The sequence below is a fragment of the Urtica dioica genome, chromosome 9, assembly GCF_054948205.1.
Source record: "Urtica dioica subsp. dioica isolate 48M chromosome 9, U.dioica_male_clone48M_v1_H2, whole genome shotgun sequence".
Classification (NCBI taxonomy): Eukaryota; Viridiplantae; Streptophyta; class Magnoliopsida; order Rosales; family Urticaceae; genus Urtica; species Urtica dioica.
In genome coordinates, this window is record NC_142764.1 from 8,612,881 (window position 1) to 8,684,969 (window position 72,089).

General features: G+C 40.3%; 3 protein-coding genes and 1 pseudogene across 3 annotated transcripts; all 4 read right to left on the reverse strand.

Annotated features, from left to right (window-relative positions):
* Positions 1-16,766: 16,766 nt before the first annotated feature.
* LOC149384825 (receptor-like protein Cf-9) lies at positions 16,767-17,761 on the reverse strand. The gene is made up of 4 exons (XM_089626169.1): positions 17,746-17,761; positions 17,361-17,663; positions 17,039-17,233; positions 16,767-16,780 (listed from the first exon to the last, which is right to left on the reverse strand). Exons 1-4 carry the CDS (start codon positions 17,759-17,761, stop codon positions 16,767-16,769), a joined length of 528 nt encoding a protein of 175 aa, XP_089482295.1.
* Positions 17,762-17,779: 18 nt separating this feature from the next.
* LOC149384826 (uncharacterized) lies at positions 17,780-19,520 on the reverse strand (annotated as a pseudogene).
* A 24,927-nt stretch (positions 19,521-44,447) lies between these two features.
* Positions 44,448-45,542, reverse strand: LOC149384827 (uncharacterized). The gene is made up of 2 exons (XM_089626170.1): positions 45,056-45,542; positions 44,448-44,971 (listed from the first exon to the last, which is right to left on the reverse strand). The coding sequence occupies exons 1-2, from the start codon at positions 45,540-45,542 to the stop codon at positions 44,448-44,450; spliced, it is 1,011 nt and encodes a 336-aa protein (XP_089482296.1).
* Positions 45,543-57,805: 12,263 nt separating this feature from the next.
* On the reverse strand, positions 57,806-61,108 carry LOC149384828 (receptor-like protein 7). Its single transcript, XM_089626172.1, has one exon. The coding sequence runs from the start codon at positions 60,915-60,917 to the stop codon at positions 57,960-57,962; it is 2,958 nt and encodes a 985-aa protein (XP_089482298.1). The 5' UTR covers positions 60,918-61,108; the 3' UTR covers positions 57,806-57,959.
* Between the last annotated feature and the right edge of the window lie 10,981 nt (positions 61,109-72,089).

Sequence of the window (72,089 nt, forward strand, 5' to 3'; positions counted from 1 at the left end):
AGTTTGACCAGACAAGGTGACGAGTTCGACTAGATGAGGTGACGAGGTCAAAATCCCAACACCATCAACTCTCACATAATATTATTTTGAAAAAGATTGCACAGATAATCCATAGACTCTTAAGAATTATATAATGATCAATGCTCTAAGGGAAATTGTTCATTTGTCGAATAAACCCAAAACTGGGACCCGCGAAAGTTAAAGCGGACTAGAAAGACGCTCAACAAGCTGCGCCACCAAAATGAAAAACCGACAAATGATGGTGTTCCCAAAAGCATACAAACACATAAACTACGCAAAAAGAAAGGGGCAAGCGCGGAATGTCATAAGCGACCGCACGAACGAAGAACATGCAAGCTCCTAAAACGACGAGTCGCTATCGCCACTCAAGTCTACTCGCTCCTCGCCCCAAGGGGGAACCTCATCGTCCTCGTCGGCCTCGGTCACCTCCGGAGGCAAGTTAGAAGGAACATGGGAGAAAGAAATAGAGAGACCCGGGTTCTCTGTTATCGTCTTTCCTTTCCCTCTAAAGATCCCGCGCCAGTACGAAATCGTACGCTCATGCGCCTGAATGGAAATGAGCTGGTGCCGCGCCTCCCGAAGTACGACGCACTCCGCCCGAAATGCATTACGCTCCGTCTGAACGGTGGAATGATCGGCACGAACAGCCTGTAGGTTCTAACGAATATTTCGGAGCTCAACGGCCTGATTGCGGTTCTTTCCCGATAAGTCGACTGCCTCATCCCGCAACTTCTTGATCATTGAGGCGCCCTCCTCCCGACCGGCCTTCAGACCATCTTCCCTCGCAAGGCGGAGGGCTTCGGACGGTGGTTCGGCCGCCTTCGCCAAGTCGCGGAAGTTGCGCTTCACAGCAAGGGCAGAGAAATAGCACTGCAAACATATAAACAAAAATAAGTAAAAAGCAAAAGGATTTGCATATATAAGTGAATATGTATACCTGCAAGGCATTCTGAGTAAGTGTTTCGACGAGAGCAACGCCGGGCATCCGATCTATTTTGATCACCTCCGACGGAAGAGCCGCTTCGATACAAGCAATGGCCTTAGCAGCCAAAGGGAGTGACCCCCGAAAAGAAGACGACACTGCGGCGGGTGACGCGCGATGAGCTTCCTTATTCTTCTTCGAATGGTTGCCGCGAGGAAAGGCAGACGGGGCCTTGTCGTCTCTAGGCCTCTTCGAGCTGGCACCCGACACCCTCACGGACAAGGCAGAAGCCTTGCCGGCATGAGGAGACGAGACGGGCAGATGAGGCGGAGAAGGAAGCCTTGCGTCGATGAAAGATGTCGACCCTATCGACCTACGCCCGCGAGCACCGCGATTCTTTTCAGCCACCATACCTAAAAGCATACCGACCATTAAAAAAAAAGAAAAAAAAGAAATGGAGATAAACGAACCCACAGAGATGGCACGATTAGACAAATACCACCACAACCGTCCCTTGGCGAAGGAGGCAATGGAACCGAAGGACCCAGAGGCTCTCGAGGTAACTCGTCGACAGCCTCGACAACGAGAGAAGGAAGTAACCAAGGGCGCGGTAGAACGATCGGAATCTCGTTGGCCGGGCAATAGGGAAACCACCCGACCCTCTCCCAGAGACTTGGATCTCGATACCGAGACGCGACAAGCTCTGAGTAAGAACGAGAGTCTATAAAAGAAGCAAACTCCTCAGAAGGCCCGTAAGGCTTCGGGATTTCGGCGACATCGACAAAACGGAGCGGAATACTTCCAAGACCCGGAGAACGGACATAAAAATAATCATCTACCCAACCCCTATCTTTGTTGGAAAACTCCTCGAGCAGAGCCGACCTCCGAAGCCGAACAAGACACGACCCCGGCGTCCGGGCATTCGGCCTCACGCGACATGCGGAAAGGAACTCATCAACGGAAAGCTCTTTTCCTTTCTCCTCGAACCAAATGATGTAATAAGCAATTATACCATAATAGCTCTTTGCGTTCAATTGGCCAAGAGCCAAATGAACCCTCTGAAAGAGAGCGAGAATGAAGGGATGAATCGGAAAACGAAGGCCGTTCCGGAGACTCTCGACATGGACGGCGGTGAAACCCGCGGGAGGCTCGCTAGCAACGTCACCAGGCTCGGGTACAATGATTGAAACATCGCTGGGAATCCGGAACTCCCGAACAAAGTACTGTGCTCTTTCCTTTGTCGTCAGACACGGAACGTCAAGACCGGAGAATTTACCGGGCGCCGGCCTCGGACCGATAAGTCTCTTCCGTTTGGGCGGCTCTCTCCCGCCCGAGCCACTACCACGCGACACGGCAGTGCTTCCAAGGACCTCGCCGACACCCGGCGAACTCTTTTTCCCACCGATCGCTTCCGCCGAGACGATCTGCTCTCCATCGACGGTCACTGCCGTACACGTCCCGCATGACAGCCTCGACGAGTTCCAATCTCCCCTACTTGCTGCCGCCGAACCCTTGGGCGAGGACTTCCCGCTCGATTTGTCTCCACCGGTCGCCATTTCGACGCTCGACTCCAGCGCACTGACGACGGCTTCCGCGCCCTGCAGAGTTGGCGGTGTGACTTCGAGCTCGCTGGCGCCCATCTCCATGGCCACCCCGGACAAAGAGGAAAGAAGCGCATCGTCAAAGTAATCTCCATAGTCAATCCCGGGGCGTGAGGGTGAAAAGGCCATGTCGCTGCCTCCCAGGAAGCTAGATATATCCTCCAAACCGAATTCTTGAGGGGACAATGTCCAACTTCCCAGCTCGTCATATGGGACACTTAAAGAAGGGGGCAGCGGCGATTCTCCACCATTTGTGAGCTGGTTGGTGTTGCTCATATTAATGGAGAAAAGAAGACTAAGAGTAAAAAGAAAGGAAAGATTGTATAAATAAAACAAAGAGAACGCAAAACGCGACGAAGAATAAATAATAAGGATGAGTAAGAAATCTACCTCTCTCTTGTTGGATGACTGGAAATTCGAGTGTCCAAAATGGAAAAAGGGGAGGAGGACAGGGAGACGAAGTGAATGTTTATAACCCAAGACAAAGAAGATGTGGCTTGGGAAAATAAGGAAAAAACCGAGTAGAAATAGAGGTGCATTCTGTCAATCACGGAGAAGAAGGGAAGTCCAGTCTTGTGCCTGACAAACACGAAATCACACGGCAAAGTAAAATGATGAAAACTAGCCGAGATATGCTCCAGCAGAGGATAAACAAACATGTATAAAATATGTCTCCTCAAGTGGCATGAGGTCATCAACACGTGGAAAAGCAATCAGGAAGTCAAAGGAATTGACAGACTAATCACCGCGGAAAAGGAGGAGAGCCCATTCTTGTGCCTGACGAACACAGAGCCATACGGAAAAAATATAATGATGGAGATGTGTTGCGCAGAAAATAACCAATATATGTATAAGCTATACCTTTTCAAATAGGATAAGGCTATCAGCACGTGGGAGAGGAACCAAAAAGTCAAAAGACCTAGCAGCTTTGTCACTGTGCCTGACACCATATCTTAGGGGGGTTAGTAGCCCAGCAGGAGAAAATATCTATATACATATACATAAAATAAAACAAAGCTCGGCCTCAGCTCGACGTCAGTTCGACCTCGTCAGCTCGACCTCTCCAGTTCGGCCTCAGCTCGGCCTCGTCAGTTCGACCTCGTCAGCTCGACCTCGTCAGCTCGACCTCGTCAGCTCGGCCTCGTCAGTTCGACCTCGGCCTGAGCTCGACCTCGCCAGTTCGCCTAAGCCGAGCTCACCTCGTCAGTTCGACCTCGTCGGTTCGACCTCGTCAGCTCGACCTATGAGCTCGACCTCGGTAGCTCGGCCTCAGCTCGACGTCAGTTCGACCTCGTCAGGTCGGCCTCGTCAGCTCGGCCTCGTCAGTTCGACCTCGGCCTGAGCTCGACCTCGTCAGTTCGACCTCATCAGCTCGACCTCGGCCTCGTCAGCTCGACCTCGGCAGCTCGGCCTCAGCTCGGCTTCGTGAGCTCGACCTCAGCCTCAGCTCGACCTCCAGGCAGGATCGACCTCCAGACAAGCTCGACCTCCAGACAGGCCCGATCACCAGGCCGGGAGACAGAGCGAGAAGCCCGCGCCGAGCTGGAGAGTCCACCGCCGTAGCAGATGAAAGGAGCCCTCGGTCGGGCACGATCTTCATGCGCCCGCCGTGCGCGTCAGAGTTCTCGCCATGTGCGACCGAGATCTGAAAGTGCTGCTCCTCGTTGTGTCCCAGGTGACGACCCCTGACACACATCCACGAGCAGCTCATACGGAGAAAAATAAATGAAAGGGAGGAATGCCAGTATCTCGGATCTACGATTTGATGGTGAAACCCGGAACGCTCACCATCGGCATACTCAGGCTAGGGACCAAAAGACGGTAGGGATACGTCCGGGCAAGCCACGATCCACCCCGAAGGCACGAAGTTTCTTGAACGACTAAGTCCTCCAAAAAACTGGGGGGTTAATGTTGTGTGGGATTTCTCCCCATCCAAAAAGCATCAAGGCCCAACTCAACCAATGGTGCATGGCGACCCCGGCCCAAAGAATAGAGCCCGGAATTAAGACAAGTCGAGCTCGGCCTCAGCTCGACCTCGACCTCGTCAGTTCGACCTCGTCAGCTCGGTCTCAGCTCGGCCTCGCCAGTTCGCCAGGTCGAGCTCGCCAGTTCGCCTAGGCCGAGCTCGCCAGTTCGCCTAGGCCGAGCTCGCCAGTTCGCCTAAGCCGAGCTCGCCAGTTCGCCTAAGCCGAGCTCGCCTTGCCAGTTCGCCTAGGCCGAGCTCGCCAGTTCGCCTAGGACGAGCTCGCCAGTTCGCCTAGGCCGGGCTCGCCAGTCCGCCTAGGCCGAGCTCGCCAATTCGCCTAAGCCGAGCTCGCCTTGCCAGTTCACCTAGGCCGAGCTCGCCAGTTCGCCCAGGCCGAGCTCGCCAGTTCGCCTAAGCCGAGCTCGCCTTGCCAATTCGCCTAGGCCGAGCTCGCCAGTTCGCCTAGGCCGAGCTCGCCAATTCGCCTCGCCAGTTCGCCTAGGCCGAGCTCGCCAATTCGATTTGCCAGTTCGCCTAAACCGAGCTCGCCTAGCCAGTTCGCCTAGGCCGAGCTCGCCAGTTCGCCTAGGCCGAGCTCGCCAATTCGCCTAAGCCGAGCTCGCCTCGTCAGTTCGACCTCGTCAGCTCGACCTCGGCAGCTCGGCCTCAGCTCGACGTCAGTTCGACCTCGTCAGGTCGACCTCGTCAGCTCGACCTCGTCAGTCCGATCTCGGCAGCTCGGCCTTAGCTCGACCTCGTCAGTTCGACCTCGGCAGCTCGGCCACAGCTCGGCCTCAGCTCGACCTCGTCAGCTCGACCTCGTCAGCTCGACCTCGTCAGTTCGACCTCGGCAGCTCGGCCTCAGCTCGACCTCGTCAGGTCGACCTCGTCACAAAACCTGAGGTTCCCTCCGGTAAAGCTCACAAAACCTGAGGAACCTTCAGGAAAGCTCACAAAACCTGAGGAACCTTCAGGTGAGGCTCACAAGACCTGAGGAACCTTCCGGTAAAGCTCACAAAACCTGAGGAACCTTCCGGCAAAGCTCTCAAAACCTGAGGATCCTTCCGGCAAAGCTCACAAAACCTGAGGATCCTTCCGGTAAAGCTCATAAAACCGGAGGGTCGCTCCGACCAAGTTTCCATAACTTTTCACATTCAAAATCCTATAAATACCTCCATTTTTCCCATTTGGAGGTAGGTTGGCTCATACTTACAAAAACCTTTTCTTTTCTCTCTAGAACCAAAAGCTAGACACCTAGACTAATGTTGAGCGTCGGAGTGTCCGCCGGAGGAAACCCCTCCGCGGTCCTTTAGTTCATTTCTCTCTCTTTTCCCAGGTGAGGAGGCGTCAGAAAACCCTTTCCGACACGGCGGAGGCAGGTCGGGAATCAAGGAAGAAGAACGCATCCCCGACGAAGAAGAAAGCAAAGCGTTGTTTCCCTCTTACGATTCTAAGATCTTCTGAAGCTCCTGGACGCTCTGGGCTTAATCCCGGACTTCCTTGAGCCCTTTGGACTTTCGAAAAGTAATTTGGGCCGACCCAACACTAGGCACGTGACTGTTCCAGGCACGCCACGTGTCCTCGAATGTTAAATAAAAAAAACGGCTTAACAGTTAACTAACAGATTGCTCTCAAAATAGACGGAAGGGGTGTAATGACCCATAACATGATATCGACGGGCAAAGAACGAGTTTTTATATTATAAGGGGCACGTTGTTACAAGGGTTGTAATTCAAGGGGAATTCATGTCATTTATTCATCAATATTTCCTAATATAACCGTTTTTGTTGCTTAAATTTAAAAAAAAAAAAAAAAAAACAATCCCTAATCGTGAGATTTAAAAAGTTTTATAAGATCATTTAGAAGATTTTTTCTCTCTAGGACTGCTGCGTCTGACTCCTGTTCTGCTACTCCAAAAGGTTTCCATTGTCGCTTTCGTTTAAAAGTACTGGTCTCCAATTGTGGTATTTGCGTTGAGGGGGAGTTAGGGTAAGAGAGTCATTTACTCTGCTTGTCGGAGGATTTTGTTGTTTCTTTCCTGGGATTGTGATGCCTGAGGAAATGGAAGAGGTGTGCCAAAAGTGGGAGTCTCTGGGAATTACGAAAGAGGAAGAGGAGGTGATAGACATTGAGGATGAAGTGGTTAACAAAGGAAAACTCTCACTAGATGATTCTATGTTGGGGAAACTCCTTTGTGATAAAACTACAATAAGAAGGTGCTGAAATCAGTGATAGGAGGGCTGTGGAAACCCCTGGGAGGACTTGAAATCTCGGACTTGATGACATCCTATGTTTCAAGTTCGACAAGCAGGTGGATAAGAAAAAAATCATGGAAACGGGACCGTGGCTATTTGACAGGGCCCTGTTGGTTTTACATGATCCTTCGGATGAAGATCTGGGTGATACGGGGTTTAAATGGTCTGAGTTTTTGGTTCAACTCCATGGCTTTAGCACCCATACTCAACCGTACGCCTAGAATGGGTGAGTTACTGGGGAAACAAATAGGCCGTGTTATCAGTGTTGATAAAGATAAAGAAGGGAGATGCAGAGATGGATTTATTCGTCTCAGAGTGGTCTTGGATGTCATTAAACCGCTCAAAAGGGGAGTGAATGTCAATCTAGGTACCAATGCTACAAAAACTTGGGTGGAGTTACGTCATGAAGGGCTCGCTAATTTATGTTTCTTTTGCGGACATGTGGGGCATGGATGGCGTAGCTGCAAAGAGTAAGGAGCCCACAAGGATGAAATTCTGACCAAAGATACAGACCTTGGCTTCATGCAGAGGCTCCAAATTGGTTCATCTACAACATCTTTAGGCTGAGAGGTATAGAAGGAAAATCCTTGCAAAACAGAGAAGAAAGGCCCCTGAAAAAAGAGAGAGGAACAGAGTCCAAAAGTCCACAGCGGGAAAATGAGTCGGCTCTGGCGTCCAAGTCAAGCTCTTCAACTTCACCAAATGGGTAGAAAGACGGCGTTGCACAGTCCTCGAGGCAAAACAATAACTCCTCGCACGCGGGTAATGGTGGCTACACAAATTTTGGGAAGCCTGATGTTCCTAAGAATTTTATTGATGACGTCTTGACTATGGGAAAGGCAGGTTCATATCGTGACCCGGACAAAAATCAATTCCGTATGTGATAAGTCCTAATAATATTCAGGATAAAGTCAAGGAGCTCTTTAAAGCCCATTTTGACAAAGGCCCAAATCCATGTGAGGAGGCCATAAATAAAATGGGCTCAAATGCTAAAGGGCTTTCTCCAAATTCACACTTTGGAGGAAGTAATGAGTTGGATTCAAAGCAAACAACGAACTCTTTTTCTACAAGCATGAAGATTACAATCTCAAAGCCTGCCTTCTCGACTATTCGTGATTTTTGCAAATCTTTTCAAGCAAGACCCAACCCCAACAATGGAGTTACGAAGAACAAAGCTGAGCCAGAAGATAGGGGAAAAAGGGAAGAAGTTTGTCAATTATGAGGGGCAACAGCGGAGAAGGACAGAATTGATGGGTTTCCGAGGTCCTCAAATAAGCTTAAGACCGACCCCCTGAGAATGAAGAAGACAGAACAGGGGGGACTGAAAACATGAACTAGAAAAAGAAAGCTCGATCTGAGAAGCAAAGCGATGAGAACGAGTTAAAGGGAAGTGGTTTTAGTACTAAGGAGTTAGGAGTATGGTGTTCTCGTCTAGCGAAATGAATCTAAGATTGGCAAACAGAGAGCCATCGTCTCGAACCAGACGCACCAAAGAGACTCGTGCTGGTTTAGTGGGTAGTGCGAAAGGTCTGAAAGTGTCCCATAACAAAAATAAAAGGAAACAAGAGGATGGAGTGGAGCCAAGTCGAAGGTGATCGAGAAAATGGCGAAACTCATCGGTGACGGTCTCGAAAATCAAGGAACCCAAACTCATGTGGAAATCCTGAAGCCCCCACATGAGTCTTCTCCACCTGCTTCGAACCAAAACCTATCTACATACATTTCTAATCCCCTGGATTTGGCTGTGGAAATTCCTAATCACAAAGCGACGCCCCTCGGTGTTGAGTTCCGCCAAATGCAATGATAAGCGTTTTGTGGAACTTCCATGGGTTAGGCAACTCCCTGACGAAGAGGGCTCTCCAGTTCCATACTATGCAATACAAGCCCGATTTAATCTTTTTAGCGGAAACTATATTGAAGAGTGCGGAGGCTGAGAGGGTTTGGGTGTTTTTGGGTTTTGATAATGGCTTTTCTGTGGAGAGCTTTGGTAGAAGTGGAGGGTTGATGGTTTTGTGGAATAATACGATCGGGTTCTCAGTGCGATATTAAGGTTTCATGTGGAGGGCCTGGTTCAAGAATCAGAAAGTAAGACTTGACATTTTTTGGATTTGTACGGAGACCCAGTTGCTTCCCATCGTAGGAACTCGTGGGAGCTGATTCGTAGACTCCGCCCGGATCAGGATTTTCCATGGCTGATTGGGGGAGATCTGAACAAGGTTGTAGTGAATTCAGAACTAAGCGGAGACCGTTTCAGAAATCCGGGTCTTATTGAAAATTTTCGCCTCATGATGGACGAATGCGACTTAATGGATATGGGATTTGTGGGAGGTCAGTACACTTGGAGAAGGAAATCCTCCGTCCGGAGGTATTGAGGAAAGGTATGCAATTCGCACAGGTTGTCGACTTTTCCCACGGTTCAAGTCGAGTACCTTTAGTATTGGGGCTCGGACCATCGGCCCCTTCTACTCGAGATAGACCGGAGTAGAGAGCTACAACAAAGGAAAAACAGCTTCGCTTCTTATTTGAGGATTTATGGTGTGAAGAGGAAGATTGTGCGATGAAGATTCAGTCGGGGTGGAACGAGGGCGGACCGGGTTCGGTGAACAAGAGACTGAAAGACTCTCTTCGAAATTGCCAGTGAAACCTCAAAACCTGGGGGCACGGGATTAGAAGGGGTCTACGGGACCAGATATCCAAACAAAACTAAGTTGTCAAAAATCTTGGAGACTCGGCACCAGGATGGAATTTTGAGGCGGCCGAGAGAGAAGAAAAACAACTAGATGCGTTGCTCGAAAAAGAAGAGGTTAATTGGCGACAACGAAGCCGAAATTTGTGGTTGAAATGTGGAGATAAAAATACTAGCTTTTTTTTCACCAAAAAGCTACGTCGAGGAAAAAAAAAATTCAATTAAGGGGTTGTTCAACACGAATGGGATGTAGATTACGGGGGATAGCGGCATCAAAGGTATCTCTTCCTACTACAATCATCTCTTCACATCCTCGAGGCCGGACCAGAAGGCCATCCACGCAGTGGTAGACTCGATTTCTCCAAAGGTTACGAATTACATGAACAAAATTCTGCTCCGTCCTTTCAGGAGATTAGAGGTCAAGCTGGCTTTGTTCTCAATGAATGCTATTAAGGCCCCGGGGGCAGATGGTTTCTCGGCCATTTTTTATCAGAAGTACTGGCATATTGTTGGAGAGCTGGTAGAGGAAGTTTGTCTGGAATTTCTGAATGAAGGGAAGTCGGTGAAGAAGTTCAATAACACGATAGTGATGCTGATTCCGAAGATCAACAAAGCTGAATGAGTTAGTGATTTTCGCCCGATAAGCTTATTTAACGTTATCTATAAGATAGTCTCTAAGTGTTTGGCAGAGAGACTTACAGAGACGATGGAGGTCTCGATATCGGAAAATCGGAGCGCATTCACTGGTGGTCTCCAAATATTCGATAACATTATGATTTGTTTTGAGGGAATCCATACTATGAAAATAGGAAGATTTGGGAACAGCTCATGTGCGGCCTTGAAGATCGATATGGCTAAAGCCTATGATAGAGTGGAATGGGTCTTGCTGGAGGCTATGATGGTTAAGCTCGGTTTTGATAGTAGCTGGGTGGAGAAAATAATGAGGTATGTCACTTCGGTAAGCTTTTCGTTCAATATCAATGGTGTGGCGCTCAGGCATGTATTCCCGTCGCGAGTGCTCCGACAAGGTGATCCATTATCTCAATTCTTATTTCATTTTTGCTCGGAAAGCCTCTCTAGCCTTCTCCGAGCAGGGGAATTAAGAGGGAATAACCGGGGAGTTAAGTTTTGCTACTCCAATCTCCATATCTCCCACCTCTTTTTCGTGGACGATAGTTTGGTGTTTTTGAATGCGAGGCGAAAGGAAGGAGAGCTTGTGGCTGGCTGCCTTTTAGATTATTCAGCGGCTTCGGGGCAAATGATAAATTTTGCCAAGTCGGACATTTGTTTTGGGTGCAATGTTAGTGACGAGGAGGGTGAAGAGATTGCTCGGCTTCTTGGTGTTACCATCATGCCTTGTCACCAACTCTATTTGGGGCTGCCTACCTTCGCTGGGAGAAGAAAAATTGAGCTTTTCACTTTATTGTGTGAGAGAACATGGGAAAAAATAAAATCTTGGCGTGGCATTTGGTTCTCTCAAGCGAGAAAGTAAGTTCTCATAAAGTCGGTGCTTTAAGCGATTCCTAGTTATGTGGCGAGCTATTTTCGAATTCCGAAGGGGCTAGTCAATGATATCCATAAACCAATAGCTAATTTTTGGTGGGGTAACGGTGGTGATGTTAGAAAAATTCACTGGAGGAAATGGGAAGAACTCATGAAACACAACTCGTAGGTGGGTTTTGGATTTCGTGACCTCGAAAAGTTTAATCAGGCGCTTCTTGCGATAAACATTTGGAGACTTATTCGAAGACAAAATAGTCTTGTTAGGAAAGTGTTTCGTGATAGCTACTATCCAGACGGCAACATTCTTCGGGCGACGTGTGAGTCCAACGGGTCATGGATTTGGAGGAGCCTCGAGTGGGGAAAAGAACTTATTATGGCATGTGCTAGATGGAAGATTGGAGACGATGAGTGGGTCTCGGTTATAGGAGATAAATGGGTTCCTAGACCGCCGAGCTTCAGGTTTGCTGATCCTCCCCATATACCCCTTGAGATGAAAGTCTCAGAACTCATTACTAACCAGGGAGAATGGGACGTGGATCTCATCCGAGCTATGTTTTGTGAAGAGGATGCGGATTCAATCCTTGTGATAACGGTGAGCATAACCGGGGATGTTGATATGCTAAGATGGCACTTCTCCAAAGACGGTGAATACTCTGTCCGTAGCGGGTACCGAGTGGCGATCAACTTGAATTCCTCGCCTAGCCCATCGAACCCCGCTAAAACAATAGAGTGGTGGAATAAACTATGGAATCTCAATCTTCCCCCAAAAGTGAAAATCTTTGCTTGGCGAGTGTGCAAAGGTTGTATCCCGTTTCGAACCATCCTTGCTAGACGGAAAATCACGGTAGAGGTGGGTTGTCCGATATGTTCCAATGAAGTTGAAACCATTCGGCATGTCCTTTGGAGTTGTAGATGGGCTCACAAAGTCTGGAAGGTGGTTGACCTAAGCGAGTTGATCTCGAGGTTCAACCATGGGGATGTCACCAGCTTCTTTATCTCTTCTGCAAGAACCCTCAAGGTTTGTGACCTTGGACTTTTTGTGGCTTTGACTTGGGAACTGTGGAATCATCGAAACAACATTCTTGCGGGGAAAGGAGGTTGGTCTCCATGCGATCTTGCTGAGTGGACCGAAAAATTTGTTGAGGAGTATCGTAAAGCTAGGATGGTCAGAAGCATAGAGAAGAAGCACGGTGATGTCCGGGGCTGGATTCCTCCGCCTACGGGAATTGACACTGTTTCGGTTGATGCAGCTATCGATGATGCGAACTGAATGTTTAGTGCAGGATGCATTATCCACAACTACCAAGGGATGGTCTTGGGCTCGGAGGTAATATCTAGAAGCAAGGTCTTTCCCCTCCTCTCGCGGAAGCCTCGGCTATCTTCCAGGGGATGTCCTTTGCTCACGAGATGGGCCGGAATAGGATCCTCATCCAGTCTTACTGTCGGGAAGTTGTTATGGCGATCAAAGGCAGGAAAATTCCCTCTACGGAGCTGGGAACAGTGCTTCATGACATCAAGGTATTAGCGGGGTTTGTTTTTGTTTCTTTTGATATTATGTTTTATCCCCGGGATAGTAATAGGGCAGCTCATAACTTGGCCCGTTTTGCCTTAAATATGCGGATTGATAATCATTGGTTGGGCTGCGTCCCTTCATGTTCTTTTCAAGATGTCATTAACGATAGGTGTATTATTTGTCCGGAATTGTAATCATGGTATTCCTCCATCACTAAGTGAGGATTCTTAATATATCCATCATGGTTCCGTCCACGTTTCATTAAAAAAAAAAAATAATCACGAGATTTAAAATCATCAATGAAAGTGACGTATAAATTTTTTTTATTTTTTTTTCTTTTTTGAAACGTGTAAATTTCTTTTAATGTAATGTAGTTGACTTACTATATTAAACTGACGTGTAAATTTCAACAAGAATATTATACATTAATCATGAACGAACCAATTAGCTATGAAATAGGAAAGTGAATATTAAACTGAATTGCATTACAAATGCTATTAAGAATGGAACATGGACTATGGAAGATATCCATCAACGATGAAACCTGATCAGCTACATTCAATTTTTCACCAATTTTTTAAGTAGGAATAATAATGTAAATTAAAATCTGTTTAACATGGCAATGTCTTCTTATTTTAAACATAATTGATACGTTGACTAAATAACAAACAAAATATTTTTAGTGGCCTAAATCATTAGATTTTTCATAATTAAATTTTTTTCAAAATATATCTTTTATTTAAATCAAAATGTAAAACGACTTTGATTTCATATCATAGACACTAATCAGATACTTAAATAATATCTAAATTATCCCTAAATACTAAATTTATTTGCAAGCAAATTCTTCCACACAAGTCAAAGCAATTAAAAGAAAGAAAAAAAATACATATTTGTATAGATTAAATTATATTATAAACTTAACCTTATAGCAATGCACTACCCACATGGATCCATATAGATCTATAATCAGCCTAAACATTCCCGTTAACTGAAGAAAAGAAACTGAATAACTCCAGACAATATGGTAACCATGTAAGCACAACACTAATCAAACATTCCAAAATACTAATTAGGACGTCAGCAAAAAAATTACAAAAGATGTATGAAGGTGAAGAAGGAACAAATGTAATTCTATGGAACTGATTCTTTAACTCCATACACACACAATTGGAAGAAACAAACAATTTAGGGAAATATTAGACACGTGAACAGATTTGTTGATGAATGAGAACGGTAAAGAAAAAATGATAAAAGATAAAACAGACCCACACCTTGTTGACCAATTAAGTATGAACATGTAAAAAAAACGTTACGTATCTAAGAATATCTAAAAGTGTAGCTATTACTCGAACAGACAAAGCCAGGATTTCCATTTAGGGGGGGCTAATTTGTAAAAAAAAATTCAGGGGGGGCTAATTTGTAAATTTTAAGGGTAAAAAATTGTAAAAAAAAATGAAAAGTTGATAAAAAATGCAAAAAAAAAAAAATTGAGAGGGGGGTGGGGGAGCCCCCCCTCAATTACAGCTGGCTTCGTGCCTGACTCGAACCATCTCAATTTAAAAAAAACTTATTTTTCGAAATACTTCGTTTTTAGTTTTATTTTTGAACACCTCAATTTACTATGAAAATAGTTTATTATTTGTTAATTAACAGTTCCATTAAAATTTTATTATTATTTCATGGTTTCATTACAAATATAGGAAAATTTATTTGCAAATAAAAACTTATTAAATTTTATAAAATCAAGGTTTGCAGGAAATTACTATATTTAAACAAGGTAGTTATGGAATTTTCAATGTTGGGGGTGGCTTGGGCCACCATGCAGACAACATGGGTCCATCCTTGTATTTGTTGATATGTTGATTGGCTAAGTTTATAGTTTGATAAAATTGTTCTGAGATGTCCTACATAATATTCTGTTGGAAAAATATGTTGGCTTATTTGGTAGATTGTGCCCGATTCGATTTTGTGAGTATTTTGCTCAAATACATATGTTTTGATTGTATTTTCCTTCCATTATTTTCTACAACGAATCAGAGATATGATCTACAAGGAAACCTTAGAAAGACATCTTAGCTAGAATTTGACTCCTCTAAAAGAGATATCCTACTTTAATAGCTTTGTTACGCATTCTAATTTTTTAAGAGGTTATTGAGCGAACTTTTTTTTTTAAAGTACGATTTATTATGTCTAAGGTACATCTCCGCTTACTTTTGCGAGTGACATAATACGCTTTGTATTTTGTGATATTGTAAAGATCACGTGTAATTATAAACGTTGATCACACTACTATATATTGTGGATTTGAAAACATCAAATCCAAAACGCATCAAATCGCGCGACTTATATAGTCTAAGTTGCCACGTTGCCTTACACGAAGATATATGTAATTGATTTTTGCATCTTTTCTTGGAGATTCCTTAGTCTAATAAAATTCCAAGAAATAAACCACTATTTCATGCTCATCAGCTAAGGTCGAGTACCGTGCACTAGCATAGCGACAAGTGAGATGATATGGCTTCAACAATTCCTTTGTGATTACATGATACTTCCTCAACACCGTTTGTCTTGTTTTGTGATAATCATGTCGCCGCCTTGCGTATTTCCTCAAACCCGATATTTAATATTGGCTAGTGCATTTTATACACGTCAAACTCCTATTTTTGGGCTTGAATCTCATGAGTTGCTAGGATTCAAAGAGTGAAGGAACAAAGACATTTCAATGAGAAACTTCCATTTTAAGAGAAGGAAAATTCAAAACGCAGAAAATTGATCAGTAAACATTAATGCGATATTTGAAGGGGAAAACGGTTATGAAATTGAGCATATAAATATTAAAATGAAGCGCTTGAAGTATAGTTTTTAGTGGCGAAGGTTTTAGATAATTTGGAGATATAAGGCAGAAGTTACGTCTATTTTAGTGACTGTGGTCAGTAATAAATGTTGTTGTTATAAATTGTTTTTATTGCTAGTTATCGTCATTATATATTTTTTTTTAATATTATAATATGATGTAAAGAGCATAAAGGTTATATGAGCTTAGAATGAAAAATATACAGTGATGGATTAAGAAAATAAGAGTGTGTCTCTTTTGGGTTCTTCAAGAGCCGTCTCTAACATATCGGAGTTTTATGCGGTGTTCAACAACTTGACTTATCATCCTGATGCTTGAGGATTCTTCTTGAGTACCTTGATGTGGCGTCTTCTATTATGTAGTCTTGGTTCTTATCTATATTGGTATTGGGTCAAGTCAAAACAATCTTGTCCTTTGAAGATCTTAGGGTCTTTTCCAATCATTGGTATTGGGTCTTATCACATTTATAGATAAGGATCATATCATGAGTTCTAGTTTTTGGTTTGTTTAATATGTTTCTGAGTTATATTCATAATTGAGAGATGATGTTGGTGTTAAGGGTGTAATTAGAGCAAGATTCTCTACTCATGTTTTGGATAAATTCTTCCCACTATTGGATAGATCTTTCTCTTAGCTTTCCAACACATAATGAGTCGCAAAAATCGGACATTGGAACAAAAAGTTATGACCATTTCCAGAACGACGCGCGCAATGCAACATCGGACGCTGCACCATTGCGCGCCACGTTGTTACTTTTTTCGCCTCCAGAATACTTTGCGCGGTATGCGCGAGATAGAGCGCGCCGCGTCGACAGTCGATGTCAGCTTTTTAAATCGCGATTTTGAAGCATTTTCCACCGTTGGATCATATTCAATTGTCCTAAAAGCTCTGAAAACATCATATTCATGGTTTTTTTTTTTTTTATTTTTTTTATTTTGTGTTATCGTTACTCTCGACGCTATGAACTAATCCTCGAGAGGGTGATGGTGTAGCGAGTCTTGATTATGGTTATGGATTCTTTTTTCTTAATTGAAGTATTTATTTTTACTCCATCTTCCATTGTTTAATTTAATTCTGATCATAATACTTGAATGTGATTAGTTACCCCGTTCATGATCATAGAATTGACTTAATGCATGAGAAAAATTAGGTTGATTGACCTCTTGAATAAAACTACCATAATAAATTTCTAATGACTAGAGATAGCTAGGCTTTTACAAAGTCGTGAGTACGTTCTTGTGTTTAATGCTAGCCATGTTTTTAGGAGTTGAGATCGAGAGATGATATTCCGACATATGCTTAGGATGTTTGATGCACGAGAGAGATTTAGCAGTACTATTAACATGAGCGTGATTAGTAAAGTAAGAGTGTGTAAATCGAGCGTGAATTCAGTGATTTCGCCAACAAAATAATTCCTAGAAAGACCTAAATCAAAAAGCTTCTCAAGATTGAGACTCTGCCACAGAATTTGGCCCCGGAAATGATTAGAAGCGAGTTCTAAGACCGTTACTTTCTTAAGTTTGAGAAGCAATGCAGGAAAAGATGTTGTGAATTTGCACTTACTGACATACAAGACACTCAAATTACTCAAAGCTCGAGTGACATAGTCTAGATCTATTAGGAACCCCATCAAAGCCTAATATCTGAAGCGAGCTTTTCCAATTATTTTTTGGGAACGAACCGAAGAGATTTTTATTGTAATCTACACAGATACCGGTAAGGTTTTCTAGGCTAAAAATGTTTTCTGGGAATTCCCCAGACAACCCACTCAGCTTAAGATCTAAAGACATCGAATAACTTGACAACTTCATGAAAGAATTGGGCACGACGTTGGACATGTTGATGTAACTCAAGAACAACTTTTTGAGACGAGCAAGGTTGGCAACAATGTGTTTCAAGCTAGACGACTCTACAATAGATCTGGGTTCTTACGAAGGTCGAGCACAACCAGGTCGGACATGAAGGCAGCTCAGCCGGAACTCGGCCAGTGAAATTCGAGTAGGAAAGGTCCAGATGAACCATTCTTGTGAACTTACCGAATTCTGGCGAGATTTCGGAGCCGCCGAAGTCGTTGTGAGAGAGAATGAGAGTGCGGAGATGAGTGAAAGCGAAGAGGCTGTTGTTGGAAGTGAGGACTCCCCGAAGACTGCCACATTGGAGGCGGAGCCCGATGACGTGGCCCCAAGTAGAATGGCACGTGACTCCTCTCCACGTGCAACAGTCGCCGGAGTCCCACGAGGCTGTGCTGTTTGGCTCGCCCGCTCCAACGTAGTTCGATGAAGAGTACTTGTAATCGTCGATGGAGAATGAGCTTCGGAATTGGATCAAAGCGGCTCTCTCTTCCAGAGACAGAGAGGGCTGGGAGAATCAGTAAACGGAGATGCGAAGTGGGACTGAAGAAATATGTGAAGGAAATACAACGTGAAAACCAATCCATCGTGTAGATTATGAGCAGGGCCGGCCCGAACTCATCCGGGGCCCTAGGCGAATAAACATTTTGGGGCCTTTTGATAACAATAAAAAATTAAATATAAAACAAAAAATTATAATCAAGTTTTTCATTCATCAAAACATAACACGCCTAGCACTTTTAGATGCAAAAGTACTAATCAAATTCGTATAACCAAGTTTCTCGACCATATATTTTTCAATAGATAGAGTAGCTAAATCGCTCAATCTTTCTTGCGACATAGTTGAACGAAGATAAGACTTGATCAATTTTAACTTTGAGAAGCTTCTTTCTGCATGGGCAACCGTGACTAGTAAAGTTAGCATAATTCTGTAAGCGATCCACGCATTTGGATAAATGCAATCCAAGTCCTTTATGTAATTCAAAACATCGATTGCTTTTTTTATATCTTCCGGGACACTATGGCTCAACATTTATAGTTCCTTGAAGAGATCATTCTTGTCTAAATATGAAATCTCATTATGCTCCATCGATGATGCAAGATTGTCGCAGAAACTCTTTAAAGTGTGTTTATCGGCGACCTTTAATTTCTTCAAATCAAATAAAAGCCGGAACTGTTTTTCAAATTCCTGAAACTGTACAAACCTATTGACAAAGATAATTATGACAATAAATTATGAACAAAAATATTTGTTGATATAGTAAGTGTTGAATAATAAGATTAAATAATCTAACCAGCTATGGAATGACGATATAGCTTGATCAACAATGTAGAAAAAATAGTTAATTTTGGAGGACTCTTCCTCGGATTGTGAGAGCGCGTCACTAGCGTTGTCAATGTCTTCAAATTGTCTTTTCCTTTGTACTCTTCGTTTTTCAATGAACACGGGCTCTATATCCATCTCAATTGTTATCGTTGTAACTTGCAATTTAGCTTGATCATATCCGATTTCCATGTATTGCTTCAAAAAGCCAAGTAGACTTTCTAATTCTTTGATGGCAACATCCACTTGCATAACTTTAGTTTGGAGAAATTTGCTAACGTTGTTAACAACAAATAACAGATCATGCCAAATAATTAATGCCAACAAGAACTCATAATTCTGGATATTGTATACGGCTAAAGTCTCAGCATCACTTTTTGTCTTGGCATCTTCATTACTATTCGCCAAAAACTTTAAAGCTTCTTTTATCTGCGGGGCTTGGTATCTTACTGCTTTAACGCTATCAATGCGACTTTCCCAACGTGTTTCCGACAATGGCTTGACAGTGAGACCTTTCACATGATCATTAAAGACTTTCCATCTCTTCGTAGAAGCTGAGAATAATGTGTATATTCGTTGTATGACACCAAAAAATGACACAGCTTTGGGACAACAATTAGCCATATCACAAAGCATAAGATTTAGAGAATGACAAGCACAAGGTGAATACAATGCTCTAGGATTCTTTTCAAGCATTCTAGTTTGTGTACCTTTATTTTTTCCTTTCATGTTAGCACCGTTATCATATCCTTGCCCTCTTATGTCATCAACATTAAGATGAAGAGCCTCCAAAACATGAAGAAGTCCATTAAAGAGTCCAAGTCCTGAAGTGTCATCTACCTTTATGAACTCTATAAAAAAAACTCTTCAACAACAATTGGATTTTTGGAAATATTCACACACCTCACTACTAGAGACATTTGTTCTTCATTGCTAACATCCGGCGTACAATCAAGTATAACCGAAAAATATTTTGCTTCTTTGATTGTAGAAACAATTGAGAGTTTCACCTCGTTTGCCATCATTGAATCAATTCATTTTGAATTTTGTGACTCAAATAATGATAATTAATTTCCTTTTTCGAGATACGGCGAACATGTTCTTGCATCGTGGGATCAAACTCTGCAAGCAATTCTATCATCTGTAGAAAAAGCCCATTCCTCTCTTCATATATTTTTTCATTATCCCCGCGAAATGCCAAATTGTTTCTCCCAAGCCTTTTTACAATAACAAGTATCCTTTGTAGAACCTGTTTCCAATGCTCCTTTTCTTTGTCGATATGTTCTTGTAAACTCGAATCAATGGTTGACACTTGTTTAAGCCTTTTTCCAAATCCACCCAATTAGCAATAACGTCAACGTGTAGCTTACTTCTCTCGTGGCTATAAAGTCGTGCAGAAATATTATGCCAATCATTTAAACCTCCATCACTTAAGAGGCCTACATTATGATGATTTGTTGCAAATAACTTACAACAAAAACAAAAAACTTTATCGACTGAAGTTGAATACACCAACCACCTCATGTCTTGTCTCTCTCCATTCGGTAAAACTCGCCAATAATGACTTGAAGAGAAACTTCTATCAGACTCATCTTTAGGAAATCTCATATAATTGTTTCTTTTAGGACCCTTTTCAACAAGAAAATCGATAAGACTTTGATTTATTTGCTTCCAATTCGCCGGATCATCCTCGTCAAAACAAATGGAACCTATTTCATTATCGTGTTCTTTTTCTTTATCCTTCTCACTCGGGGTCACATTCTCGTTCTCATTCTCGTTTTGACTAGTTGTTCGTTCTCGTTCTCGTTTTGACTAGTTTGTTCGTTCTCAATCCCGACTTCAGCTCTTGTTTCATCTGTAATCACATCTTTTTTAAAATACTTATCGAGAGAACCAATTTGACTCTCATGTAAAACTTCTTTTTTCTCCTTTTCTTTTCTTTTTTCTGCACCCGACTTGTATCTTCTAATTGAACTCATTAAATTAACTGCTGAAAACAATTAAAAATAAGTTAATAAATATATAAGATGCAAAAAAGCATAATAAAATACAAATTCTAATTGTTGTATACTCACTTGACGAACGAGATTAAAACAAATTCTAATTGCTTGTACATTTAGTTCCTCTAATTAAATAATAACCAAAATTATATCATAGCTTTCCACGTGAGGCCCTGGGAATTATTTACCAAAAAAGTGATTTTTCTCCTCACACTTGAAATTGAAATCTCCCAAATAAATGTATCTGAAACAGTCAAACAAGATATTTGAAGAATATATCAATTCAATATCATACACACAATATACTTAGCATCAAAATCATAATCTCTGAAATCGATACTCTTAGGAAAAGAAGATATCAAACTCAGCGAAAAATCAAACCAGGGAATGATAAACGGACTCTTCCTGTTGCTTGCTCAAACTCAAATAAAATCAAATTACAAATAAAATACTTACCTAATTGCTTGCTCAAACTCAGCGGAAAATCAAACCAGGGAATCGATTCAATCGAATACCTACCTAATTGCTTAATTCACTACAACAAATACAACAATTACCAACGATTTTTTTCATCAGTAGTAACCCAGTAATCGTCGCTAAATATATTTAGCGACGATTTTAGCGACGATTATTATCGTTGCTAAATGTCCGTGCCCAAATATATTTACCGACGATTTTGTGGTCGCTAAATATTTATCGACGAGATTAGCGACGATAATTTCGTCCCTAAATGTTTGAACGAAAAGTTTTTTTTAATTTTGTGAAAGATAATTAGGGACAATTTTATCGTCGCTAATTCGCGCGGGAAAAAGTCGTTGCTAATAAGTCCAGTTTTTAATAATTAGCAACGGCCTTGTCGTCGCTAATTAATATTTTTTTTTCGTTTATGAAATTATTAATTTTTTTCGTCGTTAATTATTATTTTTTTGTTGTTTATGAAATTCTAAAATGAAAAATCAAATAAAAACCAAATTATATTATCCAAATCAACTTATATATAAAATCCGGTTACGTTTTTCGATTATCGATAAATATGTAAATAATAATCTACTATACACAAAATATCTAATAAAACACTAGTCGCGACGTTTGCTTTGTCGTCCCGTCGCTCGTTTTTCCCCTCCTCGACGTGAAACGCTCTTCTGCTGACGCTGAAACTCCGCAAGCTGCGGCGAAACAATATGCTGATCAGTAGACTGACTTGGACCGCCGAGTGTCGTCTGTTGGCTAGCGTCGTTAGTCCTCTGCTGGCCGCTCGTCGGAGTATGGACGCCAGCCGTCGGAGTCTGCTGGCTGTGGGATGACGGAGCCTGCTGCGAACTCTGCGGAAATTGGGGCATAAACGAGCTAAGGTTGAGGCCGGGCACCTGAATCTGTATTACCTCGGCGAATGAGGCGATGGTCGATGTGAACACCTCCTGCGAGATATATCCTGGTTGCGACGTCCCAGCCTCCGAACCGTAGACTTCGGCGACTTCAGCCGCCATCCGCGCTCCCTGTGGCACCAAACGTCCGACCCCGGTCAAGTGATCAGTCCGCGAACTCATAATATCGCGGATCGCCTGCTGCTCTAGGACGGAAATATCAATGTCCGCTCCTTGTTGCTCAGCCTCCGCTCGCAACGTGTTGAACCTATCGACCAGTTGATCCTGATATAATTAACTAGTTAGTATATATTAATCGAAAAATAAGACAAAATAAATGTAAACTTACATAACGTGTGGAGGCTTCAGGAGTCAGTCATTCGGACTTGTCGGACTGATGTTGGCGCTTGTAGTTCGCAAACAAGCTCTCGAAAGCGCCTGTCTCGGCGCTCTTCTGCATGTAAACAAAATTTCAAGTGTTAGATAGTCTTAACGATTTGATGTATCATATAAACATAAAACTTACGTTCTTCATGCGGTGGGTCAAGAATCCAATCGTCCCCTGTCGACTCTTCGTTTTCTTCTTCGCGTGATTCGCCTTGTTCTTCGCTTGTATGGCCTGTAATATAAGTAAACGTACACGTAAATAAAAAATCGTATAATAAAAGGGTAAACACATATTTAACGTAAATGATTTGATTACCTTAAACTCATCGCTCGTATATCGTTGTATAAGCGTCTCCCATTCGATGTCGAGCTTAACGGTCCTCGGTTTCATCGACCGCGCCACCTGTACGCTGCTCTTGCAGTCGATGTCGAACCATGACCGCAAGGTATGCCTCCAATCGCGAAGACGAGTCTTCGCGTCTCGAATGATTGCCGCATCGACAATTGCCTTCTTCTTCCCGGTTGCGTCACCATCGACTCGAATGTCGTACTTATCTCGAATCACTGCTCGGATCTCGGCCTCCTTCGCCGGCCCCACGTTTGCATTCGTCCACCTTGGGACCGTAGGCGAGATCTTGTCTCGGACGACCAACCCGAGCGTGTTCGCGAACGTCGCGAGATCCGGATCCATCTCTCGCTCTGGCTGCAAGAACGACTGAAACTCCTCGTTATAAATAACGACTTCCTTCACCCCGGGACGCCGTGCACGCTCAGATCGAATCCCGAGCGTCGGCCCACGCACGGCCTGTTCGATATCCTCGTCTTCTTCTTCGACGCCATCGCGTACGGGCGCCGACTCGCAATAATTCGGGAGACGGGCTAAGTAGTCATCCCCGCCTCCGCTGCCTCCAGCTCCTGTAGCTGTAGCCATCTGAAATTCAAAACAAACTTTATTTAGTTATGCATTCGTAATAATTTAAATAAGTTAATTTAGTAAGTAAATGAAAAACGTTATATACTATCAATCATCGTCGTCTGACAAATCATCTTCTTCCATCAAATCTTCGTCCTCATTTTCTTCGTCATCGATAAACTCTTCTTCTTCAATATTTTCCAAGTTCAGTCCTTCGTTGCTCACGGGCTCTGGGATCGCACACTGATGACGCGTCAACAGTGAATCTAAATCCGACGGTTCTACCGACAACTGAACTGAAGACGAAGATTGACCAAGAATGTGGTCAATCTCAGGAAGATCCCACACATTTCGATGATTACACTCTTCGACGATTCGCCATTCAGGACCATTCAAGTTATCTTCCAAGTAGAAAACTTGTTTCGCCTGAGTTGCCAAAATAAATGGCTCGTCTTTGTACAATTCTTTTGCCACATACACGCTTGTCAAGTTGTTGTCGTTGCGTGTCCTTTTCCTCGGATCTTGGTCACCAAACCAACGATATTGAAATAAGACGACACGACAATCGTTCGGATAAGTCAAGACAATGACGTTTTCTCTTGACCGTAGAAGTCGTGACCTCCTTCACTTGGTACACATACCCCGCTATTCTGAGTCGTTCTTCTGCTATCACGTTGACGGGAGATAAATTTAACTCCATTCACTACACAAGACGGATACGTCTGTGGTGCGAAATGTGGTCCTAATGCCAATGCGTATAATTTGGAGGATACGGGTAATCCGTCTTGGCTCATGCGAAATACCTACATATCCATTAACGAGTCGGTTAGTGTCGAAGCAAGTTTAATAATATTCTTTAAGTTAGTCAAATACCTTTTCCTAAAACCATTTTGGGAACTCAAGTCGATGCGCTTCTTCAACATCTGGCCGACCTTCTAATTCCATGAGATCTATGTGTTCACTGAAACAAAATTCATGTTCATTTAATACATCATTTAGTATAAATAATTGAAGTTCATTTATTTCATTCATTTACCTCATGAAATCGTCAATTTCGGGACAATTTCGTAAAATGTACCACTCAGCGAGCAATCGTATATTCTCATCTAAGCGTATCGTGGTCATCTTCCCGTAAGGTCGACAACTTGATGACTGAAACACCGATAACTCTCGTTCGTCACCTTCGAAGTTAGACGTGACGTCTGTTCGTTGGGGCATGTTGAAACGATTCTCAACGCCTTCTAGATACCTTGAGCAGAATGTCAATGCTTCATCTACAACATAGGCTTCGGCAATTGAACCCTCTGGTCTAGCTCTATTACGCACAAAGTTCTTGAGTGTTCCAAGGTATCTCTAAAATGGATACATCCACCGCATATGAACTGGACCTCCGTTAATTGCCTCCTCAGGTAGATGCATTATTAAATGAACCATGATTGTGAAGAAATCAGGCGGGAAAATTCGTTCCAACTTACACAATATAAGCTTCACATCCTCCTGCGCCTTTTCGATGTCTGAAATTACCAGCGTTCGTGAGCTAATAAGTCTGAAGAAGTTGCAGAGCTCTATTATGGCATCTCGAATTGTTCGATCCAGAAAAGGACGAATAGCAGGAGCCAATAGGCGCTGCATGTTGGAATTGATCTAGGGTTTAAGAAAAAGTTTAACGCTTCGCAAAGCAGCGGAATTTTAAAAATTTTCTTTTCAAGTAAAAACAGTTTTTTACTAACCTAGACAAAGAGCAAGTACATGTAATTAAAAACTATTATGAGTATAGAAGTTTACTAACCTTTCTTGAAGCTTGAACTTTGAAGAAGCTTTTGGAAAGTTTGCAACGCTCGTCTCCCCTTGCAGCACGTCTCTCTTTCTTTCCTCGGCACCTCGAGCAACCACGATAGTTTCTATCACCAAATCACTCGAAATAAAAGGAATCAGTGAGTGGGCACTTTTAAACACTACGACTTAAGAACGAGTCTTGAAGTCGCAGAGCTAAACTCTAGGTCAAATGAGGACCTAGGTGCCAAAACAATAAAACAAAATTGACTAGAGAGAGAGAGGAGAGGGGCGGCCAAAGTTCTAGAGAGAGAGTCTCTCAAATCTCTTAAACTTGGATGAATGAAAAGTGTGGAATGAGGCTCCTATTTATACGAGAGGTCTCACCTTCAATAAGGTAGTTTCCTCTTCTATAGAATATCACATATTCATGAGCCAATTTCCCTTTTCCTTCAAAGAGTCACACGGCCAAGACTTGCCAAGCAAGTCCTTGGATTTGTTTCCTCTTTTATTTGCTTCTCTCTTGACTCTTTTGGGCGCCCACCTTGGTTTCCCCTTAGGGGAAATTTGTTTCCTCTTTTTCTTTTGGCAAGTATCTTCATACATTCATGCACAAAATATTCTCTCTTTATTTGGGTATGTTGGGCGCCTATACCATCTAGAAAAAGGCTTCTAAAAGCTTTTCCATTTGTTCATAACAACATGAAAAAAAGGCCCATTAAGAATTTTCAATAAAATTATTATGAAATGAAATTAATCCACAAGGCCCAATTAATTTTATTATGGCCGAGTGTTACTTGTCATCAAATGACCATGTCAAAAAAATTTATTGACATTCATTTCATCCTATGTCTCAAAAGACAAAAATACCCTTTTGACAATTTTCGTTCTTGTTTTGACTTAGCTTCCAGTTTAACTATTCCTAATCGATGTGATTCGTGACAGTGACCTCATGGACCCAAATGAACAAAGCTTGAGCTAAACACTTGGACTCAAAAGTTCACAAACCTTTTCCAAGTTTAGCTTAATGCCAACTGACTCCACTAAAGAGTTGACACTGAAAATCTCTCGGTTCAAATGAATTTATTTTCTACTCAAGAATTCAACCTAATTATGATGAGCGGATCCACTGAATATTATCTATGTTTACCCTTCATGAATGTCATCAGCTAGTCGGGATTTACTAAATTACCATTTTACCCTTCTAGCTGTTATTTCCTCAACTCCTTTGTCGCTTGTGAATAAGTTAGAAACAATGTATTGACGAGAAGCTAACAAGTCACATTGTTTCATCCAAAAGAGTCAGGACTCAATTTGGACACTGGCCAGTTCATTTATTCACACTCCAAGGAACAAAGCATGAGGTGACATACATTGCATTTCAGCAATCTTGTACATGAATTCCATATCTATGAGAACTTCACAAAGTTACTCATGACATTCTCACAACTTAGTACTTCACCAATAGGCCCTGTTCGGAATCACATAGTGAGTCCGAACTCTGACTTTCTCAAATGAGAATACTAATGTGTGAAATGACATGTCTCATTTCAGGATTAAGGTAAGCACGATGCAATTCATACGTAGTGACTTCGAGACATAAGAGGTTAAATGGTTTGTTCTTATCTTGTCTCTAGAAGTGCACTGGTCAATTCAGTACCTTCGGAAGATACCTAGAAGAACTATAGAGTCTCCAACTCTCAATGCCTCATAACCAGACATCATAGATTCTTCTAACAATCATACTGAGGCCAATAGTCCTTTGACCCTTAGATTGCGAATATATCGTTTTAAGCAAACTACGAAGAGTTTCTTCATGCAAATCTACATTTGTCTCTTCGTAAGTTGTTTAGTTTGTTTATGGACTAAAGACTAATGTTTTATCATAAAGCTTCAGACAAGGAAGATTGAATGAACGTTTCAACTTTTTATTAATGAATAAGCAATTACAAGCAAATGTCTTCATGAGCCTTTATTACATCAAATGTAGAATATAAAGATTACAACTCTTCTTGTGGGCACCATTGACAACACTGCATAATCACGTGACAATCGTGAGACTTCAAACCCGTCAACCTCCCGTCCGCGGTAACATTCTTCTTCAAATTCCCCGCAAAACCATCGGGAAATCTAACAGATCTCAAGAACTCAGTAAACCGCTTCCGTTCTGAAGGTGTCAGAGTGTATGACGAAGGCGGTTTCATCCATATATCTCCTTCTTGGTACAAATGAAGCTCGTGCCTTATGTTCCAGTCCGCCAGAATCAACCGCGCCTTATCTGTGTCTTTCGTCTTCCCCTCGATGTTCAGCAAGGTACCCAGAAGATTGTCGCATACATTCTTTTCTATATGTATTACATCGAGGTTATGCTTCAGTGTAAGACTCGACAATACGGCAACTCGAAGAAAATACTTTTCTTTGTCCAATTCAGCTCACACGCATCGCGCTTTCGTTTCTTCCCGCCGAAGTCAGGGTGCTTCCCCGGTGGTCGTTTCTCATTTCGTACCTTGTACAATTTGCTCTTCCTCATCGGGTGTAACAACAGCAAGAATCGACGATGATTGCAGTAAACAATCTTGTTTCGAGCCTTGAAAGACGGTGTGTCGTTGTTACACGTCGGACAAGCAAGGTACCCTTGACCACTCTATCCCGACAAACTGCTTCTCGCTGGAAAATCATTCACCGTCTATAGCAATACGGAAAACAACCTGAATAGCTCACCGGTCGAACCATCTCTCAACACAACACCGGTTTCCCACAATTCCTTCAGCTCATCAATCAGCGGTTGTAAGAAAACGTCCATGTCTTTTCCCAGCGCACTACGACCTGGTATAAGCAATGTTAACATCAAGTACGATGTTTTCATGCACAACCACGGCGGTAAGTTGTACGCAGTCAAGACTACCAGCCACATACCGTACGATAAACTCATGTCACCAAATGGGTTGAAACCATCGGTGGCAAGTCCAAGCCGAACGTTCCTCGGTTCTGCCGCAAACATGAGATATTTTCGGTCGATCTCCTTCCACGTTGCTCCATTAGCAGGATGTCGCAGTTTACCATCCTAATTAATGTGTTCATTCTCGTGCCACTGCATCTCTAGAGCTGTGTGCCGACTCGCGTACAATCGTTTAAGGCGATCTTTTAGCGGAAAGTAGCGCAACACCTTATGCGCTACTTTTTTTCCACCATCTTTCTTCAGCCACCGGCTTTCATTACAAACTGGACACTCGTCTAGATTGACGTTGTCCTTCCAAAACAACGCGCAATCGTGTTTGCAGACGTGAATCGACTCGTAACCCATACCAAATCGACGCAATTTCGCCTTTGCTTCATAGTGTGACTCTGGAATCGTGTTGCCGATCGGATGAGACTTTTTCAGTACTTTCAGTAGTTGATCAAATGACTTATTCGTCCACTTGTTCATCACTTTCAAATGCATCAACGTGACAACAAAATAGAGTGACGAATACTCCGTACAACCCGGCCATAATTCTGTGTTCAGGTCGCTGAAAAGGTCATCGAACTGTCCACTCTGGTATTCTGCATTCGGGTCAATATTGTCATCGTCACCGTCTACGTCGTTGTGATCTAAGATATCGTTTACAGCATCAAACATCCCACCTCCTCTTCCGTAATCCGTCTGATACTGCATTACGTCATCTTCTTCCTCCTCGTGAAAGATCCATCTCGTGTAATTCCTCTTAAATCCTCTGATAAAGAGATGATTCTCTATATCAGGAATTTTTTGCATCAACACGTTGTTACACCTCTTGCATGGACACTTAACTCGTCCTTCGATGTTTACGTGTTGTCGGGCCATTGCCACGAACTCTGTCATGTCAGCCGCAAACTCAACGCTTAGACGTTGGTACTCGATTATCCAATTCCTATTTGGATAACTCATTTTACCTAAAGATTCAACATTTTAAAATTTTGTATTTTTCATATTTTATTTTAAAATTTCACGATCCTACCGAAATTTCGGCAGAACCTCCCCTATAAACTTAACAGCCCGGCATCAAGCCTTTAACTTTAAAACCTGCATAGAAACGTCCTAAAACTAACAATAAATCCAACCTCAGTGGTTCGATTATTAAAATACATAATCCATATCAACTAATTAATTTCACATTTTTAATCATTTGTAACATGAATTAAATACAATTCCATTTAATTTCACATAAACTACGTAATCGTTTTTACATGTTTTTACATAATTTTACCTAATATAAATATTTATACCTAATATAAAAATTTATAAATAATTTAAATATTTGTGTAAACAAAACTAATTTAAATATTTATAATATTTATAACAAATATATAACTAATTCTGTAAATATAAATATTTATACTAAATTATGTAAATATAACTAATTAATTCATTTATATTTATAACTAATATATATATATATATATATATATATATATATATATATATATATATATATAAACAAAAAAACTTACCGTACGTGAGGGATGAGGAAGAGATTCCGGACTGGGGCAGACGAGGACGATGACGGCGTCGGTGGGGAAGCAGCTACGACGTCGGCGGCGGAGCGGCGGAGGAGCTGCACCGGTTGAGAGAGAGGTTAGGAGAGAGATGTGAGGAGAGAGAGACTTACCGGGGAGGACGAGGACGGCGTCGACGGCGTCGGCGACACACGGCGGAGGAGGGCACACGGCGGACGGCGACGGCGGGAGCGGAGAAATGAGAGAAAATGGCGATTTAGGTTAAGGAAAACGAAATGGGGAAACTGGGTCGTGATCTGGTATTTAAAGACATTTACCGACGATTTATTCTTCGCTAAATGAACTTACGTTAACCAGGCATTTAGCGACGACTTATTCGTCGCTAATAGTTTTCGTACATATTTAGCGACGATATTTTCGTCGCTAAATCATTTCGTTTTAATTAAATTGGAGGGACTTTTCCCTCTTTAAAATTCGTTAAAATTTAAAATGATTTAGCGACGAAAATATCGTCGCTAAATCATTTCGTCTTAATTAAGTTGGAGGGATTTTTCCCTCTTTAAAATTCGTTAAAATTCTAAATTTGTTCGAAATTGTTAGCGACGATAATATCGTCGCTAAAGAAATTTTAAATCCTTTAGCGACGATATTCTCGTCGCTAAATATATTCCCGCGAACTTAGCGACGAGAAGCAAGAATTAGCGACGATATTATCGTCGCTAATTATCTTTGCCGTCAAACTTTAAGAATTTTCGCACCAAATTATTAGCGACGAAAAAGTCGTCGCTAAATGCATTATTAGCGACGATATATTAGCGACGATTAAATCGTCGCTAATAGTTTCATAGCTAAATGTCATATTTCTTGTAGTGCTTGCTCAAACTCAGCGGAAATCAAATACCTAACCTACATAATTGCTTGCTCAAATCAGCGGAAAATCAAACCATAAATTTCTAATTCTTCACCTTGATTCGATCGGACTCGGACGCTCGGTGATGCGGTCAGGCCTGGATGCGGTGCTCACTTCACTTGACGCGCGCGTGGAGGAGATGGCGCTAAGGCTCGTTCGTTTAGGTCGCGCGGAGGCTCGTTCGTTTGGGTCGCGCGGAGACGGAGGAGAAGCTCGTTCGTTTGGGAGGCGTCGTTAATGGAGGAGAAGCCCGGTCGTTCGTTTGGGTGACGTCGTTAGCGGAGGCTAAGTTCATTTGGGCGGCGTCGTTAGCGGAGGAGAAGTTCGTTTGGGTTGTGGAGCTTCTGCCCTGCTCGTTCATTAAATAATAGGAAAAAACAAAATTGGGGCCCATCCAGTTTTGGGGCCCTAGGCCTGGGCCAAGCCCGCCTTAGCCCCAAGGCTACTATTATTTTCGAGACTGGTATAGTATTAGTATCACAGTATATTCATGCGGTAAATCAGTCAGTATGAATGTGATAGTTCCGTAAGGAAAACTGCAGAGAAAAAGTTTAACATTCTTGAGACGGAAGTAGGAAGAGGCTGGAATTTGAATGCCTCACTTGTAAGTTCTGGTCCCACCCAGATTCTCCTTATCAGTATATACAATATACATGTCAAAATTTTAAAAGTCAGCTTTCATAGTGTTTATAATGGACTGATTTCTGTCATATATGCGTGACGCTCCGCTTATTCCGGATATATTCCTCCAAACTTTAAGAAGCAAGAACAGTTCGATAGATGTCGTATAAGTTATAAACTTAAAAGTATAACAAGAAAATACACGCAAAAATCTTTTTTAAATTTTTTTTGTAAATAACCACATCAACTTATTTACGGCACACAAAAAGATAAAAATACCCAAAAATATTCCCGCATATTTTGGGTTTTTTTGTCTTTTAGAGTCCATAAATATGTTGATGTGGCTATTTACAGAAAATTAATAAAAAGTTGGCTATTATACAAAACGCTATAAGTAAAATGAGTATATAACTAAAAGACCCATAAAATAATAAAGTTTCCTAATATATAGAAGATCTGTATTCTTCTCATAAATTCAAAGTGTTCATACACGCAATTCAAAGACCTCGTGAATCTCTTTGTACTCAGGGTGTGATTCATCGCCCGCAAAAAAACTCACTAAAATCTCCGTCGATCTCCATGACCAAAAAATCCTAGAATCGCAGAGCGTGTTTACGATTTCGTGTCGAGGTGCGGCGTGAATCGGAGCAAGGCAAGGTCAGACAGATCATCGATATGGGTTTCCAATTGGGTGTGGGTTTGGGCATCTTCTGATAACCTTGTTCGTGGTCATGGCTTAACAACAACAACAACAAAGAAACAATCACCGTCATATACAAATTATAAAACTTGTAACTTCTTAAACGCAAACAAGTTTAAATCTCTTGAACAAAGTGTTCCATGAACATGACCACCTCCTTCATCGCCGCCCGTCGCAGCACAACAACGGACCCAATCTCTGAAAAATTGGCCTCGTCCTCCGGCCCATTGCTCCACCGTCCTCTGTCCCTGCCGTGATTTTTTATACACGTCCTGAGCCAGGGCCTCGCAAGGAGATGATTTGGGCTCCGGCGGCGCTCATGAAGAATGAATGGGCTGACGGGACGACGCGTGGAACTTGAACGCAGCTCTGTCCATGTCGACGAATGCCCCTACTCTGTTTTTATTTTTATTTACTTTTGATTTCATATTCTTTTTCTTTTCTATATTTAAGAAAAATGATATGAAGTAGCCAATTCAAACTATGACTTTTGCAAAATAGCCATAGTTTCATTAGGTATAGCAAAATAGCCAATTGAGAGTACTACGACTTTTAATCCTGCCTCGATTAATTTTAATCCAGCCTTCATAAAGCTTATATTCTGTCTTTATAGTTCGTTGGGATTAAATTTAATCCAGTTTAGATTAATCTTACTTGGGCTAGTTTACTTATAGTTGACAAACTATGGTTATTTTGCAAAAGCTTAAGTTCTATTTGGCTATATAGCCGCTAGACCCTATTTTTTTTATCCTTTCCTGATTTTTTTATTTTTATTTTTTATAAAAAAATATATTTTAAACGAATAGTTATAGGATTACGAGTAAACCTGGCATTCCGAACTGTACCACACGGAAGGAAGGTCTACCGAATGTCATGATGTGTCCGACGGAAGTGTCAATTTTCGTCTGACTCAGAAATGGAAAAAATGACTTTCGCAGATTGTCGAAAATAGCAGAGAGGTTGTCGAAAATCGGCAGGCGTTTTATTACCATTTGAGCTAAAAAAATTAACAATATTTTTATACTTTCATCCCTCAATCAATTTACACTATAAATACACCCGATTTTCATTTAATTTTCACAACAAATCACATTCTCAACTATCTCAAATCTGTCTACAATCTACATTTCTCTCTACAAACTTTCTATACACAAGATATTTAGATATATATTTTACATACTTACGTTTATACTTTATATTTCATTAGTTTTTATTATAAGTTTAATATATATATATATATATATATTATATAGTTTTCATTTAAAAATATAATATGTAGTTAAATTATTAAAACTATAGTTCTAAATTTATAGTTTTATAGTTATATTCTATTAAAAGAATTTATATTCTATATAGTTAAATTTCAAATATTAGTGCATTTTTTTAAAAACATTTAACATTTGAGTCCCTTTCATTTACCATTTTGCCTCCTTCCGAATGTTATCCTTGAGGTTGTCGTACGTGCTGTTTCGACTAACTTCTTGATGTAGAGAAGCCGACGACGACCAATACCCGTGCTTCCGTCTCTCGCGACCACCCCGGAGAGAATTTCCGACCGGTCCTTTCTTTGCCGCCGGTTCCTCCTTCCTCTTCGACTTCTTCTTTCGAGCTCTCTCTCTCTCTCTCTCTCTCTCTCTCTCTCTCTCTCTCTCTCTGGTTCGCTTCTTATCTCTTTCTTCCCTTTTCTTTTCTGCGTTTTTGTTACGTGTTTTTTTTTATTTTTTTATTTTATTTTTATTTTTTATCACTTAATGAAGAAGAAGAGAGTCAGGTCATTAAAGGATAAGGCTGGAGCAGTTTTCCAAAATTGCTACTAAATCCTTCTTTTTTCTGCCACCTTTATTTTTCCTCCACAAAAGAATCTTTCATTTCTTTAATTGTTGCAAATAAATCTTGTTTTCTTTAATTCCTTTCCCTGGAGATGGAAAATATGATCTGAAAATTAATTAAATCATTTTCCTTTCAAATTTCTTTTATCGTATCTATTTAAGGTCGTCGAAACTTATTTCACATTCGTTGTCCTTCACAAAATCTCGAAAATACTCCAAAAGCTCGTCGACCTTAAATATCCTTAACTTTCCATTCTTGATTGTTTTTTTTTTTGCTCGTACCTTTGAGAAATTCCTTAATATTATTCCCGTTATTCTTAAGCATTTAAATTTATTCTAGCGTTCAAGTGCTTTCAAAATCCTTTTCCTTGTATTCGGTTTATCGAAATTCATAATTTCCTTATTGATTCTCAAATATTATTATGAATTTCTTCCGAAATTCTGAAATTTCACTTAAAATGTGAAACGCGAGAGTATAGAGAAAATATTTCTGATTATCTGATACTAGAGAGATATTGAATTTCCATAATTCATTCAAACGGAGAGAAAAGAAAATTTACTTTATCTATTAACGAGAGGAAAATTTTCAAAATTAGACGTGTACAAAAGTCGGGTCTTACACCCAAATAGACTATCAATTTTTTATTTTTACAATTTGCAAGGTCTAATTGCTTTAAACCCAATAAATTATTTATTTACTTGGTCCAACAACAAACAAATAATTAATAAATTGATTATTTACTTGATCCAACAAAAAATAAACAATTCTACTATAAATAGTTATTTCATTCGCTTTTATCAGAGCCGAATCGGAGACTATGGACCTAATAATAGAAGCTACACAAATCCGAACAAAAAGACGAAAATGTCCTTTCTCTGTTAAGCAATCGAAGGCACACTATTAGAAGTGGAATTTTCATTTTCTTCCAATAGCCAGGATTTTACGACACATGTACTTCCGTCAAGACTAACAATCAAAGTACTAAGAGCAACTCCAATGCTAAGAGAAGCTCACTTATGACACATCATCATAAAAACCATATATTATTGAGTATTATTTTTATATTACTAATTGACATTTTGTAGATAAAATAATTTAATGTGAACATCTATAAAAGTTGTTAACTATAATATTATTTTAAGAGATATAATTTTTTTTTATTTTATATCCACTTTATACTATTTTTTTATAAAAATAGTGGTGAGCATTGGGGTCATATATGAGCACCATTGCTATAATGATTATGGTATTCTAAGTTGCCCACAATGCAATAGCAACTTGAGTTGCTTTCCACTTAAACTCCATCTAAGCATGGACAACCCCTATTGGAGATGCTCTAACAGTGAACTAGAACATAACATTGGATATTTTCGCCGACGAAAAAAAAAGAATAAATAATAATGTGTATTCGGCCCAAAACATTAGATATTTTTGTCGTCATTTTCTCTACTATTTTTTTAAAAATAAAATAAAATAATATACTTTATTAAAACATTCAAGATCTGTATTCGTATGATAGAATCCAAAATGTTGATGGCATGGCATAGGGTTTGCTATTATTGGTGCATCTATTGGATTTGGTGCTTTAATTCCAGAGTATGTTTGGTTGGAGACTTTTTAAAGGAATGGAATGGAATGAATTCTTAAAATTTTATCATTCATTTGTTTGTTTCACTTTTAAATGATGTAATCATTATTATATGGAATGATGATTACATTGGTTTGATTCTTTGTAAAATGGGATGAATGAGCCATTCCATTTATTACATTTCACGATCTTGAGATTCAGCAAAGAAAGTGAAAGAAATAGAGAAGATAATATTCTATAAGAATTAATCTCAGACAAATGATTATTGATGCGATGTGTTCAATTCAAACACAGTCAGGGAATTTATACAAGTCAGCAAAAAAGTAAAACGAGCTGACAAAGACTAAACGACTCGTCGCACATAACAAACGACAAGCGAAGAACGAAAAATAAACAAACTTGCATAACACGCAAGTTACAACTCAGCTAACTAAACCATAACTCAATAACTCAATACTCTCCCTCAAGATGGCACATATACTCTCGAGAGCCGTCTTTCCCATCATGTAAAGAAGAAGATGAGAGGCCAAAGGTTTGGTAAAAAATATATGGAAGTTGCATAGCCATACGAACGTGAAGCAACTTTCAATCCCCACGCTTTAGATGATCTCGAATGAAGTGACACTCAACTTCAATGTTCTTAATCCTATCGTGAAACGTCGGATTGGAAGCTATATGCATTGTTGCATTGTTATCACATTATAGCATTGTGGGAACTGGTTGCTTCACTCCCAAGTCTCGAAGAATTTGTTGGAGCCAAAGTAACTCACTTGTTGCAGACCCCATCGCTCGATACTCAGATTCAGGTGAGGAGTGTGACACAGTAGCTTGCTTCTTCGACTTTCAGGCCACCAATGAATCACCAAGGAACACGCAAAATCATGTAATTAATCATTGAGTATCAGGAGACGTACCCCAATAAGCGTATGAAAATGCACGTAACTTCATAGATGAAGCAGCGGAGTAAAACAATCCCAACGCTGGTTAACTCTTCAAGTAGCATAGAAGATGATGCACGACTTGTTGATGTGGAACATGTGGCACTGAGTCGAAATGACTTAGCTGGTGCACAACAAAAGTGATGTATGGCCTAGTAATGGTAAGATAAAGCATCTTCCAACCAGCCTTTTATAAGTGGTGACATCTTCGACCAAATCACCATCTATGTCATTGAGAGTCATTGGCGAATCCATAGGAGTGTTTGCCGGCTTGGAATCTAAGAATCTCATATCACTGAGGATATTCAGAGCATATTGGCATTGGCTGACCAATATCCCTTATTTTGACCTGGCAATTTCCAATCCCAGAAAGTACTTGAGCACTCACAAGTCTTTGACTTTGAACTTGGTCTTCAAGTAACTTTTAACTTCTTCAATCACCAGTTAACTCAGACTAGAGATGACAATGTCATCCACAGCACAATGGCCACAAGTTATGTGCCAAGGCCACAAGTGAAGAGAGAGTAATCAGCTTTGGACTATGAGAACCCAAAAGGTAATAGCACCTCAGTGAACTTTAAGTTCCACTGTCTAGATGCATGTCTAAGGTCATATATGGACTTATGTAGATGACACATCAAGCCTTTGTGCATTGATTCCCTCTGACTGAAAACACCTGGTGACACTGCCATGTAAACATCCTCATCTAGATCACCATTGAGGAAGACATTGTTGAGGTCCATTTAAGCTAAGCACCACCATTTTGCTGCTGCAATGGCTAACAACATCTTCATAGTGACCAATTTAGCCACTGGTGAGAATGTTTCTGTGTAGTCTAACCCTCTTGCTGTGTATATCCTTTTGCCACTAGCCATGCTTTTCTTCTTACCAATGTACCATCGGAGTGAAACTTGTTCTTGTACAACCATCGACATCCAATAGCCTTTTTGTCATCTGGAAGTGGGACAATAGACCATGTCTTGTTTGCCTTCATAGCATCCAATTCGTCATCCGTTGTTGCCCTCCACTCCATATGATTCACTGCTTGATGATAGAATTCTGGTTAAAAGTGGAAGAGATAGCAAGAGTAAATGTCTTATAGGAGGATGATAAACGATTATAAGAAAACACATGACTAAGATGATGTGGAGAGATGAAAGTAGTATGAGGTTTTATCACTGCTTGAGCGAGATCATAGTGATAATCTTGTAAATATGTAAATGGTTTGGATGTCCTTAGATGATTTTTTGATAGGATGTGCATCATAATCGGCCTGATCATCTTGTAACACTGAACAAGTCTGCTTCTTCAGTGTCCATGTCAGTCAACAACTCCTTTCCATGTGAATCATATTGAATAATGATTTGATCACCTTGAGATGTGGTTTGGTTAGTCTTGATGGTAGTACTAAATGGTGTTTCGGTTGTGTCATTGACACTGGGGAATTTTGGAAGAACAATATCACTGAAAAAATCAACATGATGTGAATGAGTTTGAGAGTCAGCAACTGCATAATTAAAAACATTCTCATGGAAAACTACGTCTCTAGAGATAAAAAAAATTCTTAATTACTAAGGTCAAGAAGTTTATAATCTGTCACGCCATTGGGATAGCCGATAAATACACATTTTTGTGCACGAGGCTCAATTTTGTCCTTTTGTTGTGCAGGGTAGAGGCAAAAGGCAAACTGCCAAAAACTCTCAGATTTGAGTAATCAACCTCTTTGTCATAAAGCATTGTGTAAGGTGTTTTTTTCATGTAAAACATGTGACGGAGTACGATTGATCAAATAAGCACTTGTGAGAACACATTCAGACAAAATCTATATACGTAGATGAGATTGAAATAAAAGAGCTCTACCAACATTTAAAAGATGTTGGTTTTTCTCTCCACAACAACATTTTGCTGTGAATGATGCATAATGCTTTGGAAGCAAAGAAATCAGTAAAAGTAAGCTCTTTTGCATTAACGGATCTACGATATTTCATAGATGATCTTAGTCGCTGTGAATGATGCATAATGCTTTGGAAGCAAAGAAATCAGTAAAAGTAAGCTCTTTTGCATTAACGGATCTACGATATTTCATAGATTTTCCAAGTTGCTTCTCAATGAAGGTAATGAAATTACGTACAACCTTAAGGACATCAGACAACCCATGTAAAGCGACTAAGATCATCTACTAAGGTGAGAAAAAATCTGTAACCATTGTGAGGAATTAATAGTGTGGAAAAGACCCCACATATCTCCATGAATGAGGTCTAAAACACTTTTGCTAGTATGAGCAAAATTAGTAAAAAGGAGTCTATGTTGCTTTACCATAGGGCAAATGCCACATGGCTCAAAGTTTTGAGTAGAGGAATTGAACCATAAAACAACTTTGAGAGAATGAATTTTCTTGTAGGAACATATAAAACTTCACGAAGAACAAGTTCAGAGTTTACTTTAACATCTCAAATGAAATGAATTGAAATGACACTATTGTTAGGTGAGGTAACAGTCGACCTATATGTAGGACTTAATGATATAAACATGGATTTTTTTTTTATTGCAAATGTGCTTTGAAGCACCAGAATCAAGAATCCATGCTTTACCAAATTTACTTGTCGAATGTATAACCTTCATTGAGCAAGAAAAACATGTTTGGCAAGATGCAAGGTTGGCATCGGCTGTGGATTTTGCAAAGGAAGGTGTAGTGGAAGTGAGTTTGTTGGAGAGCATCTCTATGAGTTAGTGGCACTGATCGTCTGTGAAGGCATTGACGGAGGCACTACGGTGGTTCTCTTGATGTCCCTCTAAATTTCCCCTTGAAGACTTCGATCTAGGTGTACGCCCTGGCGGATCACCATGAATCTTGAAGCACTTATCCAGGTGTGTCCTAGGATCTTGCAGTGAGTACAGTATGGGCGTTCTTTCTTGTTAATTTTCTTGGAGTTGGACTCATCTTTGATTGCCGTGGCCATGATGTTTGACTGCTCCTGCGTGGATGATTCCAATCCAACCGCTATGTGTTTCTCTTCTTGAGCCACAAGAGAGAACACTTTGCTGATATGCGGTATTGGATCAAGGAGCAGAATCTGACCTCTCGAGTTGGCATATGAGTCATTCAATCCCATGAGGAATATCATCATGTAGATGTTATCGTTGAACGCTGCAAGATCCTTCACCGCTCCACATTTGCCGCCTCCACAAGAATAGTTGCGCTTGAAATTATGGAAATCTTCCCACAGAGACTTGATTCTTGTGAAGTGCATGGAGACGGACCTAAAATCTTGAGTCAAGTTGACCAGATCTCTCAAGACTTGGAAGATTCTAGGGCCATTGCTTTGCAGGAAGCGCTCTTGGAGTTCTTTCCACACCGCCTCAGTTGAATCTCCGAATCGGATGCTTGCCGCGATTTCTTTCGATACAGCGTTGAGAAGCGGCACAAGATGACGATGTTGTTGTTTCTCTTCCAGGCATTGATTCTTGGATTTTCTGGCTCCGATTTGGGGATCGTTCTGTCGATGAATCCCAACTTGTTCTTATGGAGAGAGCGATCAGCATTGATCGACTCCATGAGGCGTATTTGTCACCGTTGAGAAGCCGAGAGACGAGAATAGCTCCTGGATTGTTGCTATGATGAAGATAATAGGGATTTTCCATTGGATCATCTATCGAAAGCTTCTCTGCCGCAACAATTAGTAGCGAGTCTGTCGATTCATGGCGGCGTGAATGGCGTGAGGTGAATTAGGTCAAGAAAGCTTGAGAAGAGTGCGTGATTTCAGCGAATTTTGCGCTCTGATACCATATTACATTTCACGATCTTGAGATTCAACAAAGAAAGTGAAAGAAGGAGAGAAAAGAACAATTGGAAAGAATTAATCTCAGACAAATAATTATTGATACGATGTATTTAATTCAAACCAAGGATTAAAATGTTGTTTTTGTTGCCGTTTCGAGCTTCCTGATTTACGGATAATCATCATGCCGATGAAAAATTGAATGGAAAAATTGTGGAAAAGGGCAAGTGAAATACCGTTTTCAAATGCCGTTTTTGATGGAAAACTGACGTGCCGACGGAAAACCGAACGGAAATAATATGGCAAAACAAAAGAATACATATATATACATATATATATATATATATATATATATATATATATATTTGAAAATATTGTCCAAATTTAAAACACTTCAAATCATACATATCTAGCATAAGTGTTCCATACTAAATGACATACTACCAAATTGTTCATGAAATAAATATGTTATACCCACATATAGTTACAATAGAAAAATTAAATGTATCAATAGAATCCCGACGGACGTCCCGGTTGGATAAAACTCGGTTGGTTTTCTTGAAGCTCACAATATTGAGACAAAGTGAAATGCCCCTTGTACAATTGTCGAAAGTTTTGGACATGCCTGTCGTAGTTGGCTTAGTTGTACCCCACAGCTTCACTGATTAGTGGACATCCGGGTGCACAAGCTATAATGTGCTAGGCACCGAACCGATCTAGGTGTACACCAAACTTACGACGTCAACTTTCTTGTGGATTCACCTATGGCTGTGGCACTCCTATCGGATTAGGGTAACGGTAAGAAGGACAAGTATACAAACCGTCACTTTGTGTGTCTGAAGTAGTGAATGATATTGTGTCAAACTGAGACATCAAGTGGTCGACGCCGTATTCACTACCAGAGGACATGTATGCTCCATATCCTTGTTGGAATTCACCGCCGTAATCACTACCAGAAGACATGTAATGCGCGGGCGCTCTTTGTGTTCCACCATCGTAATACGATCTGGTCTCAAAGTCAAAGTAGTATCCGGGTCTGTTAAACATATAATATATTACTTTTCATATTCAGCATACATACATTGTTTGAGAACTCCGACATGAATAAATGCAAATACACTAACCTGTCAGATCTTTGACGTCGTGACCCGTGATCTGAATCTTGCGTGGCTTGATATCCTTGCTCCATAGTCCACGAATCGTAATGTTGGGCACCACCACTACCACCACCAACATCTTGACTAGCAGGATAACCGCCAAAGTCACCACCGTCTCTGCCATCGTCACAGTCGTTAGGACCACGTCCATCGTCTGATGATCTATACGAACTGTGACTGACGTCTTCGCTCAATACGGTGTCGACATCAACACCTTCCAGTCTGTGAGGCAACGCGTGGGTTGGGGTTCCGGTCTTCATCGTCGAGGTAAAGTGAGCGGATCCATTGTACGAGTTCATCATCGTCGACGTTGTCGCCCATTACCTTAATTGATCTTTGGATCATATCCAACGGATCCTTCCTGTCGACGACGTCGCTTTCGATATCTCGTAATTGCAGCTTCATGTTGTAGTTACAAAAGGTGAGTTCCTCCAGTCTCTTATACGCCAGCCGATTTTTTTGCTTAGTGTTGACAAGTGCAAACATGCTCCAATTTCACTCGCACGCCGATGATGATGCGATCTGAGAAAGGATTCTCATCGCCAGCTTTCTGAACGTAGGGGTTTTGATTTCCAACATGGCCCGTCATTCTCCTAAGAAAATGAAGAAACTCCGTGAATACGAAACTATGCCATATTACAAATTTGGTTCAAAGAAATAGTTCTTACAGGAAGCCATCATCATCCTTCCCGCTACTGCGGATTTACTATTGAACGTGCCTTTCGCGTCGTGGAATGCTAGAAGTTCATTCCCGATGTTGTCACAGTCATCGTTCGGGAATAGCCGCTCAAACACTTCTATAATCGCCGTAAGATGCTCGGATTGCTTGATGATCTCTGGATTATATTGAAAATTTGGATTTAGGTATCGAGCTACAAGTAAAATAACCACAGACATAAATTAAAAACTATACAAAGACATTCGCAAAGAATAATGAAATGGCTAATACTGTTGTCAATGGTGCCCACAAGAAGAGTTGTAGTCTTTATTTTGAACATTTGATGTAATAAAGTCTCATGAAGACTCTTGCTTGTAATTGCCTATTCATTCATTAATAAAGTTGAAACGTTAATTCAATCTTCCTTGTCTGAAGCTTTATGATAAAACCATAGTCTTTTAGTCCATAAACAAACTAAACAACTTACGAAGAGACAAATGTAGATTTGCATGAACAAACTCTTCGTAGTTTGCTTAAAACGATATATTCGCAATCTTAGGGTCAAAGGACTATTGACCTCAGTATGATTGTTAGAAGAATCTATGATGTCTGGTTATGAGGCATTGAGAGTTGGAGACTCTATAGTTCTTCTAGGTATCTTCCGAAGGTACTGAATTGACCAGTGCACTTCTAGAGACAATATAAGAACAAACCATTTAACCTCTTATGTCTCGAAGTCACTATGTATGAATTGCATCATGCTTACCTTAATCCTGAAATGAGACATGCCATTTCACACCTTAGTATTCTCATTTGAGAAAGTCAAAGTTCGGACTCACTATGTGATTCCGAACAAGGCCTATTGGTGAAGTACTAAGTTGTGAGTCTGTCATGAGTAACTTTGTGAAGTTCTCATAGATATGGAATTCATGTACAAGATTGCTGAAATGCAATGTATGTCACCTCATGCTTTGTTCCTTGGAGTGTGAATAAATGAACTGGCCAGTGTCCAAATTGAGTCCTGACTCTTTTGGATGAAACAATGTGACTTGTTAGCTCCTCGTCAATACATTGTTTCTAACTTATTCACAAGCGACAAAGGAGTTGAGGAAATAACAGCTAGAAGGGTAAAATGGTAATTTAGTAAATCCCGACTAGCTGATGACATTCATGAAGGGTAAACATAGATAATATTCAGTGGATCCGCTCATCATAATTAGGTCGAATTCTTGAGTAGAAAATAAATTCATTTGAACCGAGAGATTTTCAGTGTCAGCTCTTTAGTGGAGTCAGTTGGCATTAAGCTAAACTTGGAAAAGGTTTGTGAACTTTAGAGTCCAAGTGTTTAGCTAAAGCTTTGTTCATTTGGGTCCATGAGGTCACTGTCACGAATCACATCGATAGGAATAGTTAAACTGGAAGCTAAGTCAAAACAAGAACGAAAATAGTGAAAAGGGTATTTTTGTCTTTTGAGACAAACGATGAAATGAATGTCAATAAATTTTTGACAAGGTCATTTATGACATGTTTCACTCGGCCATGACTTGATCATTGGGTCTTGTGAATTAATTTCATTTCATAAGAATTTGATTGAAAATTCTTATTGGGCCTTTTTCATGTTGTCATGAACAAATGGAAAAGCTTCTAGAACCCCATTCTAGAAGACATAGGCGCCCAACATACCCAACCAAGAGAGAATATTTTGTGCATAAATGTATCAAGATACTTGCCAAAAGAAAAAGAGGAAACAAATTTGCATGAGGATGCTATATGGAATTCGGCCAAGAGAGAGACAAGGCAAGGCATGGAACAAAATAGGAAACTATTCCAAGACTTAATGAAGTCTATTTTGGCCGAGCTTCTCAAGGAAAAGAAAGAGGAAATTGGCTCATTTTATAGAAGAGGAAACTACCTTATTGAAGGTGAGACCTCTCCTATAAATAGGAGCCTCATTCTTCTCATTTTCAATTCATCCAAGTTTAAGAGATTTGAGAGACTCTCTCTCTAGAACTTTGGCCGAAAATCCTCTCTCTCTCTCTAGTTTATTTTCGATTATTTCTTGTCTTGGCACCTAGGTCCTCACTCGACCTAGTGTTTAGCTCTGCGACTTCGAGACTCGTTCTCAAGTCGTAGTGTTTAAAAGTGCCCACTCACTGATTCCTTCTTTTCGAGTGATTTAGTGATAGAAACTTTCGTGGTTGCTCGAGGTGCCGAGGAAAGAAAGAGAGACGTGTTGCGAGGGGAGACGAGCGTTGCAACTTTCCAAAAGCTTCTACAAGGTTCAAGCTTCAAGAAAGGTTAGTAACTTTAATAGCTCATATTAGTTTTTATTTACATGTACATGCTCTTGTCTAGGTTAGTAAAAACTAGTTTTACTTAAAAAGAAAATTTTTAAAATTCCGCCGCTTAACGAAGCGTTAAACTTTTTCTTAAACCCTAGATCGATTCCAACAAATACCTGCTTGGTGTAACAGATGGTCAAGTTGTCTCATCCATCTCTCAACCGCAATGTCCTCCACCCATTGCTTGTTTGGGATGTTTTCCGACTTCTTTTTCATTAAATCGAAGACGTGGTACAACAAACCTATCGTCGGAACCGCTTCTGTATAAACGAGATGCAAAACTGAGTATATAGGCTCGAATACTTTGCACACGCTATAAATATGGAGCCAAAAGTTGCTGTCCAATATTTTTGACTCCGCAAACTGTCCAGCTGCAGTTTGACGAAAGGAACATCGGTCCCACCAATCCAACGTGAACATCTTCTTCAACCCCTGTTGACTGCTCTTGAGACTTGTTAGGGCCAAGTAATTCGTTGCGAATCTCGTCGAACCTGGATGGATTAGCTCTCCTTGTCAATCTTCTTGCATCTTCGAGAGGACTATCCTGTGATTGTAGATGAACTTCGTCACTTCTCTACAATTCTTAACAACTTCAGCGACATTTGCTCGTTTTCCCACGTCCTCGAGCATCAAGTCAATACAATGTGCGGTGCACGGAGTCCAATACAGATTGTATCGCCGAGCGAGTTTCATTCCGGATTTCTTGTAAGACGAACCATTATCAGTGATAATCTGAACAACATTATGTTCTCCGACTTCTTTAACCACATGTGACAGAATCTTATAGATGTACAAGTAGTTCTTGATCTCATCTGACGCATCAACAGACTTCAAAAAAATAGTCTTACCCGCCGAGTAAACCATAATATTTATGATGCTCAAATGCATCGGTCCCGTCCATCCGTCCGACATTATGGTGCATCCATATTCCTTCCACACTTCCCGTTGCTGGTCGATGCACTTCTTGACGGACGCAACCTCGTCTCTCAAGTACGTGTTATAAATCTCGTAAGGAGTCGGAAGCGGGATACATAGACCTGTGAAGTTTGAAAATGCAAGTACAGTTGGATACAACAATATTTGTCAAATTAAAACTGCTACTTCAAATACACGAGTCTTACCAACTGTCACGGCTTCATTGATCATGTGTCGGAAGTGAGGCGACTTCACTTTGTTTATTGGTATGTTCTCGTGGATGACGTAGCTGCTAATGGCTCGTCCCAGTCGTTGCTTCAATTTCGGATTTGTGATGTCCGGAATAGTTGGTTGTCGTCCATTATCTGGCCGAATATGAGGAAGTGGTGGTGCAGTCTCAGAACCCCCACTAAGGCCAGATCTCCAAGCATCCAGTTGTGTCTCTTGATGGCTTCTTTTAAGAGCTTGCATCATATTATGTTCGTATTGTTGGTCGGGGTCAACCTCTACGTGAGTCGGACCGAAGCGTTTGGCCAAGTGCTCGTCAACGGTTTCATCAAGGATGGACTTGCTTTTCTTCTTTTGGAGAGTCGCCGCTTGTAACGCTAACATCTCCTTGCGTACTTCTACGGGACAACTCGTACATTTCTTCACATTCTTCTTCAGATCGTTTCCACTTAAGTGAAACTTCATCCGTGTGATTCCTCCCCCCTCGTTACGTACCCACAATAATTGCACGTGAAGTGGTTCGGGTTTGTTGCAGCTGAGGTGCAATGCATACGAACTCCTTCATCGATCATCTTCGATATACCTGCATATTGAATTCAAAATTTCAATCAAATTTCAACATGTCAATAAATTCTACTCAAACTAAATTCATTTCAATATGTCAACATCAACATGTCAATAAATTCTATTAATACTAATTTCATTTCAATTCAAAATGTAACAATTTCAATTTCTACTCTACGCTAACATCTCCTAGCATACATGATACATTAATTTCAATTCAAAGTCTACTCAAACTAATTTCATTTCAATATATCAACAAATTTCCTTCAACATGTCAATAAATTCTAGTAAAACTAATTTAATTTCAATTCAAAATGTAACAATTTCAATTTCTACTCTACGCTAACATCTCCTAGCATACATACATTAATTTCAATTCAAAGTCTACTCAAATTTCGTTTCAATATATCAACAAATTTCCTTCAACATGTCGATGAATTCTATTCAAACTAATTTTATTTCAATTCTAACTATTTCAATTTCAATTCCTACTCTATCAATTTCATTTCTAACATACATGATAAATTAATTTCAATTCAAAGTCTAACAATTTCAATTTCCAATTCAAAGTATAACAATTAAAATTTCAAATCAAAATCAAACTACATCAATTCAACACAACATAATGAAAACCAATTCAAAACATAAGTTTATGTAATTTAAAATTTAAAGACATAACATGACTTAAAAAAAAAGAAATAAAAAGTTGAAAAACTGATTTTAGAGTCGCCGAAAAAAATGATGGTTCACCGGAAAAAATGGTGGTTCCGTCTCTTGCTCCTATTAAGCTCATCCTTAGTAGAAGTGGGTAGCGGCACTGGGTGGACGGTCTATCCGCCCTTAAGTGGTATTACCAGCCATTCTGGAGGAGCTGTTGATTTAGCAATTTTTAGTCTTCATCTATCTGGTGTTTCATCCATTTTAGGTTCTATCAATTTTATAACAACTATCTTCAGTTCGCCAGAAGTTCTCCAAAAAGTCTGAAAAAATATATATTATAGATCGTCACATTACAAAAAACATTCATGAAGGGGATTATATGAAAAAATCAAATTACTCAATAAAATGAACATGCAAGTTTCATAAATTAGGTTTGTAAAACGGAATGGAAATTCCACAAATCCGGACGAATTTCTTCTGCGATTTGCTGAATTTGAACCTTACTTAGATGAAACAAAAGGAAAATCGCCGATTCTCTTGGATTTTCGCCGGTGATTGCGTCGCGTTCTTCTCTTGTTCACTCAGCCTGAATTTCTTTATTTTTTTCTTTTCGTTCGGTACTCGCCGATATCTGTGGAAAAATGGAAGCTTTTATACTGAGATGTAAATGAAAAACGATGACATATTTGGAACGAAACGGCGTGTCGTTTCCCGGCATTTCGAATGACAAAAAAAATGAGGAAACGACAAACATGACTGTCGTCGGTTGTTGACCCACCGAAAACGAATTTCCCGGCGAAAATCCAGGAAATTCTCCGGCATTTAAATCCTTGATTCAAACACAGTCATGGAATTTATACAAGTCAGCAGAAAAAGTAAAACAAGCTGACAAAGACTAAACGACTCGTTGCACATAACAAACGACAAGCTAAGAAAGAAAAATAAACAAACTTGCATAACACGCAAGTTACAACTCAGCTAACTAAACCATAACTCAATAACTCAATACCATCTGGTAACGAAATATTATCCCCAAATTGACCTTATATTTAATTTAACTAATATTTGTTTTGACAACAAAAAAAAAAATCCTTTGTCGATCAATGACAACGGTGAATTTACGACATACCCGAAGAACTTCCACCAACCAACCCCGCTGAGCCTTGCCGTCCCCTCGCCACCACCGCCACCACCACCGCCGCCACCAAATTGACTCCTCCTCCTCCGACCGAATTCTTCCGTGGAACCGTCGCCGGCGCGTCGTCCTCCTTCTCTGGCGCTTTTCCAGTTCTTTGCTTCTCCAATCTCCTTCACCATCCTCCTCATCGTCTAAATATCCTTCCTCGATCCCTCCTCCATCTCCACCAAAAGCGATTCCGTCCTCATTAGCGCCGAAAACGACACCGCCGGCGCCGTCGAAGCCAAATCGTCGCCGGCATTCTAGGCATTTCTGTTGGATCTTTAATCCAATATGTTGGATCCTTAATCCAACGTTGGGCTTATATGTTAAATAATTATGTGTTGTGAACTGTCAATAAAGATGGCCCATTAAAAGTGATCTAATTTGGTATACGGTTATTGGGCTTTAATGTATCTAACAGGTTGTGGGCCTTTAATGTGTAGACTCATTATGGGCTTCTATTTCAGTGATGGGTTGAAATAGGAAGCCCACTAGGGTAACCTAGGGTTTCTCTATAAATACGGCTGGTCCCCAAGTCACACGTAATATTCTTGTCATTCTTGATATCCCGTCGTCAGAGTGAGCCAGAGAGAACTGAAGGGACTCTCAGAGAAATACGTGTTGATCTGGAAGACCAACCGTCATGGAATCATCAGGTACGCTTCCGCTATTGTTTTATGTTTTCTTAATTATTCAACATGATTCAGTCATGGAATTAGGTGATGGATTTCACCCGTGATATTCAGATCTAACAATTGGTATCAGAGCCAATCATGTTTGAATTTTTGAGAATTTTGGCTTTTATTATGTCCAGTAACCTGCGTTTGGTATGTTTGGGATACATTTTTTTTTTCTTTTCGGTTTGTTATGATTCTCGAAAGAAAAAAAAAAAAAAAAAAGGTTGCTTGTCTTCGGATTTGCTTTTTTGATCAATAAGGTTTGTGTATATCTTCTTATTATGGAGTTTTGTGCCCTTGTGTCTTCTCTAGAAAATCGTGCATAAAGTATTCTGTTTATTCATTAGAGACTGTATTGAATTTTCTTTTGTTTGGTCATGCGATTATGGTTTCATCAAGCTATTATTTTTTTCTTTTGTCTTATTCGTAAGGTTTGATATCAGTTTCTATTGAATATACATATATACACCAGTTTCATGTTTATCAGTTTTGGGTATATCATCAATTTTAATCGCATAAGCAGTTCAGATCAACGGCAATAGGCAGAGACGGCCGTGTGGTTAAAAGGATAGCTGCCTGATTGCCCTAGATTTTTCAGATTAATGCCTAATGGGCCTTTATTTATTTAAAGTGGTGGGTTCAGCCCATAAAAAAAAAAAAAAAAAAAAATTAAATTCAAATATTGGTATTATTTAGTATATATATTTTAAAATAAGTTAATTGAAGCAACATGTCACCAAAGTGGCCTCTCTTGTGGAAATTTATTTATTTTAAAATATAAAAGGTTTTGTACTTGTAATTATTGTGAATATTTATCGGCCCAAAGGAAGGTAAATGTTTAACTTGATTGCATGTATGTTTGCGCTAATAAATACGTGATGATTCTTTGGTTTTACATGTGAATAGTAGATCGGCCCAAAGGAAGATTTATTATTTGATATGTTCATTATTATCAGTATTTGATTAGTGCACCAAGATATCACTTACAAGTCATTATTCTTGTCCAAAGACATAATATTGATGGAGTGCACGGTATCTTGAGATGGGTTTTACCATATTTGAATTTGAATTTTTGAGTTTCGGATTAGGTTTTATCTGAGCTTGTTTGTTTATTTGTTTATTGTTCTTTGTATCAGTTACGACTCCTGGAAATATTTCTGCCAACATCAATTCAATTCCTTTGCTGAATGGCTCTAACTTCAAGTCATGGAAGGAGAACTTGCTGATTGTTCTCGGGGTCATGGATCTTGACCTGGCGATACGAACTGAAGCTCCTCCGGCACTTACGGACCAGAGTACCTCTGATGACAAGAGGGAGATGGAAAAGTGGGAGAGATCGAATCGCATGTGCATGATGATTATGAAGAAGGCCATTCCAGAAGCATTCAGGGGCACAATGTCCGATAGTATCAAAACTGCTATGGCGTTCCTTGCTGATATTGAGAAAAGGTTTGTCAAGAACGAAAAGTCTGAAATTGGTACGCTCTTGACAAGTCTGATTTCAATGAAGTATAAGGGTAAAGGCAATATCAGGGAGTACATACTAGAGATGTCTCATCTTGCTTCAAAGCTGAAAGCACTTAAGCTTGAACTCTCTGAGGACTTGCTAGTGCATCTAGTTCTGATATCTCTTCCAACACAATTTAGCCAGTTTAAGGTGAGCTACAATTGTCAGAAAGAGACTTGGTCTCTTAATGAGCTCATCTCATATTGTGTTCAGGAAGAGGAAAGGTTGCAGCAAGATAAGACAGAAAGTGCTCACCTAGCCTCAACCTCTAAGAGCGGGGACAAGGGAAAGAAAAGAAAGAAGGATAAGGAAGCTGTGAATACAGCACCTCAGAAGAAACATCAAAAGCAACCAGATAACCCTGAGGAGACTGGTTGCTTCTTCTGTCGAGCTGAAGGGCATGTAAAGAAGCATTGTGCTAATTATCACGCTTGGCGTGCTAAGAAAGGTATGCTTCTTAATTTGGTTTGTTCTGAGGTTAATTTAGCTTCGGTACCTAAGGACACCTGGTGGATGGATTCTGGTGCAACCACTCACATCAGTGTGTCTATGCAGGGTTGCCTCCATTGCCGAAAGCCAAATGATGCTGAAAGATACATCTATGTGGGCGATGGCAAGAAGGTTGAAGTTGAAGCAATTGGAAAATTTAGATTATTGTTAAAGACTGGATTTTATTTGGATCTTGATGAAACTATTCTGGTACCGTCTTTTAGACGGAACTTGATTTCTGTTTCTTGTTTGGACAAATGTGGTTATTCTTGTTCATTTGAGAATGGAAAATTTAGTTTGTTTCACAGTTCAAATATGGTTGGTTCCGGTTCTTTATCAGGATACGATAATCTATATTCCGTTGAGATAAATGTTTCATTTAATGAATCCTTGCATTTAAGTACTCGAGGTGTAAAGAGAAAATTAACTAGCGAGAATTCGGGCGCGTTATGGCACAAACGATTAGGTCACATCTCTCAAAGGAGAATAGAGAGACTTGTGTCATGCGAAATTCTAGATCCCTTAGATTTCACGGATTTCAACATCTGTGTAAATTGCATAAAAGGAAAACAAACCAATAAAAGGAGATTTGAAGCCAACAGGACTTTGGACGTCTTAGAACTTATTCATACAGACATTTGTGGACCTTTTCCAACATCTGCTTGGAATGGTCAGCAATATTTTATAACGTTCATAGACGATTTTTCAAGATATGGCTACATATATGTCATTCATGAAAAGTCACAGTCACTAGACGTGTTCAAGAAGTTCAAAGCTGAAGTTGAAAATCAACTCAGTAAAAGAATTAAAACCGTCAGATCTGATCGTGGTGGTGAGTACTACGGTAGATATGATGGTTCAGGTGAACAACGTCCAGGACCGTTTGCTAAATTCCTAGAGGAATGCGGTATCGTCCCACAGTACACTATGCCGGGTTCGCCCACTATGAACGGTGTTGCTGAAAGACGAAACAGAACGCTTAAAGACATGGTAAGAAGTATGATTTGTCATTCTACTTTACCTGAATCGCTCTGGGGAGAAGCATTAAAGACTGCAGCATATATCCTTAACAGGGTACCAACTAAGGCAGCGAGCAAAACACCTTACGAACTTTGGACGGGCAGAAAGCCTAGTCTAAAACATATGCACGTTTGGGGATGTCCAGTTGAGGCAAGGCCTTATAAGCCTAATGAAAAGAAACTGGACTCAAAGACTGTGAGCTGCTATTTTGTTGGATACGCTGAGAGATCCCGGGGGTACAAGTTTTATGATCCCACAATTAGGTCAATTTTCGAGACAGGAAATGCTCAATTCTTTGAGGATGTCGAGTTTGCAAGGGGAGATACGGTAAGAAAATTTGTCTTGGAAGAGGAATATGTTAATATTCCCATAGGTGACATTGACAATGATCAGGACTTTACTCCTGACATTGTTCAAGACTCAATTCAAGACAATATTAGGGAACCCCTTGCGCAACAAATTGTTCCAGAAGAACAAACTCTACCACCTCAAGAACATATGCCATTAAGAAGATCCACCAGAGAAAGAAGAAGTGCAATACCAGATGATTATGTTGTATTTCTTCAAGAACATGAGGATGACATTGGAGTGAACGAAGATGATCCTATCAACTTCCTTCAAGCCATGAAAAGTTCTGATTCTCAAATGTGGATCGATGCCATGAATGAAGAGATGAAATCTATGAAGGATAATGACGTTTGGGACCTTGTACCATTACCAGAAGGTGCGAAACCCATTGGTTGCAAATGGATATTTAAGACCAAAAGGGATTCGAAAGGTGATGTGGAAAGGTACAAAGCTCGTCTTGTTGCAAAAGGTTTCACACAGAAAGAAGGCATCGACTATAAAGAGACTTTCTCTCCGGTTTCCACGAAAGACTCTTTTAGAATTATAATGGCATTAGTGGCGCATTTTGATCTTGAGTTACATCAGATGGATGTGAAGACTGCGTTCCTTAATGGTGACATCGAGGAAACAATCTATATGGTGCAACCAGAAAATTATGTGTCCAAAGACGCAAATGATTTGGTCTGCAAACTTAAAAAATCCATCTATGGACTCAAACAAGCATCTCGACAATGGTATTTCAAATTTCACTAAGTGATTATTTCGTTCGGTTTTGAAATGAATTTGGTGGATGAATGTATATACCATAAGTTCTGTGGGAGTAAGTGTATTTTTCTGGTTTTATATGTTGATGACATTTTGCTTGCCAGCAACGATATAGGCTTATTGCACGAAACCAAGAGATTTCTAGCTAAGAATTTTGAGATGAAAGATCTTGGTGACGCCTCTTTTGTATTAGGAATCCAGATATCTCGAGATCGCTCTCGGGGGATTCTTGGATTATCACAAAAGAGCTATATCGAAAAGGTTCTAAAAAGATATGGCATGCAGGAATGTAAACCAGGTGATACTCCTGTGGCTAAGGGAGACAAATTCAGTCTCAATCAGTGCCCTAAGAATGATTTTGAAGAAAAGGAAATGCAGACGATTCCCTACGCTTCGGCAGTAGGAAGTCTAATGTATGCTCAGGTTTGTACGCGTCCGGATATTGCGTACATTACAGGGATGTTAGGCAGATATTTAAGCAACCCAGGGATGGACCATTGGAAAGTAGCTAAACGGGTCCTGCGGTACTTACAAAGAACAAAAGACTACATGCTCACATATCGGAGGTCAGATCAGATCGAGATCATCGGGTATACTGACTCTGATTTTGCTGGATGCCAAGACAGTATGAAATCTACATCAGGCTATATTTATTTGTTGGCTGGAGGTGCTATCTCCTGGAAGAGTGCTAAACAGTCTCTTATAGCATCTTCTACCATGGCAGCAGAATTTATAGCTTGTTATGAGGCGTCCAATCAGGGGATATGGTTGCGGAATTTTGTCACTGGGCTGCGCATAATAGATGGTGTTGATAGACCACTCAAGTTATATTGTGACAACAAATCCGCTGTACTATACTCCAACAACAACAGGAGCTCCACGAAGTCGAAACACATCGACATCAAGTTCCTGGTTGTGAAAGAAAGAATTCAGAGTAGACAGTTGTCTATCGAGCACATCGGAACAAACTCCATGATTGTGGATCCGCTTACTAAGGGACTACCACCCAAAGTGTTTCACGAGCACACTGCTCATATGGGTGTTATTTCAGCTCAGGATATTCAGTTCTAGTGGGAGTTTGTTGTTTTGCTATTTTTAGTGCTTTTATGTTATAGACATATTTGGTTTATTTATGATTATTGAGGTTTTCTGCAGAAATTAAGTTTTGGTTTATTTAGACTCTGTTTTTTCTAGTATATGGTTTGATCTCACTAAGGTTTAAGGAGGACCAAATGGAAATAGACATGTTGAGGTCACATAACATGAAATTTCCATACTACACATCCACTTCATGATCCATGTCGTTTAGTTGTATCGATATACGTGACCATTGATGGGTATAACTACGATAGATGTAGTGAATGCCGCTTTGATCCTATGTTGATATGGTTGATGGACCGGATTGGTTATGAGATACAATTTGGTAATGACAGTAAAGTTGAGCTCCTTCGGTTATTTTTGCGATACATAATTATAAGGTTGCACATATAGCCCAAGTGGGAGATTGTTGGATCTTTAATCCAATATGTTGGATCCTTAATCCAACGTTGGGCTTATATGTTAAATAATTATGTGTTGTGAACTGTCAATAAAGATGGCCCATTAAAAGTGATCTAATTTGGTATACGGTTATTGGGCTTTAATGTATCTAACAGGTTGTGGGCCTTTAATGTGTAGACTCATTATGGGCTTCTATTTCAGTGATGGGTTGAAATAGGAAGCCCACTAGGGTAACCTAGGGTTTCTCTATAAATACGGCTGGTCCCCAGGTCACACGTAATATTCTTGTCATTCTTGATATCCCGTCGTCAGAGTGAGCCAGAGAGAACTGAAGGGACTCTCAGAGAAATACGTGTTGATCTGGAAGACCAACCGTCATGGAATCATCAGGTACGCTTCCGCTATTGTTTTATGTTTTCTTAATTATTCAACATGATTCAGTCATGGAATTAGGTGATGGATTTCACCCGTGATATTCAGATCTAACAATTTCTTCTCTCGAGCTCGTACTTGTAGGACTACTGGACATGAATCTCTGAAGCAGATCTCTAGTAGATTCTTATCCTTCTTCCTTCGTTTGTCTCCCTTTCTTAAAAAAATTGTTCTGTTCAAGTTTTCGATTTTCTTTTTCATGATTAATTTATTACATGTTAAATTTATGATCGATGTTCCAATATCATTTCAGCGCATAAATGTCTTTTGTGATACGGTTTAAGGTAGTTGTGTTTAATTTTTTCAGGGTACGTGAATGCGGTTTTAGGTAGCTGTGTTGGGAAAGATGAGGGCATTTTTGTCACTTCATAATTCACTCCATTCTACCTTCAAACAATTTAAAAAATAAACCAAAGAGCTGAATACTTTTGTCATTACATTCCATTCTCATTACGCTTCTTATTCCCATTCTTATTCACATTTTCTTTTGCAATCAAACATGCCTTCATTCATTTACAAGTCTGTCAATAATAGTGATCATAAACACTTTTCCCATATCCGACCTAATTTTTAGGTACTTTTGTGAATACTTTTGGCCAAGGTCTGACCTTCCGGCCGGGAACCGACCGAAAATTGGTGGAAACCGGCTGGCAAACCGGAGGGTATCGGGATGAGACGTGCATTAACCGTTTTCCTGTCCTGAACCCGATCGAAATGGATCGGATTCCGTCGGACCGGATCCTTTTTTAAATATAAAGGATTTGAGCTTGTTTTCGGGGAAACCTACCATCCCGCTTCAATTTTTGGCGAAACCATCCCTGTCTAATTTCCGTTTTCTCTAGCCTTCGTTTGCTCAAATCCCGTTCTCGTCTCGAGATTTTCGGAAAAGTGACTGCTCTTCCCGGAGGATCCCGTTCGTCACTGCCTTCGATTGTCAAGATTTCGAGGTTTCCGAGAGGTACGTGTCTAGGGTTTCAGAGATTTGAGGATTTTTTTTCATTTTTAAAAAAAAATTGTGTTTAAATCCTAGAATATGATGATGAATTGATTAATTTGATGATGAATTGATGATTATTATCATGATTATGTTGAATTTAAATTAATTTGGGGATGATTTGATCATTGTGATGGTGATGATGTTGAATTAAAATTAATTTGATGATGAATTGATGATTTGATCATGATTACGTTGAATTAAAATTAATTTGATGATGAATTGATGACTGTGATAGTGAATATGTTGATTTGAGATGAGCGTGATGATAGATTGATGATTATAATGATGAATATGTTGATGAATTAATGATTATGATTATGAATTATATGTTGATGAATTGATGATTATGATTATGAATATGTTGATGAATTGATGATTATGATGATGAATATTGATTTTAGACTAGTATGATGATGAATTGATGATGAATATGTTGATTTAAGGTTATTATGATGATGAATTGATATTTATGATTATGAATATGTTGATGAATTGATAAATATGATTATGAATATGTTGATGAATTGATGATTATGATGATGAATATGTTGATTTCAAATGAATATGATGATGAATTGATGATTATGATGATGAAGTATGGCGTCCGATTGTGAGCTCGTCGAAGGACGACCGAATGCAAGCAAATGCAAATTTTGTGGGTATATCAGTGGCGGTGGTGGAATCACTCATGTGAAAAATCACTTGCCGAACATAGACAAGACAAATAGTGTGAAGATGTGCGACAAGATTCCTCATGAAGTACATGAGGAAATGCGGGAGTTACTCTACGTACGCTCTCAAAAGAAGAAGGAACGTGAGAGTTTGTGTGAGTCGATGTAAGCCGGCCTCCGAAAAAGTCTAGGGAACTCTGACGAAGAAATAGACGAAGGTCCAGGTGGATCTTCGGGGTCCTCTGATCCAAGAAGATCGCACTCCAGGGTCAAGAGGTTGGCCAAAGCCGTCGACCGATTCTTCATTCACGAGTGACGAGACACTCAAGACACTCCACGTATAATTAATTACTAATTAGTGTGTTTTATATTTTATCGTACGTGTTGTAATCAATATTTGACTTTATGGTACTTTATGTTGAATTTTATCTTGGCTTGAACTTTGTGTTTTATATTTTGTCGTACGTGTTGTAATCAAGGTTTGACTTTATGGTACTTTATATTGAATTTTATCTTGGTTTGAACTTTGTGTTTTATATTTTGTCGTACGTGTTGTAATGAAGGTTTGACTTTATGGTACTTTATATTGAATTTTATCTTGGTTTGAACTTTGTGTTTTATATTTTGTCATACGTGTTGTAATCAAAGTAATTTAGTTTTACAAAATATGAAAAAATATGTTTATTTTTGCAAAATATTTGTTTGAATACTTATCGGTTTCTTACATTTTTTGCAGGTACCGAATTTTTTTTAGTCTCCTCGGTTTCCTCTCCGGTAAATGGTTTCATCAATTGAAGTCCCGGTACAGTACGGTAACGGTAACACTTGGTCTGTTTTTTAGAATATGTTAATGATACTTATAGTTTATTTCTGGAATTTAATTGATGATACGCTGTGTATGATTAGGTGGAAAGCATGTTCTTAAACTCTACTAAATGTGGGTGTATTTGTCGGGCAATTTTGTGTTTAGTTTTGTCTGGTTAGTCATAAGTGGATATTTTTTCTCATCAATGTATTGGTTAAATTTGACAAGAAGCTATCATGATTGATGTTGAAACAAACAAATACAAGTTGCTCAAGGACCCTTATGTAAGTATCGGTTTTTGAATCTCATCCCTTAATTCCAATTTATTTTAGCCTTTCCGATTTCGCCCGAGATTGGTCTAGTGTGATTTACTTTGTACTATGCTTTGTTCAAGATGATGCCTTTTTTCTTTTTTAATTTTATTAAATTATTGTTTTTTTTTAAATAAGCATTGTAATTATCGATTAGCCTTCCTATAATTTTTCGAAACAAAACATGAATATCGTAGGCATAGCCTCATTAATGTTTTCTTTTTAAAACAAAAATGATTAATTTTTTAATGTTAGTTAAATATAAGCCTTCCAGGTGTCTCTCTTAACTGGTTTTAGTAGTGACAGTGTTATAAGTGTTGTTATGAATTGTCTAACTAAGAAAATTACAACGATGTATTTACAACAATGCCATATAGATAACCTGACACCTAAGCTATCTCCTGATCCAACGGGAGTTGACAACTTTTTTCTGGTTTCTCTTTTCTTTTAGTCTGCACCATTTAACTACGAGCCGGTGATGATGAGATGAACTTAGAACAAAGCTCACAAAACTGAATCTGCCGACAATCTATTTCGATTCAACCACCCCCATAAACAATTTAAATTCAGAAAACAGGCAGTATATAGGACATCTGAATTTCCCAATTCCGTTTAGTCATGCAGTTTTCTACTAAAAGATTGAGTATAAATATGTATTGTGCTCTGCCTCTTTATTCTTTAAGAATTTGGTCCATCAGCTAAAAATGGTAGTCAATAATTCCCTCCTGGATATCATGCATATAATCCAAACCTGATTATGACGCTTAATACCAAGATCCCCAGTATAATATAAAATCAAAGCTAGAAAGAAGAAAAGACACTTGATTTATTTTTCCTTGCTAGAAATATTTAGAACGACGACAACACATTGATCAGAAGACAAGAGATTGGAGAAGACAAAATACAAAATGAAATACAAAATAATTAATTGCGAAAGGAGCAGTACATTCTCTTGCTCAGTGCCATGTGGCATACTTTCGCCAACCTTCCTCGAGGCGTCGGTCGAAGGCTGGATTGAAAAAGAGGATGTAGCCGACAGATAACCCGATGACCACTCCACTTGCGAATCCTATCATCACAACATCCCAATAAGAAATCCCGTCTGCTTCCTTTTTGCCAACTTTATTATCATCAGTCTCGCAGGGTCTCGGCAGCGGAAATCCGCAGAGCTTGGGATTCCCAATAAACGAGACTTCCTGGAACGTGGCGAACTGAGGTCCCCGCGGCACCCTTCCTTCCAAGTTGTTGAACGACAGGTTTAGAAGGCTGATCTGAGTTAATAGCGCCAGATTTTCTGGAATCTTTCCCGTCAGCCCATTGAATGACAGATCCAACGATTCAAGGTTCGTCAAATTCCCCAACGACTCTGGAATCTCGCCCCTCAACTTATTATGAGACAGATATAGCGCTTTCAGCATGTGAAGATTTCCGACCACCTGTGGGATTTCTCCGGTGAATTTGTTTCCCGAGCAGTCTATGCTCACCAGCTCCGTTTGGATTTTGACGAGCTGGGTGTAGAATCCTTTGATCACCATCCTCACTGAATCTCGATAGAAGAATTCTCCGAGTACTTCTTTTTCCATGTACGTCAAGCTCTGTGCGTGAGAAGTTTTCATGCCCTCGAACTTTTCGAAGTATTTTTCCGGGAGCGGACCTGAGAAGCTGTTATTGGAGAGGTCCAGTATTCGCAGCTTCTTGAAGGGAGACCGGACTTTGGGGCTACGATGACTTATGTGACCGTGGAATCTGTTAGAGGCCAACACAAGAACTTGAAGCTTTGGGAACTCGTCCAACCATTGTGGGAATGATCCTGTTAGACTGTTGTTGCCAACATCCAAAACTTGCAGACTTGTGCAGTTGAGCAACGAGCGATGCAGCGGACCTTCCAACAGATTCCCAGCGAGATTCAGAGTCATCATCGAGTTTCCTTTGGAAAAAGTCTGAGGGATCCTGCCATGCAATGAATTCATACGCAGATCTAACACGGACAAATATTTGCTGGCGTTTCCTATGCACGGAAGAATGTTCCCAGAGAGCTTGTTGTTTGATAGATTGAGAACCTGGATGGAAGCGAGGTTGCAAATCCAAGACGGAATGTTCCCAGAGAAGTCGTTGTTGGAGGCAGAGTAGAGAATGGTGGAAGGCGGTGGAATTGGCAGCGTACCATTGAGCAGATTATGATCGAGGTTGATTAGTTGAAGCTTGCTCCATGGGATTTTGGTCACATGTGTTAATTTGTTGTAAGAGATGTTGAGGCTGTGCAGTGTATCCTTGCCCACACTCCACAGCCATTCTGGGACACTCCCTTGGATTTTGTTCATGGAAAGATCCAAATCTTCTAAATGTCGTGCGCTTCTTAAGGAATACGGGAACTCGGTGATGTTGCACGCCGACAAGTGCAATTTGGAAAGGGTGCTTGGCAAACTGTAGTTATCATCAACAGTTGAAACTAATGATAAACTATTGAAAGAGAGACCAAGAACATGGAGATGTTCCAACTTTGAAACTTGTTGGAATGTCACAACGCCACTCAAGTTATTCTTAGAAAGATCCAAATAAGACAGATTACGCTGCTCAAAAATCGATGATGGAATCGGGCCTTCTAGCTTGTTTGTCCTTAGCTGAAGAACCGTCAGCGACAAGGACCGAAATTCATGAATTCCGCCACGAAAGTTGTTGTGGCTGAGAGATAGTTCCTCCAAATGTGGAAGGGAATATATCCAAGAAGGTATTTTCCCAGTAAAGTTGTTATGAGACAATTTCAAGGATTTCAAATGCACAGGAACAGAGCCCATCACCAGTTGATTGTTTGAGGGCTCACATAAAGAGTTGTTTCTCACAGAGTTCCAACAAATTTCAGGGATTTCGCCAACAAAATAATTGCTAGAAAGATCTAAATCAGAAAGCTGCTCAAGATTGAGACTCTGCCACGGAATTTGACCCGGGAAATGATTAGAAGCAAGTCCTAAGACCGTTACTTTCTTAAGTTTGAGAAGCAATGCAGGAAAAGATGTTGTGAATTTGCACTTACTGACGAACAAGACACTCAAATTACTCAAAGCTCGAGTGAGATAGTCTAGATCTATTAGGAACCTCGTCTCAGAAAGGCCTAATACATAAAGCGAGCTTTTCCAATTATTTTTCGGGAACAAACCAGAGAGATTTTTGTTGTGATCTAAACGGAGACCGGTTAGGTTTTCTAGGCTGAAAATGTTTTCTGGGAATTCCCCGGACAACCCACTCTGCATAACATCTAGAGACGTCAAATGACTCGACAGGTTCATGAAAGAATTGGGTACGACATTGGACATATTGACATAACTCAAGTACAACTTTTCGAGATGAGTAAGGTTGGCAACAATGTGTTTCAAGCTAGACGACTCTACTATCAGATCAGGGTTCTTACGAAGGTCGAGCACAACCAGTTCGGACATGAAGGCCAACTCAGCCGGAACTCGGCCTGCGAAATTCGAGTAGGAAAGGTCCAGGTGAACCATTCTTGTGAACTTACCGAATTCCGGCGAGATTTCGGAACCCTCGAAGTCGTTGTGAGAGAGAATGAGAGTCCGGAGATAAGCGAGAGTGAAGAGGCTGTTGTTGGAAGCGAGGACTCCCCGGAGACCGCCACATTGGAGGCGGAGCCCGATGACGTGGCCCCTAGCAGGATGGCACGTGACTCCTCTCCACGTGCAACAGTCGCCGGAGTCCCACGAGGCTGTACTGTTTGGCTCACCCGCTCCAACGTAGTTCGATGAAGAGTACTTGTAATCGTCGATGGAGAATGAGCTTCGGAACTGGATCAAAGCGGCTCTCTCTTCCGAGACACATGGAGGGCTGGGAGAATCAGTAACCGGAGATGCGAAGTGGGACTGTAGAAATATGAGAAGGAAGCACAGACGTGAAAACCAACCCATCGTGTAACTTATGAGTATTATTATTTGTGTTACTATTTTTTGGGAGACTTGTATAGTATCAGTATCACAGTATTTTTATGTGGGAAATCGGTCTGTGTGAATGGGACAATTTTGTGAGGAAACTGCATAGAAAAAGCTAGCAGAAATCACCAAAAGTCATGATCAGTAGTTTTTTTTTTTTTTTTTTTCTATCTGGTCTTAATTTCTTCCAGTCAATTATTCTGTAATGTTACTCGGTATTAGTCTTCAAGACTCTCGGCCGTCTCTCACACGATTACATTATTAATGCAGAAGAGGAAGAGGCTGGAATGTCAATACTATACTTTTTAGTTCTGATCCCACCGATTCTCCTTAGCAATGAATACATCCCACCCTTTTGGCTCGAAACCTTCTGGCTTTTGTCTCGCGATGTCATCGAGAAATAAGGCTAATTTAATTTCTTAACATTGCCTTTTGTATGTTTCGATTGAGTATTTAAATGATATAATCTATGTCATTATGTAATTAACTAATTAAAAATAGAACTTGACAAAAAAAAAAAATACTAATACGAGATTCGCAAGAATTTCCTTCTTTACTTTCAGCTGCGTTGGCCTCCTCTACCCGCTAGACATGAGGTATTTAATGTCCTGTTTGGACTTGGAATGACTTCGACTATTGAGTCACCGGCTAATTAATTTATTAGTTGGGACTCTTCAAGTATTTGGCCAGTATTTATGTCTGTTCCTCTAATTGTATATGCGTAGTTTTTTTTGTATTATTTTTTTTAAAAGCGCATGGCCTCATGAAAACCTCATCTCTTGGAAGATGGAAAATGAGAGGAAAGAATACCCTATACATCATAATAAACACCAGCATCGCTCGAAATTTGGTCCTGCACAAGCGGCGGAACATCGCAAAGAAACAAAATCGGAAACTTGAAATTGTTGGCCCATTTACAGATTTCATGAGCCGTTGAATTCAAGTTTCTCCTAATCCAACTTAAAACTATTGAAACTACGACAACCATCTAAAACAAAGGCAAAAAGTTAAAAAGCCTTCCGAGAAGGACAAGTAGATCGTGTGTCCAAAGCTAACCATAATCCCTTGGTTATCGCCTTCCATTATAACCTCCTTAATACCAAAGAATTTAGCCAACAATAGTCCGAGAAAGAGGACAAGCAACTCAACTTCCATTTTGAATCAACCCTGCGAGCAATCAAACCTACTTCCGATTATCTTCTGTCGAAAGCCCCATCAGCATTTTTTTCACTAAACCGCGCGTCGGCGGATTCCAGCCCTATATCAGATCCCATGTAACAAAGTTTTCTTCGTCAATACCATCCATATGATCCGGGACTTTGAGAAGCTCCCCAACACTCCACCGGATCTAAGTGACACAACTTCCCATGTTAACGAGGATCCCCAGAAACACAACACGTTACAAGTGATACTAGTTACAATGAATATATCTAGGCATGGGTACGTTGCAAGGATCGAAATACCGTTACCGTTACCGTTCCGAGCTTTTGAATTTACTGGTAACCCCCGTACCGTAAAGGAATACCGGGGGAAGCAGGAAAAAAAAAAGGAAACCGGTACCGCTGAACTTACCGTTACCGTAGAGGAATACCGTCAAATACCATATTTACCGAGGGGAATTCAGAAAAGAAATATACAAAAAAACATACAAAGTACGTAGGATAAAATTCATAAAATTAAAAATAGTGTAGAATGTTTCAACACATTACCAAATTACAAATACAACAAAAAGTAAGTTTGATAAAGTTTAAATCAAATTCTTGTTGCATGTGAGACGTCCTTGACTTTTAAATATCTTGAAAAAAAAAGATAATATTTAAGCTCGACGAAATTTCGGAATAAGGATATTCGAGTGAACTCGATATTATTTTCCGAATAAAATTATTCGGAACATACTCGGAGATTTAAAAATCTCGAGAGTTAAAATAAATTCCGAGATCCCTTAAATATATTCAGGATAACGGGAAATAATAATAATTTTCTCGGTTATTTTTCAAGATTATTTTTTTTTTTATCAATTAAGGACAAGATTGTGAGATTTTATTTTAAAAGGACTTATGTGCAACGTTTTGAAGGACGAGATTGAAAGAAAAGAGTATAAAGGGATCGTTTTGTGAGAAACGTGTAAGTTGTGGAGTGGGCCATTTGTCCCTTGTGTGGCTTAGTGATGGATTGCCACGTGGATCTATTTTTCTCTCCTTCCTTCTCTCTCGGCCACCTCACCCTTTCTTTCTCTTTCTTTTCTTTTTTCTTCTTTTCTTTTCTTCTTCTCTTCTCCCTCTCTTCACCCGCGCGACCTGCAGAGGATAACACAGAGAAAAAAAAACTCGCCCCAGCCGCTCCCTCTCTTCTCCTCTCCTGCGCGAGCGCCGAGAGCCCAGCCGCGCGAGCACCGAGCGCCCCAGCCGCGCGAGCACCGAGACCCCGATCGCGCGAGCTCCTCTCTCCTGTGCCGAGCGCCGAGCGCTAGACCCCGCGCGTGCGCGCCTCCGCTGGTTCGCGCGACCATCCGCCGCAACTGCTCCCTCACCTGGTTTCTCTGAGCCGCGCTGACCCGGACCGGAAAGTGGGAACCAGGTTCCTACCCGATCTCGGTCCGGTTCCTACCCGATCCCGGTCCGGTTCCCCCGGAACCACCGAAAACTTCCGGTTTTGGTGGTTCCGGTGTCGGGGAGCTCAAAAAAGGGGGAATCGGACCGGTTCCCGTCCGGTTCCCCCGGGATTTAAAACCTTGGTACATTGTATTGTAGCCGCCGGTTATTTGAAGAAGAACTTGAACTTTCATAAGCCCAAATATTAGAGATTATTGCCCAGGTGAGGATTTATGTGTAATCTTCGAGATGCTGAAATTATCAATAAAATTAAGTTATGATATTTTATCTATGTGAATCAAAATCTAATTTATATCTATTATAGTTTATCAACATTCATTTAATCCTTAGTCCCGCATCAAATTGAATTACATGCTGGCATCTAAGTTCAGGCGGTGAAATTTTACTTGGTCGGTGATTGATCCATGCTTGGATAGCCGGATCTAAAATTATATAGATGGAACACAAGTGAAGGTTGATAACTTGGGTGGAGCATTCTACACATGCGGTATGTGTACGGCTTGAACATAATTTGGTTGTTGATGTGTCATTTAAGGACCCGTTACGACATACTAACCGTGATCGCTATGATGATCATAATGAGATTTGTTCTAAATCCTGAAGTGGTCACGGACTTCTGAGTAGTATTACCAGGTTCTTTGACTCATTCATTAATAGCTGCTTGAGGATGCCTAAATACTTATGTCTTGAGAATTCGGGATATGTTCTGAGCGGAAAGTGATTCACAGATGCAGAATCTAGCCTCCCTGAAAGAAGGTCATTGTTCACTCACATAAGGATTGATTCTAGAACTGATTGATTGCATTCACTTTCGTAGTTAGTACGTATGGAAGAATTTTCGATGATGAAGCATCGATGCTTAGGGCTTAAATGTATCTAGAAATGTATAACATAATAATTGACCTTTCTCGATAAGAGTTGAACCTGGAGGCACTACAAGAAATACGACATTTAGCGACGAAACTATTAACGACGATTAAATCGTCGCTAAATAATCGTCGCTAATCACCTTATTAGCGACGAAATTTTCGGCGCTGATTAGTTGGTGCCAAAAATATTAAAGTTTGGCGGCAAAGATAATTAGCGACGACAATATCGTCGCTAATTATTTTTTATCGTCGCTAAGTTCGCGGGAAAATCTTTAGCGACGAAAACATCGTCGCTAAATAGTTGTAAATTCAGTTAGCGATGATAATATCGTCACTAATAATTTAGAATTAATTTCGAATTTTAAAGAGGAAAAAATCCCTCCAATTTAATTTAAACGAAATCATTTAGCGACGATTTTATCGTCGCTAAATATTTTTATGTCGTCGCTATACATTTAGCGACGATTCCATCGTCGTTAAATGATTTCGAATTTTAACGAATTTTAAAGAGGGAAAAATCCCTCCAATTTAATTAAAACGAAATGATTTAGCGACGAGAAAATCGTCGCTAAATATGTACGAAAACATTTAGCGACGAATAAGTCGTCGCTAAATGCCTGGTTATGAACTGAAAACGCAAGTTCAATTAGCGACGAAATTTAAAGATTCAGCGACGATAATATCGTCAGTAAATGTCTTTAAATACCAGATCGCGCGTTCAGTTTTCCCCATTTCAGTTCACTCATCTCAACCTCAATCCTTAAATCAAAAACGGATTTTATCCCCTCCCTGTCCTCCGCCGCCGTTGTCCTCCGTCGCCGCTGTCCTCCGCCGCCGCTATCCTCCGGGCCTCCGCTGCTGTCCTCCGCCGATCCTCTCCTCACGTCTCTCTCTCTCCTAACCGGCGTCTCTCTCTCCTCACGGTTTTCTCTCTCCGGCCGCGCGTCTGAAGCTGCGCCGTCTTCCGCCGGCTTTCTCTCTCCTCACGTCTGTAAGTCGCTATCCCTCTCTCTCTCTCTCACTCTCACTTTCACTGCTCTCTCTCTCCCTTTTCTGCTCTCTCTCTCTCTCTCGTCCGGTCCTCACGCTTCTCTCTCCCCATTTGCAGGTCACCCGAGTCCCGCCGCCATCTTCCGCCATTCCGCCTACGACGCCGAAGTCCGCCGTTCCGCCGACGACGCCGAAGTCCTTCAATCTGCGATATATACAAGTATGTATATATATATATATATATATATATATATATATATATATAAATACTAATATTTACATAAATGTTTAAATTATGTATAAGTATAATTATTTATATATATATAAATATAAATTAGGATTAGATATATAAATATTTATATTATGAAATGAAATTTTGTTTGGATTAGTAAATTAGAGATTATTAAATTAAGAAATTTTGATAGGATTAATTGAAATTAGAAATTTTGTTAGAGTAAATTAGAAATTTTGTTAGGATTAATTTTGTTAGAGTAAATTAGAAATTTTGTTAGGATTAATTGAAATTGTATTTAATTTTTGTTACAAATGAATAAATTAATTAGGTGGTTATGGATTTAAAAATGAATAAAAATGTTAAATTAATTAGTTGGTTATGGATTTAGAAATGAATAAAAATGTGAAATCAATTAGTTGGTTACGGATTTAAAAATGAATAACAATGTGAATTTAATTAGTTGGTTATGGATTATTTATTTTAATAATTGAACCACTGAGGTTCGATTTATTGTTAGTTTTAGAATGTTTCTATGCAGGTTTTAAAGTTAAAGGCTTGATGCCGGGTTGTTAAGTTTATAGGGGAGGTTCTGCCGAAATTTTGGCAGGATCGTGAAATTATAAAATAAAATCCGAAAACTACTAAATTTTGAAATGTTTAATCTATAGGTAAAATGAGTTATCCAAATAGGAATTGGATAATCGATGACCAACGTTTAAGCGTTGAGTTTGCGGCTGGCATGACAGAGTTCATGGCAATGGCCCGACAACACGTAAACATCGAAGAACGAGTTAAGTTTCCATGCAAGAGGTGTAACAACGTGTTGATGCAAAAAATTCCTGATATAGAGAATCATCTCTTTATCAGAGGATTTAAGAGGAATTACACGAGGTGGAACTTTCACGGGGAGGAAGAAGATGACGTAATGCAGTATCAGACGGATTACAGAGGAAGAGGTGGGATGTTTGATGCTGTACACGATATCTTAGATCACAACGACGTAGACGGTGCCTATGACAATATTGACCCGAATGCAGAATACCAGAGTGGACAGTTCAATGACCTTTTCAGCGACCTGAACACAGAATTATGGCCGGGTTGTACGGAGTATTCGTCACTCTCCTTTGTTGTCACGTTGATGCATTTGAAAGTGATGAACAAGTGGACGAATAAGTCGTTTGATCAGCTACTGAAAGTACTGAAAAAGTCTCATCCAATCGGCAACACGATTCCAGAGTCACACTATGAAGCAAAGGCGAAATTGCGTCGATTTGGTATGGGTTACAAGTCGATTCACGTCTGCAAACACGATTGCGCGTTGTTTTGGAAGGACAATGCCAATCTAGATGAGTGTCCAGTTTGTAATGAGAGCCGGTGGCTGAAGAAAGACGGTGGAAAAAAAGTAGCGCATAAGGTGTTGCGCTACTTTCCACTGAAAGATCGACTTAAACGATTGTACGCGAGTCGGCACACAGCTCTAGAGATGCAGTGGCACGAGAATGAACGCATTAAGGAGGATGGTGTACTGCGACATCCTGCAGACGGAGCAACGTGGAAGGAGATCGACCAAAAATATCCCATGTTTGCGGCAGAACCGAGGAACGTCCGGCTTGGACTTGCCGCCGATGGTTTCAACCCATTTGGTGACATGAGTTTATCGTACAGTATGTGGTCGATAGTCTTGACTGTGTACAATTTACCGCCGTGGTTGTGCATGAAAACATCGTACTTGATGTTAACATTGCTTATACGAGGTCGTAGTGCGCCGGGAAAAGACATGGACGTTTTCTTACAACCGTTGATTGATGAGCTGAAGGAATTGTGGGAAACCGGTGTTGTGTTGAGAGATGGCCGACGGTCGGGCTTCGATCTGAGCGTGCACGGCGCCCCGGGGTGAAGGAAGTCGTTATTTATAACAAGGAGTTTCAGTCGTTCTTGCAGCCAGAGCGCGAGATGGATCCGGATCTCGCGACGTTCGCGAACACGCTCGGGTTGGTCGTCCGAGACAAGATCTCGCCTATGGTCCCAAGGTGGACGAATGCGAACGTGGGGCCGGCGAAGGAGGCCGAGATCCGAGCAGCGATTCGAGACAAGTACGACATTCGAGTCGATGGTGATGCAACCGGGAAGAAGAAGGCGATTGTCGATGCGGCAAGCGCGAAGACTCGTCTTCGCGTTTGGAGGCATACCTTGCGGTCATGGTTCGACATCGACTGCAAGAGCAGCGTACAGGTGGCGCGGTCGATGAAACCGATGACCATTAAGCTCGACAACGAATGGGATACACTGATACAACGATATACGAGCGATGAGTTTAAGGTAATCAAATCATTTACGTTAAATATGTGTTTATCCTTTTATTAAACGATTTGTTATTTACGTGTATGTTTACTTATATTACAGGCCATACAAGCGAAGAACAAGGCGAATCGCGCGAAGAAGAAGACGAAGACTCGACAGGGGACGATTGGGTTCTCGACCCACCGCATGAAGAACGTAAGTTTTATGTTTATATGATACATCAAATCATTAAAATTATCTAACACTTGAAGTTTTGTTTACATGCAGAAGAGCGCCGAGACAGGCGCTTTCGAGAGCTTGTTTGCGAACTACAAGCGCCAACATTAGTCCGACAAGTCCGAATGGCTGACTCCTGAAGCCTCCGCACGTTATGTAAGTTTACATTTATTTTGTCTTATTTTTCGATTAATATATACTAACTAGTTAATTATATCAGGATCGACTGGTCGATAGGTTCAACACGTTACGAGCGGAGGCTGAGCAACAAGGAGCGGACGTTGATATTTTCGTCGTAGAGCAGCAGGCGATCCGCGATATTATGGGTTCGCGGACTGATCACTTGACCGGCGTCGGACGTTTGGTGCCACAGGGAGCACAGATGGCGGCTGAAGTCGCCGAAGTCTATGGTAGTTCGGAAGCTGGGACGTCGCACCCAGGATATATCTCCCAGGAGGTGTTCACGTCGACCCTCGCCTCGTTCGCCGAGGCAATACAGAGTCAGGTGCCCGGCCTCAACCTGAGCTCGTTTATGCCTCAATTTCCGCAGAATTCGCAGCACGCTTTGTCATCCCACAGCCAGCAGACTCCGACGGCCGGCGTCCACACTCCGACGCCCGGCATCCACACTCCGACGGGCGGCCAACAGAGGACTCCCGACTCTAGCCAGCAAACGATGCCCGGTAGACCAAGTCAGTCTACTGATCAGCACATTGTTCCGCCGCAGCTTGCAGAGTCTCAGCGCCAGCCGAAGAGCGTTTCACGTCGAGGAGGGGGAAAACGAACGGTGGGACGACAAAGCAAACGTCGCAACTAGTGTTTTATTAGATATTTTGTGTATAATAGATTATTATTTACATATGTCTCGATAACCGAAAACGTACGTAACCGCATTTTATATATTTGTTGATTTGGATAATATAATTTAGTTTTTATTTGATTTTTTATCTTAGAATTTCATAAACAAAAAACCATAAAAAATTAATAATTAACGACGAAAAAAATAAAAAAATAAATAATAATAATTAGCGACGAAAAAGTCGTCGCTAATTATTAAAACACTGAACGTATTAGCGACGACTTTTTCGTCGCTAATTCGCGCGGGAAAATTTCCTGCGCGAATTAGCGACGAAAAAGTTGTCGCTAATTATCTGTCACAAAATGAAAAAAAACTTCTCTTCACAACATTTAGGGACGAAATTATCGTCGCTAATCTCGTCGGTAAATATTTAGCGACGAATAAATCGTCGCTAAATATATTTAGGCACGGACATTTAGCGACGATAATAATCGTCGCTAAAATCGTCGCTAAATACATTTAGCGACGATTATCGGGTTATTACCGACGAAAAATATCGTCGGTAATTGTCGTATTTGTTGTAGTGGCTTGAGCTCATGAACTTACTATATCAATGTACACTCCTACGGTTAGTAAAATATAATTATAGTAATAAGAAGAGTGGAGTCTCGGTTCATGTTGTGGAGCGACGCCGAGATTGACGAATCGTTTAAATATGAGAAATTACTTTCTTTTTTGTCTATTTATTTGGATCAGTGGGAGCTTTTGTTACTAGGCCATAGCTGTAAATTGTCTACTAGCATTTATTCGGAAAATTATTTTTGTCGAATTTATGATTTATTGTGGAATTAATTAATTGTTGTTGGATCAAGTAATTAATTGATTAAATTGAATTTTAAGTCGGGCATATTGGATACTGTAAAATTCAAAATTCCTAGGAATAATACTAGCTAAAGTGGGCGCCTATTTTGAGTAATAATTACCCAATATCCTCTCTTTAATTAGTTGCTAGATTTGTTGAAAAGAAATCAGACAACTAAATAATTAGAAGAGAGAATAATAATGGTTAAGATATTCTCTCACCATTGAAAGAAAAAAATAGGATATTATTATGATTGATCTCTCATAAATGGTTTTTTATATTATGGAAATAAATAAGGAAACATAAATACCTAGATTTTGATCTGATGACTGAGAGATGAAGTAGAATTTAAGTCAAGATCAGGTTCATTATTGACTATATATAAAAGGAATGAATAAAGGAAATAAAGAAACTTAATTCTTTCCTTAGATACCTTTTTTCTACCACTATAAATTAGGAGTATGTGAGAGCACCAAAATGAACTCCAACAAGGCAAAACTTTCATCCCCTTTCTCTCTATTCGAGGATCAGTTTTTTGCTCTCTCCCTTTCCCTTGGAACTCGTGATTCCAATCCCAAAAACACTACCACGACCCGAACCCCTAACTTGGTGATCGTTGTGAGATAACGAGTGTGCCACACTTTATTCTTGCTCATTCGAAGACTATGAATCGGAAGATTACAATATCATATTGGAGATCCAAACGACGAAGGTCCTATCGTAGCTGCTAGATTTTCAAAAACAAGAAAGATGATCCAAATCCACAAAGCTTGAAGATCGAGTACTTGGAGCTCAGAATTGGATCACGAAGAACTCGAACAAAAAATCTGTAGCAGAACGCCAAACCCGTAAGTTTTCGAGAAATCCCTTTTCTGCTATTATTGCTTCGTTGAATTGCTCTCTACACTTAGTATTCAATTAGCAAGTCTAGATCATTAATATAATAATTTAATTATTTAGCACAAGTAGCATAATAATCTATATTCTGCACGGTTATACAGATACATATTTCCAACACCAAAAATATTTGTCTGCGCATGAAACTCGTACCATAGTTTTCCATTTGCCATGAAAAACTATAAGCGCTGAGTGAGTTCATGAATATAAAAAACAAATGGACCTCTTTTGCCCTTTGCCAGCCTCTAACCACCATATATCCTAATATCCTTTCCTCATCCATCGATGTTCGAAGGGAAATATATCAGAGGCACCACATCAGAGAAAGAGACGAGCACGTTCTTTGATCAAAGAAAGCTCGTCCCAACATATTAGCTGCATATTATATGTGTCGGACCACAACTTTAACAAGCCTCATTTTCCCGTCCTTCAAAAGGATGAGTAATAGTAGATTGATGAATAGTTGACATTCATGGATGAGTTGTTGGCATTGGTGCCCACAAGAAGAGTAGTGGTTATAACTTATATACATTTGATGTAATAAAGTCTCACGAAGACTCTTGCTTGTAACTACTGAATAATTTATAAAGAGTTAAAACTTTCGTTCATTCTTCCTTGTTTGTTTGAAGCTTTATGATAAACTTTAGTCTTTAGTCCTTAAACAAATCTCAAAACAAATGAAGAGTCAAATACAGATTTGCATGAATAAACTCTTCATGGTTTGCTTAAAACAGTATATTCACAATCTAAGGATCAAAGGGGTATTGATCTCAATATGATTGTCAAGAGAACCTATGACGTCTGGTTATGAGACATAGAGAGTTGGAGACTCTATCATTCTTCCTAAGTACCGTCTGAAGATATTGAATTTGTTGTCAATGGTGCCCACAAGAAGAGTTGTGATCTTTATATTATACATTTGATATAATAAAGTCTCATGAAGACTCTTGCTTGTAATTGCTTATTCATTAATAAAAGTTGAAACGTTCATTCATTCTTCCGTGTCTGTTTGAAGCTTTATGATCAAACATTAGTCTTTAGTCCATAAACAAACCAAACAACTTACGAAGAGTCAAATGTAGATTTGCATGAACAAACTCTTCGTAGTTTGCTTAAAACGATATATTCACAATCTTAGGGTCAAAGGACTATTGACCTCAGTATGATTGTTAGAAGAATCTATGATGTCTGGTTATGAGGCATTGAGAGTTGGAGACTCTATAGTTCTTCTAGGTATCTTCCGAAGGTACTGAATTGACCAGTGCACTTCTAGAGACAAGATAAGAACAAACCATTTAACCTCTTATGTCTCGAAGTCACTACGTATGAATTGCATCGTGCTTACCTTAATCCTGAAATGAGACATGTCA

Excerpts from the sequence above, each read along its gene's own strand:
- LOC149384825 (XM_089626169.1), bottom strand. Across the intron at positions 17,234-17,360 it reads CGAAATCTCGCCAGAATTCG|AGTCGTCTAGCTTGAAACAC; the intron begins GTAAGTTCACAA and ends GATCTATTGTAG.
- LOC149384827 (XM_089626170.1), bottom strand. The coding sequence starts at position 45,542 with ATGAAGTTTCACTTAAGTGGAAACGATCTGAAGAAGAATGTGAAGAAA. Across the intron at positions 44,972-45,055 it reads CAATGAAGCCGTGACAGTTG|GTCTATGTATCCCGCTTCCG; the intron begins GTAAGACTCGTG and ends CAAACTTCACAG.
- LOC149384828 (XM_089626172.1), bottom strand. The coding sequence starts at position 60,917 with ATGGGTTGGTTTTCACGTCTGTGCTTCCTTCTCATATTTCTACAGTCC.